This window comes from Helianthus annuus, chromosome 9 (genome assembly GCF_002127325.2).
Source record: "Helianthus annuus cultivar XRQ/B chromosome 9, HanXRQr2.0-SUNRISE, whole genome shotgun sequence".
Taxonomy (NCBI): domain Eukaryota; kingdom Viridiplantae; phylum Streptophyta; class Magnoliopsida; order Asterales; family Asteraceae; genus Helianthus; species Helianthus annuus.
In genome coordinates, this window is record NC_035441.2 from 74,616,021 (window position 1) to 74,680,363 (window position 64,343).

Consider the following 64,343-nt stretch of genomic DNA (forward strand, 5'->3'; position numbering starts at 1 on the left):
TATGATTGTGAAATCAGATACCATCCCGGCAAGGCGAATGTAGTCGTTGATGCCTTGAGTCGAAAGGAAAGGGTGAAACCCATCCGAATCAATGCCAAGAGTATTGAAGTGAAGAATAATTTGATTGAAAGGTTGTTAGCTGCACAGAGGGAAGCTGTGTTGGAAGCTAACTATCCTAAAGAAAAGCTAGGAGTAACTGAGGAGCAGTTAACTCTTAGCAAGGATGGAATTTTACGATTAAATGGACGAATATGGGTTCCAATTTATGGAGGACTTCGAGATGTTATCCTCCAGGAAGCCCATAGTTCTAAATACTCCGTTCATCCTGGAGCTGATAAGATGTACCAGGATCTAAAGGCAAATTATTGGTGGATAGGTTTGAAAAAGTCTGTAGCCACTCATGTAGCCAAATGCCTGACTTGTGCGCAAGTCAAAGCTGAGCATCAAAAGCCGTCAGGCTTGCTACAACAGCCTAAACTTCCCGAATGGAAGTGGGAAATGGTAACTATGGATTTTATTACCAAGTTACCCAAGACGAGGAAAGGAAATGATACAATATGGGTTATAGTTGATAGACTGACTAAGTCAGCACATTTCTTACCCATCAAGGAGACTTATAGCTCCGACATGTTGGCCCAGTTATACGTTGACAAGATTGTAGCCTTACATGGCATACCTGTGTCTATTATCTCTGACAGAGATACTAGATACACGTCGCACTTTTGGAAAAGTTTCCAGCAATCTTTGGGCACACGTTTGAATTTTAGTACGGCTTACCATCCTCAGACAGACGGTCAGAGTGAGCGTACTATTCAGACGTTGGAAGACATGCTACGTGCATGTGCGATCGATTTGGGTGGTAGTTGGGATAAGAACCTACCATTAATCGAATTCTCCTACACCAATAGCTACCATACCAGCATTAAGGTTGCGCCCTTCGAGGCATTGAACGGTAGAAAGTGTAGATCGCCCGTCTATTGGGCGGAAGTTGGAGATGTCCAATTATCAGGACCAGAGATAGTCTTCGAAACGACGGACAAGATTGTCCAGATTCGAGACCGTCTCAAGGCTGCCCGAGATAGGCAGAAAAGTTACGAAGATCCAAAGCTTAAGGATTTTCACTTCGAAGTAGGTGATAAAGTGTTGCTCAAAGTATCACCCTGGAAGGGAGTGATGCGTTTTGGTAAGAAAGGCAAGCTAAGCCCGAGATACATTGGACCTTTCGAGGTTATCGAACGTGTCGGGTCAGTTGCCTATAAGTTAAACTTACCTGAAGAGCTCAGTGGTATCCACAATGTGTTCCACATCTGTAACTTAAAGAAGTGTTTCGCTGACGAATCACTGGTTATACCGCATACGGATTTACACATTGACGAGAGCTTAAAGTTCATTGAAAAACCTGTGTCGATTGAAGATCGACAGGTAAAGAAGCTTCGAAGGAAGCTTGTGCCTATTGTAAAGGTCAAATGGGATGCCCGTAGAGGTCCCGAATTCACGTGGGAGGTTGAATCCACGATGAAAGAAAAATACCCTTATTTGTTTCAGTAAATCTCGGGTCGAGATTTATTTTAAGGGGGTGAGGATGTAACACCTCGAAATTTTGTGTCCAATAATGTGTTGACACGTGTCATGAGTTTACACGTGGTAGTAAATACTAAATAAAGGACTAGAGTTGACAAACCTTGAAAGTATGTAAATTCGAGGATTTGAGATGTCAACGAGGGGTAAATATACTGTATAGTAACCCTAAATAATGCTCGTACCTTCAAACGAATAAATCATGGATCGTACGGAGCGAAACGCGGAAGAAAGTGAGAGATTACAAACTACAAGGGTTAAATGTGTCAACATGTTTAATTTATACCTCTGAGTGACCATTTGACGAACCCGAGACGTTGTAACAGTAAATTACGCTCACTAGAATATACGATATGAATTTCGCGGAGTTCCGTTTTAAAACGAGAAAGTTATGATAAATTTCGTATGCGAGGGGTTAAAAGCATCGGCAATAAAAGTTAAGGCCTTCCGGATAGTAATTAAACTAACCGGGGACTTAACAATGCGGCTAATAGTTGCGAGGCCCTTATTTGTAAATAATCGAGGCCCAAATTGCAAAGTTACCCCTTCGAAACCGAAAGGTTTAATGATTACAAAAGATTTGAAAATCTTGAAATTCAGGCCTCAGGCGGCCCGCATTAGAGAAACAAGGAAGTTCAGGCGGGCCGCGAGCCATCTGTAGATACGGTTACTGACATTAGGATTCAGGCGGCCCGCGTGAGCCTAGCCTGAATCTTAATGCGGGCCGCGTGAAGTCCCTAGATGCAGAAAACTTGGACAGATTCACTGTTTGAGCTTGTAAACAACCTTGGATGCATTAATTGAAGCATGGGCGCCCCCCTACATGTCCCCTAGCACTCAGGGACACCTGCTGATCATCCATGAGCAATTATAGGATGAGTTGTAATGATCTTGTGCATGAAATTTCACTATAAAAGGCAATGCATTGCACACAATTGAAACACACCTCAAACCTGCTCTCTTGATCATCTCTGGAGCTCTAAAGCATTCTTCTAACATCTCTAGTCGTGCACCAAGCTTCTGTAAGTATGCCCAACCCTTTGTGGCTTAGTTTTTGCATAGTTTAGCTTAAAAGTCAATATGTCGTAATTAACGATTGACTTTGCGATAAATCACAAATGGTCCAGTGGTTTGTCAAATCAAAGGTAGTTATATGTTGGTAATCATGTGGGCTTTAAACCCCTAAAAGGGCACCCTCTGATTCCCACTCTAACTAGTCCGAATGTCGAGTCAAACTTGCATAGAAAAAGTCAACTGAAATGCTATTTTGCGAAATTATGCATAATCAGTAATGTAGATGGCGTGTAACCTGTTTTAACATTCATAAAACATGATAATAAGTATATTAACTAGTCCAAGCTTGTTTGATCCGACCATTTACTGTTTTGACCCGGTTCGGAGCCGAAAGTCGCAAAACTTTGACTTTTGCTTTGACTTCAGTTCTGACCCGTTAAAGTATGATTTAGATATGCCTTAGGACTCTCTTAGGACCAAGTTACATGATGGTATAACCCTCTGTGACCGGTTCGTTGTTTGTCCGAGTCTTTTACACCTTTCCGTTAAATGCTTAAAAGTTGATCGTAACGCCCTTTTAATTTAAAACGAGAATTTCGGACATGTGAAAGGACCATAACCTTAGTTACGGATTTCTAAGCATGTCCCTAAAATTTCACGTCAATCCGAGGTCCAGAATAGGAGTTATGCTAAATAGCGCAAATTACGGAAACTTTAGTAATTAAAATGCGCAATTAGCATAACGCCTATCTAAACCCAGATTTCGACACCAAACCTTTTACACACTGATGTAAAATAATATTTTGGGATTTTTAAAGATTTTTAATTATTTTTAACCTGCTCATAACCTGCGGTTATGGCAACGGTTCGGTAAATACCGAATATACCCTTTTCGGACACAACTTGAGTTCTACAAGGTCTTTTGACCCGATTCCAGTTGCTACTGATTTTAAATAATAAATAGAGTATTTTGAACTTTATAAACTGTTCGGAAAACTCAGATTTCCTGTAGAACTCAAAAACCTCTTTTATAATCTTTAAAAAGACCAAAATACCCCTACGGGGCATAATATGAACTTAAACTCGTTACGGGCATTATGGAAGGTACCCTACTGATACCACAACCTCTTTAAAGCATATTGACTTAGGAAACCAGTGTAGGACTCTTACGGTTACCCGTTACGCCTTTTGCGCGCACGGTTCGGTTTATGTAACTAGTTTACATAAACTAGCCGAAACGGGTCAAACCTTATTGTTTTGACCCCAAAATCCAGAGTGTGGTTATTATACCCATATAAAACAAGTCTTCAAACTTGTTGGGTCCAAATCACGTTCCATTCCCGGTTTTCGCCTTTCGGGCGATTAAACCGTAAATTATCCTTCGAAACTGACCGGTCTAAGCTAAGGCTAAATTAAAGACCCGTTAGGATTCTAATAGGTTATTTTAAAACCTTCGTTCCAGAATAGGAGGCCAGTAAGAGATATTTGCATTTATTCGATTAAGGATTTATACTTGCAAAGGTAAATACTTTTAACTTGTTTTCCGTTATACGGGCTTGGGTTACGGTATTTAAAATACCACTTGGTCGGGCAATTGACCCCAACTCATTAGTAGTTGGGTATTATCAATGTGACCTGTTTAAAATTTTTTTTGTTGGCTTTACGCCTTTGGGAGCTTAATGACCATGTCCCGGATATCCTTGGCAGCATTTTACGAAATGGCCACGACCTTGACATCCGGGTGTAGGCGTACACCCGGCATTATGTCCATGATTATAAAGGTATAGCCGTTGGTTTTCCCGCCACGGTTTTATGCTATGTGGTGTGTCTATTAATCTTTAACCCGGCACGACCCGGGCGACCGAACGCATAGTAAACATGTAATCCTTTACAAGATTTAATTATAAATTATCCCAAGTTATAAAGAGTTTGTGCCTTGTGCATTCAATTCAATTTTAATAAACATTTTATAAAAGTGTCGGTTGAATGTATTTACCAGTGTAAACTGACGTATTTTCCCAAAAAGATTAAATGCAGGTACTAAGCGTAATTGGCTGGATAATTCTCCTTAGCATCAATAAAGAGTCTCGCAAGCTTAAGATGCCTATGTCTGTTGAACAATACTCATATTTTTATTTGATCCCCTGTGGATACTTTTTGACTATTCGTAATACATTGATATTACAAGCAATGGTTGAAATATATTTATCTTTATGCTTCTGCTATGCATTCATATAATTGTGTTGTTTGACTATATTGTTGCCAACTACGTCACGGTAATCCCCCACCGGGCCCACCGGTGAGACACGTGGAAATCGGGGTGTGACAGGTTGGTATCAGAGCCAACGTTGAGTGAATTAAACACTAGTCTTTTGTGTTTAATCTCAATGACACAATTGTACATACTTGAGTCTAGACAAGAACATAGGACAAATTCGAAATTTTATTCCAGTTTGTCTTTTATTGTTTATTGTGATTTAAAGTTTTGAAAGCAGGAAATATGCCACCAGCAATTAGAAGAGGAAGAGGAGGAAGAGGCAAAGGGCCGATCACTACTCACAATGATCACGAGGCCGGACCTTCGAACATGCGAGCTCCTTCGACTACAAGGAGTGAAGAACCTCAGAGACGTAGAAGGAACCTCTTTGAAACTGCAAGACATTCTACCTTGCACAGTTCAACACCTTAATACCGTCACTCTTTCGGGCCAAACTCGGAAAATGAACCCAATAACCCTCAACCTTCGTTTATACCTCTCCAGCGATCTCTTTCGCACCATTCTTATGGCGATCCTTCTCCTTTCTTCCGAGGACAGTTCCACCCGGCGGATTATGTCCAAGAACCTATAGGGTACAACCCTTTAGGACCAGAGGATCACTTTTCCGAAGATAACCCAGTGGATATTGACGAGGATACAGATCCCGTCGAGCCTGCAAGGGGTACTCCCAATCATCCAATCGAGATCTCTGATGGGTCATCCTTTCATGGAACACCCTATCAAGGTCCCGACAGTTATCAGGCGAGGTTTGACCAATGTGATTGGTACTTCACACCTTCTCATCATTTCTCGCCTCATGACCAACAGCAACAACAGGATCCTTCTGAGGATTCGCGTTTCGTGGCAGTTACGCCACCACCTCCTCCGCCACCAGTTCATCAAGCACCTCCAGATCCACCAAGGCGTAGAAGATCAGGCACGCGGATGTCCACCCGAGGAGGGGAATTCCATTTCAGCACCCCTCGCCACTCGAGTGCGAGTCACTTTCCGTCAGTGCCTGAGGAACCACAATTAGGGGAACCTTCGGGTCACCCTGCAGAGGTGAATTCTGCACCAGTTGCACCACCTCCGCCACCATTCGGATATGACAATCCGATACCAGCATACGGCGGTTCCACCGCGTACAACCCGTTTGAGCAACCAACTCACACGCATTACAACTATAACTATAATGCCGATCCATACGTGGTAGCGGCTAATTACAATGCTCTCCATGGAACCTCTTGGAGACCAGATTACTCAGCTCATGGGTATCCAGCACCTCCTAGACCTCCGGTTCAGCAACCGTCGCAGCAGCCATGTTTTTCTCCACCGGAGCAAGAAGAAATCCTCCACCGTCTAAACCGAGTGGAACGAGACTTCGAACAAGAACGTAAGAGTAATCGTGGATTTCTCAAAGGCCTAGCAAACCTACTAAAAGGAAGGAAGAAACGAGACCATTAGTCTCCTTATGCATTGTTGTATTTACTATTACAATTTAGTCCCTGCGTGGACATTTATCGTGTTTAGTCCTTACGCGGACAATTACTTTCAGTTCCTGCGTGGACTTATCTTTTAGTCCCTGTGCGAACATCTATCTATGTATTTGGTCCCTGCGTGGACTTGTTTTCTGTAAACCTCTGCGTAGGTATTTATTTATTAAAAAAGTCCCGTTTAGGGCAGCGTGTAATCATTATTATAATTAATGGAATGTTATGTTAAAATTTCATTTTTGTTATTATATATGAAATAAATAAAAAATCATTCCTTTTTAAATAAATCTGCCTAAATAAAGAATCTTAATGGTGAAACCTAGCCAGGTGTCACTATAAGACCCGACCAAGATGGTAAGACCTAATTAAAAGATTCAGACTTCCAGTTAACCGCTGTAAACATGTTAACGTTCTTGGCAGATGTGATTCGTTAAAATCGCACGCGTCATCCTTATATAAGAATCCTTCTAAGGATTCCAAAGCCCAAATTAATGATTTGTAAATCATGGGTTAAATCGTCAATGAAGATGACCATTATTAAACATCCATTAGTGATGTAGTGCCTACGGGCCAGACTTATTAAACATCCATTAGCGATGTAGTGCCTACGGGCCAAACTTATTAAACATCCATTAGTGATGTAGTGCCTACGGGCCATACTTATTGCCATATAAAGACAAAAGACAGTTGTAGTCTATGAATCCCTATTAGAAAAGGTAAAAGGACTACGGTTCAAACCTTCATGCCTTGATTCTCTGTAATCCCGGCCTATATTATAAAAACGTCCTTATGACTAGGCTTTTGTGCCACTAACAATATTGTTTGTAATTAGGATAAGTTGTATTCAAATCCTAAATAAAAGTGAGTAACAAATTAACCAGATATGGTCTATGTTTACCATGGTTAATGAATTGCCATAAAAGACAATTCCATAATAAACTCCTAAATAAAACTTTGTCATTATCTTCTGTAGCAGATTCAAGTTACAATGGCTGATCCAAATGAAGTGAATAGTTATTCAAAAGAAGATGAAAATGATAACGCCCAGATTCATTTAACGGGCGCTGAATTGAAAGCTCTAGTCGACGGTGCTGTTAAGGCAGCCTTGGATCGACAGTATGAAGAATACACCGAGTCCCGGAGCAGAACCTTATCTACACCACACTCAAAGCCAAAGACCCACTCAAAATCTCACAGCAAACCACACTCGACTCCGTCTAAGCCTAAAAAGGACGATGATAAACACTCATCTAATGAAAACAGTGTCCGTCCGAAGGAAAAAGTGTTTACTGATGCATCTCGCGCCAGGGGTTGCACCTACAAATATTTCATATCTTGCAAACCCCGAGATTTCACTGGGGAGAAGGGCGCGATAGATTGTATGACATGGTTAGACGAGATGGACACCGTGGTGGACATCAGTGGTTGCGCAGAGAAAGATGTGGTGAAGTTTGTTTCACAGTCATTCAAGGGTGAAGCCCTTGCATGGTGGAGATCTCTGGTTCAAGCCTCTGGGAAGGATGTGTTGTATGGCATGACGTGGGAGGAATTTATTGCTCTCATCAAGGAGAATTACTGCCCTCAACATGAGGTTGAAAAGATCGAGTCCGACTTCCTATCGTTGGTTATGACGAACCTTGACTGTCAAGCTTACCTCACGAGCTTCAACACAATGTCCCGGTTGGTTCCGTATCTGGTAACCCCGGAACCAAAGAGAATAGCTCGTTTTATCGGTGGTTTAGCCCCTGAGATAAAGGCAAGCGTAAAGGCCTCTCGGCCAGCTACCTTTAGATCTGTAGCTGACATATCTTTGTCCCTCACTCTGGATGCGGTCAGACAAAGATCGCTGAGGAACAAAGAGGCTGAGAAGAGAAAACGTGAAGATGATAATTCACGAAGGTCGAGCAAGAAGCACCGTGGAAACGGTGACAACAAGAGAGGGTCTGAGTCAAGGAAAGATGGGCATCAATCTGGTGAGAAGCCCAAGTGCAAGATTTGCAAGAAACAACACTTCGGAAAGTGCAGACTCGAATCGAACTCGCAGACTCAGTCAAAGTCATTTGCTTGCGGGATATGCAAGTCCAAGGACCACAAGACCTTGGATTGCAAAAAGCTAAAGGATGCAACTTGCTACAGTTGCAATGAGAAAGGGCACATTAAAACCAACTGCCCTAAATACGCCAAGAAGCCTGAAGAGGCCAAGAAGACCAATGCAAGAGTCTTCAGAATGGATGCGAAAGAAGCGGTGCTCGGCGATAACGTGATCACAGGTACTTTCCTCGTAAATGATGTCTTTGCAAGAATACTTTTTGATTCAGGCGCTGATAAGTCTTTCGTAGATCATAAATTTTGCAAATTGCTGAATATGCCTGTCAAAACCTTGAGTATAAACTATGAGGTAGAGTTAGCAGATGGCACCATAGAAACTGTCTCCACTGTGTTAGATGGATGTGTGATATCCATTAAGAACCACTCTTTTCCTCTATCTCTACTTCCCTTTAAATTAGCCGGTTTTGACATAGTATTGGGTATGGCCTAGTTATCTCACAACCAGGCCTAAATCGTCTGCAACAGAAAGCAAGTGGTGATAAGGACTCCGTCTGGTGAATCGCTTACCATTCGGGGAGATACCCAGTATGGATTGCCTGAGCAAGTGACTATCCTCAAGGCTTCAAAATGTTTAAAGAAAGATTGTGTCATCTACATGGCACAAGTGATTATTGATGAGCCTAAGCCGAAGATAGAAGACATCCCCGTCATTTCTGAATACCCAGAAGTTTTCCCTGAAGATCTACCTGGTTTGCCACCAGATAGGCAAGTAGAATTCAGGATTGACATCATCCCTGGGGCAGCACCTGTTGCTAGAGCACCTTACAGGTTAGCACCAACCGAAATGAAAGAGTTAAGGACACAACTGGATGAACTGCTAGCTAAAGGTTTCATCAAACCTAGTTCGCCCCCTTGGGGAGCACCTGTCTTGTTTGTCAAAAAGAAGGATGGATCGATGCGTCTGTGCATCGATTATCGCGAGCTTAATAAAGTCACGATAAAGAATAGGTATCCTCTGACCAGGATCGACGATTTGTTCGATCAGTTACAAGGAGCAAGTTATTTCTCGAAGATTGACTTAAGGTCAGGCTACCATTAACTGAAGGTTAGAGATGCAGACGTACATAAAACCGCATTCAGGACTCGTTATGGTCATTATGAGTTCCTAGTGATGCCTTTTGGGCTCACTAATGCACCGGCTGCGTTCATGGATCTCATGAATCGCGTTTGCAAGACGTACTTAGACAAATTCGTCATCGTTTTCATCGATGATATTCTTATCTACTCGAAGAACCGAGCTGACCATGAGTGTGACACCCCAGGAAAACCAGTAAACGATACAACTTACCTAGCTTCCTCAGTAACCGCATGCTAAATTTCGGGACAAAATTTCTTTCAAGTTGGGGATAATGTGACAACTCGAGTTTCCAAGATTCCAATTTCGCATTTATTGCACGTTCGTTGTTTGTTTAGTTGTTTATTTGTACAATTGGTTTGCTATGAAATTGTATACGTTTCGATACAATGAAGTGTATTGTGATTGTGCATGGTTATGTGTTAAGTGTTGTCAAATGTATGAACTTGGTGGTGAAACTGTGAAATTGTTTTGAGATGGTGTACTTATGTAAAATATGATACTTAGGGATGTATAGAGTAATTAGTGAAACTCTAATCATTCTTAACCCTAATCCCTTTCACTAATCATCACACAAAACCAAAACACTTCTCTGATTCTTCTCTGGCATTCATCATCTTCATCATTGGCACAAGCTATTCATCACTCTTGATTCCACACTCTAACTAGAATCAATTCAAGGTAATTGTTTATTGATTGTTTGATTGTTCTCAATTCTTGATTATTGTGATTCTTGTAAACCCTAGTTCTTCATATGATGGTTCTGTGCTTACGGTCATTTCTGATTTATTGTGTAATGGTTATGATTGTGTGTTTAATCGATTGTCTGATGCCAATATGCTTGATATGATGAGGATGTTAATTGTTGAAATTGATTTCTGCTATGCAAAGTATGAAACTAGGGTTTTGATCGTAGTCTGCGTGAACGTAACCGTTCCAATGAAGATTGAATGTACGCTTAATGTTGTTAACCAGTCCGACTTTTATGATGTTATCATGTCCGAATTTCAGGAATGAAGTATAGTCCGACCTTTTTTATGACATAAGGGATCTGAATTTTATGTATGGATATAAGGAATCCGAGTTTTATATATGAATAATAAGAGTCCGAACTTTGTGATGTATAAATATACTGGTTCTACTTATGTATGTAAGATAATGGTCCGACTTTTTAATGTGGTTGTTGTCCGAGTTTTGTGATGAGCATAAGTGTCCGAGTTTTATCATTGTGTAAGGGTCCGAGCTTTGTGAGTGTCACACTGGGTCCGAGTTTTGGGCCATGCCCTTGTCCGAGTTTGTGAGGGGAAACCCCCCCCCCTTGTCCGAACTTCTAAGTAGGGAAGGGCCCCCCTCTCTTGTCCGACTTTTAAGGGGAGAGCCTCTCTTGTCCGACCTTTACAACATGTGGTCCGAAGTTTTTAAGGGGAGTCCCCTTGGTCCGACCTTTATACAGGGGAAGGGATATCCGAACTTTTAAGGGGGGGTGCCATATAGTCCGATGTTTTAATGTATATATGCCTAACCCTGTTCGTTCAGCAAACACAGCTAAATAGTAGCTCTGTAAATTGTTAACTCTGTTATCTTATGCATGTAATCCTGTTAAGTATGTAACTTTGTTAAACATGTAAACCATTGATAAGTTGCTAAGTTGTTAACTCTAATTGTTTGTTAACTTTGTTAGTTAACTATTACTGTTAAGTTATTATTCCTGTTACATATGTTAACCTTGTTAGTGTGTTAACCCTGTTAAGTATGTTAACGCTACTATGCATGTTAGTTCTAATAATTCTGATCAACGCTGTTAACACAGTTAAGTTTACCCAGACTGTTAATGAATAACTAAGTCAAAACAAACTATGAAAACTCTCGATGTAAAGCTTGAGTTGCATGAATGTGATTAGCTGCTTATGTGATACATGATGTAAACTGTCAAACACTTTGTGACATAGATTACCTGCGTATCATTACGAACATGAACTGATTTAATACACGTGCACACCTTAGGACTTGACTGATTACTTGTGAGCGCATAACCTATCATACCGAGCAAACCAAGGTGAGTTCACACAGCCAAGGCATGGGGTTCCCAGGGTGGGAATGGGTTTGGATTATTTACTTGTACTTACCTAGCATATGGAACTTAATTATATGGTCCTCGGGTGAGGAAGGGTTATTGATAAGATACGACTAGACTAGTGATACTTATAGAACTGATCTTCGCACACACGCCGGGGTTGGCTGCGATTATATGACCGATCTTCACACACATGCCAGGGTTGGCTGCGATAATATGACTAATCTTCGCACACATGCCTAGGAAGGCTGCGAACTATACGCTAAACTTTGCACATGTGCCGGGTGGCCGCGATACAAATATACCTAGTCTAGAATACTTGAGAACTTTCCCTAATCTTCGCATACATGCCTAGAGGGCTGCGATACGAACTGATACGATACATGACCTAATGAACGAACATAAGGCTTACTATACTATTACGATTACTGAACTATTAACTGTGAACTCTCTCAACTAGTTGTTGACTCTCTGCTGCATGCCTTGCAGGACCTTAGGTACATACGGAGCTTGCACAGGGAGGAGCAGGTCGTTGTGGAGCATGGATTGGATGTTTTGTTACACTTTATAACACTTGAACTTATTACATACATTGGGTTTTCATATTACATACATTGGGTTTTCATATTATGCTTCCGCTACTTAAACTATATTTGGTTTGATCATCAATTGTATTGAATTGGGTTTTTATGAACTATTTCGATTATTATATACTATGTTCAATATGATTGATGGCTTGATCCTTGTCATGTCACGCTCCCAAGCGGTGATACTCCGTGTGTGGATTTTGGGGGTGTGACAGATTGGTATCAGAGCCATTGGTTATAGAGAACTTGGTTTTAATATGGGAAAACGTTTTTATTAAAACCAGACTATAACCGGTACAGTGCTCAACGATCCACAACGACGCCTCGCTCCACCTGCAAGACTCAACATCCTAGGTAATAAGGTTTATGTTTATTACCTGCTTGCTAGAACTACATAGAACTTTGCTCGTAGTACGCTAAGATTACATTGTTTACTATTCATTATTACATGAGAACACCTATGTGCTTACACTCTTCTGTCATCGCACTACTCGCGAACCATTCTCACTTATACTACTTTTACTATGAAGAACAATGGCTGGACGCATTAACTTGACTCAAGCCCAGTTGACGGCTCTCATTAACGAACGAATTGCTGCGGCACTTGCAGCCATCCAAGCAGGAGGTATACCCTGCAGTCGTAACTAGGATCTTTAGATCCTACACTCCTAAACCAACTCTCGTGTTTAACCTAGTTCCATTCTTATACACAATAGGTCAACACGCTCAGTCACCTGTTTGCACCTTCAAAAATCTCAAGGATTGCCAACCTAGTACCTTCAGTGGAACTGAGGGAGTTGAAGGCCTCCTCCGCTGGTTCGAAAGGCTTGAAACTGACTTTGAGGTGCATGATTGCCCTGAGTCTCGTAGAGTAAAGTTTGCTACTGGAACACTCGAAGGTGCTGCATTAACCTGGTGGGAAGCACAGGTTCAAATGTTAGGACTGGCAGCTGCTAATGCCACTCCCTGGAACGAGTTCAAAGACCTAATTAAGGAAGAGTTTTGCAGTAGAGAAGACATCCACAAACTAGAGGTAGAGTTCCTCAACCTACAGATGGTGTGGTCTGAAATTGAAGCTTATACGAGGAGATCAAACGAATTAGCCACGTTTTGTTCCACTATGGTAGACTCTCCCACCAAACGCATCGAACTATATCTCAAGGGTCTGGTGCCCGAAATTCAGAGTCATATGACCGCAGCTAATCTTGGCACTATCCAGCAAGTCACTTGGCTTGCTCATCGTCTCACAGACCAGGCTGTAGAACAAAACAAACTACCGAAACGTGCTAAGACTGATACTACATGTGCTTCTAGTGATAACAAACGCAAGTGGGATGAAAGCCTGAGCAAGGAATTAATTTTGGTCCAGCCTCTTGCGCAGCAGCAAAAGATAGATGACTACCAGAGCCCCAGACAGCAGTTTTCTAGTAGTCGTGGGCAGAGTGGATATCGAGGTAATCATCCAAAGTGTAACAGATGCAATAGACACCACAGCGGTCAGTGCAACAAGGGTCGTTGCCAGCGGTGTCTCAAGATTGGTCATGAAGCTAAGGATTGTCGAAACTCACGTCCTGTAACTCAAGAACAACAACGACCGCCTCAACCTCCACAGAATCAGCAGCAACAACAGAGTTTTAAAGGATGTTTTCAGTGTGATGCTAAAGATCACTATAAGAGGCATTGCCCACAAATAAACCAGGACTAGACTCAGAACCACGACCATGGAAACAGGAACGTAACAATGGGTAAATTTCTTCTTGACGACTTTTATGTTACTGTCTTGTTTGATTCGGGTGTGAATACCAATTATATGACCTTGAAAGTTAGTCAAATATTAAAATGTGCACCAACTTCCTAGAACACCAAACCTGTCGTAGTGTTAGCTTATGGTACAAGTCTAGAGGCCATTCATAGTTTAGGATTGTAATCTTATCCTCGCTGGCCAGACGTTCCCTATCGACCTCATTCCTATAGTTCTGGGCAGCACCTATAGCTCGCGCACCGTATCAATCAGCTCCAACTGAACTGGAAGAACTGTCTAAGAAACTACAAGAGCACTTGGATAAGGGCTCCATTCGTCCAAGCTCTTCGCCTTGGGGAGCTCCAGTACTATTCGTGAAAAAGAAGGATGGCACCTTCAGGATGTGAAATTGATTACCGCGAACTGAACAAGGTGACAGTGAAGAACCGCTATCCTCTTCCTCGTATTGACGACTTATTCGACCAGTTGCAAGGGTCGAGTTACTACTCCAAGATTGACCTAAAGTCAGGGTATCATCAGCTGAGAGTCCGGGATGAGGACGTCTCCAAGACAGCATTCAGAACTCGCTACGGTCACTACGAGTTTCTAGTCATGCCATTCGGGCTTACGAACGCGCCTGCAGATTTCATGGATCTTATGAACAGGGTGTGCAAACCCTATCTAGACAAGTTCGTCATCGTTTTCATCGACGACATCCTGATCTACTCCAAGAGTCAGGAGGAACACGAGCAACATCTACGGCTTATCTTGGAACTTCTACGAAAGGAACAACTGTACACTAAGTTTTCAAAATGCGACTTCTGGCTTCGTGAAGTCCACTTCTTAGGCTATGTGGTGAACAGGGATGGGAATCATGTCGATCCATCCAAGGTAGATTCGATCAGGAACTGGCCTGCACCGCGTACACCAACGGAAATACGCCAATTCTTGGGTTTGGCAGGGTATTACAGACGATTCATCAAAGGCTTTTCAAAGATCGCACAGCCGCTTACAATGTTGACACAGAAGGGTGTCACCTACCGTTGGGGAGATCCCCAGGAAACTGCTTTCCAGTACCTAAAGGATAGGCTTTGCAGCGCACCTATTCTCTCAATGCCAGAAGGCACGGATGATTTTGTGGTCTATTGTGACGCATCGATACAGGGGCTTGGTTGTGTATTGATGCAGCGGGATAAAGTTATTGCCTACGCTTCGCGGCAACTCAAAGTTCATGAACGGAACTACACGACGCACGATTTAGAGCTGGGAGCTGTTGTTTTCGCGCTTAGGATATGGTGACACTGCCTGTACGGTACCAAGTGCACCATTTACACCGATCACAGGAGTCTCGAGCATATCTTCAACGACGATGGGTCGAGCTGCTTAATGATTACGAATGCGCCATCAAGTACCATCCAGGCAAGGCCAATGTTGTGGCAGACGCTCTCAGTCGAAAAGACACTCTACCTAGGCATGTACGAGCCTTGCAGCTTACTATTCAGTCTGATCTTCCTGCACAGATACGAAATGCTCAGGTAGAAGCATTGAAACCAGAAAACGTCAAGGCTGAAGCCTTACGCGGATCAAGGCAACGATTAGAACAGAAGGAAAGCAGCGCCTACTATGTAACAGGACGTATTTGGGTCCCACTATATGGCGGTTTACGAGAACTTGTGATGGATGAAGCTCATAAGTCTCGCTACTCGGTACATCCAGGTTCGGATAAAATGTACCACGATATTAGAACTACATACTGGTGGCCTAGCATGAAGGCCCACATTGCAACTTACGTCGACAAATGTTTGACTTGTGCGAGAGTCAAGACGGAGTACCAGAAGCCCTCAGGCTTACTTCAGCAACCCAGGATACCACAATGGAAATGGGAGGAAATTTCCATGGATTTTGTTACTGGTCTGCCTAGATCCCAGCGCGGGAATGATACTATTTGGGTGATTGATCGGATATGTCACGCTCCGGTCAAAGATAATAGTTATATACCCTAATTACCCTTAACAAATAGCTAGTGGTAGCAAGGGGTCGAACCACGAAGAGTATGTGGTTTGCGAATGGACTTTGAATGAAATGTAGGAAATGTCACTTTTATGAAGCTTGCTAAGATATGTTTTTGTATTTTTGTTTGATTGGAAGATATAAATTATAACTACTAAAAACAAGCAATTGCAATAATGTAAATAAAGGTTTTGACAAGATAGAGAAAACAAGGTTCACACCCGGTTCGGTTATTGCAATCCTAGGGTTCTTACACGTTTTAGATTTAATTCACTTGAATATGTTATTAACGGATTTCTATCATCAAAGCTTAGGTGCCAATTGTTATCAACGCGTACACGGACTACAATGCACTTCGTTACTTCGGACAAATAAAACCTTTTGAATGACAAGGCATAATTGCACAAACTTATTTCGCAAAGTCAAATTTCATAACTCACTCGACAATTCACAAATATAGTTCAAATGCAAGACAATTGTCAATCAATTCAAATACAAATCAAGTTGTCACAAAACCAACCTAAAACATTGTTCAAACCCTAAACTTACAATTAACCTACACCGGGGTGAAACCTCCGAGGAATTAGCCGCTCATGGTGTAAATGGCGCGATCAACGGATGCACGGAACTTGAATTGGATCATCTTGGGACTTGAAGATGGATGATGGAATGGTTAGGGTTGGGAATGGTTTGTGGTGATGAATGGGTTGAATGGTTGTAATGGTGATGAACTAGGGTTTTAGATTTGGATGAGAATTCGGGTTGTTGAGAGGATGGACTATGGAATAGAGATGAAGTGGTGATGAAAGATGGTTGAATAATGGCTCCAAGACTTCTTTTCAAACTCCCAATAAGTTGTAACTCCCGAATTCAATGAGTTTTGGCCAATAAAAATCGGAATAGAACCCCAAAATTGCCAAAATTCGCGTTTCACAAAACTAGCACCCGTCGCAGACGGGCCTGACCCCGTCGCCGACGGGCTCCCAAAAAACCACATTTTGCCGACGGCCTAACCACCTGGATACGGGTAATCTCAGCCTACGGGGTTATCCAGGGGGCGTCGCCGACGGCCTGGACCCCGTCGCCGACGGCCCCCTAAAAACCAATTTTTCGTTTTTTCGCTCCTTGCACTTCCGGTTGATCCATAACGCATCCCGGTGCTCCGGTTTCGACCCGATGACCCGTAAAGCTCCCGAAAAGCTCCTTAAACTCCATCAAACCTGCAAAACACATTCTTGATTAAAAGTAGGCTATTCGAAACTAAAACTTACGAAAAAACGTTAAGTTAAACAATAACAAGCACCGGTTTCCAACCGCGTATCACATCCCCACACTTGTCTTTTGCTTGTCCCCAAGCAAATCTGTTTTTCACTTTCACGTGGGTCGAACAACGATCATACATCCCATTCCCGAGACAAAGGTTAAGGTCTAATGTCATACAAAAGTTCAAACTCTTTACAATATTCAATGTATTTAGCGGTGACGTGCTTTAGATACACAAATGGTTACCCAAGATTAACCCGCCCGTAAAACTAACAAATCATGCATATCCCTCACAATGTGCTAACATGTGTAATGTATTAGCTTTTCGACAATTAATCGCTCAAAACCAAATAGAACACGTACCCGCATAGGCTTGCAACCTAATCATTCTCCACTATCGAACACAAATACTAAGCACAAGTCAAAAGGTCTTTGAAGGGTTGTAACGGGGCTAGGCGAAGGGTAGGAATAGGATATTTTTAAGTGGCTATGGTGATGAAAAATTCGAATTTTATTACAAAAGACTATCCTAAACAAAAGCAAACTATAAACATCCAAAATGGGCAAAAACTTTCGCCTTTTATTCAACAAACTACTAGCACATCTTTTTTGTGTTTTTCTCACTGCTTTTTTTTTTTCATTCTTTTTCGCAACATTTTCTGATGATTTTTTTTTATATGAATCACAACTATACAACTTAAGTTCCTATAATCGAATTTTCATCACACGGGTTTAAAAAGAAAAGGCTTATGGTTATGGGCTAAATGGGTTGTCAAACGAAAGGTTTAGGCTCAAATTAGGCGACTAGGGGACTTGTTTGGGTAAGGATAGATAAATGGTTTAAAAGGAAAAAGTTTACCTAATGCCTTAATCATTCTCGTGCTTGTATTCGGTCTATAGTCTCGAATGTATCAAAAGTTGCAAGTTCTACAATACGCGACTAATGGCCCACTCAAACAAAGAAACATGTGAATGTGAATCTATGATGTATAAAGGGCTCAAACCTCACGTATAAGGGTATGATATGTGATATGCATACATTGCTAGTTCCTTAGGCGAATTATTCTCAAATAACCACCCACTAAATACCCGATATGCTTATTAATTTGAACTTGACCATGACAAAAGACCAAATGGTTTGTGACATCCCTCGTTGACTTGGTTACTTGTGCTTTTGAGATTGCTTTGAACATAAGACATTTTTGAAAAATTTTGAAATTTTCCCCCATCCCCACACTTGAGGTAAACATTGTCCTCAATGTGTAGTATTTAAATGAACGGGTCAAAATCGAAAACTTTTACTACTCCCCCATCCCCACACTTGAGGTACATATTGTCCTCAATATGTAAGAACTAGAGTTTGTAAAGCACAAAGGATGTGACACGGCTACCTCCCCAAGATTACACCCCGGAAAATAAAATACAAGATACAATCCACTTATTTGCTAACTAAAAATCAAAGGTAAAAAAGAAACGTATGCACCTGGTTTTTCGCTAGTTCCTTGTGTGCTCTTCATCTTTTCAACTAAGCGGTCGTCTCACGAACATAGTGTACCTACAAATCTTAACCCTTGTGTAGAAGCATGCTTCTCACAACCATCAAAATTTGTTAATTACCTAGTTCTACCACTTTTATGAAATTATTACCAAGCCATACGTTATTGTACCTTTGACTTTATGTGGAAAATATTTTACAACAACAATAAACCTAACTCACTTTCGTAGGAATCACGGTTGCATTTAGCTTATGCAACAAGCCCTTTTAAACCTCCCGATAGCTCGGGAGGACGAGTAGGTCTCGTGAGGGTTATATAGGGAACACACCCACAAAGTTCATTTAACTAGGCAATAATTAAATAAAAACGAAAAGAATTAACGGAAAGTAATATACAACAACAACAACATAAAGCATACCATACCTCTACCGCTGATATCGCTCATTTGGATCCGTTGGCGGGTTGGGTTGGTATGGATAACCAGTGAGGGCCTCGAACATCTCCCTATAGTTATCTAAGGGGCTTTGCTCCCCTTGAGGCGGTGGTTGGTACGGGATGGGGATGAAGCTGGACCCTACCGCTTCGGGCCAATGCGGAGTCGGGTCGGATGGGCCTTGAGGATAGGGAAGATCGGAGTAGTTCGTCCACCCCGAGTGTTCGGCGTAGGGGAGGCCGGCTTGGTAGTCCCGATGGTGTCGCTCCTGATCATGCAACACCTTGGCGTTATTAATCGCCATCTGTTGAGAGACGTACATAGCACTCCACCGGCGGCGGTTTGCTTCTGCTTCTTGTTGTCGATGCGCCGCCTCTTCTTCTTCCCACGCCCGTCTTCGGGCTGCTTCGTCCTCCTGCATCTTTGCTAAATGTTCCATTTGTGACCTTTGCATGGCCTGGAACATTTCCTGCTCTTCCATGAATTTATTCATCCTTTCACGTTGGGCTCCTTGAGCGTCCCAGTATTCTTGCATTGAAGCTCCGTAAGACCCTTGCCAAGCTTCTCTCCTTTGATTGTATTCCCGACCTTCTCCTATACACGCGGAGACATTATCATATATCTCCTGTTGCCCCCTGTCAAAGTTTTTGTAGGAGGGTACCCGTCGTCGGGTCACAAAACCTGCCACCTCAGCGTTTATCTCCCTATGTGGCCGCATATAACGTTGCCTTGGCCTTCGTGCCTCGGAGGGTTCAGCTTCCTCCTCTTCTTCCTCTTCTTCCTCCATCTCCACATCTTCTTCCTGCACGGGTGGTGCCCCGGAAGTACGCACCTCAAACTTGTTCCCCAAATCATCGGTCACCACATACCTATTTCCCGAAAACTTGACCTCTATCCTCCAATTTTTCTTCATGTAACCCCAAGTAAATTCCTCCACTGGCTTAGAGACCCATAGTGCATCCGAGGGCAAGCAATTCTGCTGCACAAGCATGGCACTAATGAGGCGTGCATACGGAATAAACCGCCTCTGAGACGACTCCCTGGTAGCCCATGTGTTCATCATGACTATGTGCCTCCACGACAGTGTCGGGGTCCCATACAATAAGGCATGCACCACCCTGCAATCACTTACTCTCACACCCCCACGATCACCAAATCTTGCTAAAATGTTCTCAACCGAGATCCCTTGAAGGATCTTTCCCTCGAGCGACATATGCTTCCGTTTCATGTCACCCCCTGGGTGGGTTGGCAAAATAACATCTATCAATTGATCCATATCGTTGGTGTTCAAATGATTATCCAAAAAATTCTCAATGGATGGGTAATCATAGGCTTGTACCCCCAAAGAGTCAAACCCAGCAATACGATTCATAGTTTCGAAAGACATCGTCATGTTTCCTCGAGATGTCTTCCCCACTAACTTCCATTGCGAAGGGGATTCATTCTTGTTTACAAGCTTCAAAGTGGACAACCACTCACATACTTCCGACAAGTAAATCCGGTGAGTATTGTCTTCACACCAATCCAAAACGCTCTCCCATCCCAACCTCTCAAACATTTGTACAATCCCGATTTTCCGGAATTCTTCTACATTCACGGTCCGTTCACATATCACTCTTGTTGGAACCGACGTGTTCACCCCGTTTGTCATCTTCCATTTCCACAACTTAGCTTCCAACTTTCTATCTTGGTAGCTCGATAACTGTTTGTTCTTCTCGTCATCCCAAATTCTGGCATTTTGACTATCCCTGAACTTTGCCCATTCCCAATCTTGTCGGTATAATCTTGGATCATTTTCTGCAACAGTGCTCGGTTGTTCCCATTTCTTCGGTATTAAACCGGAAGAAGACCCAATCCCGGATGATGAAGCTTGACCCGTAGTCTTTTGTCTCTTGCTTCCTGCCATGACTACAATCACAAACAAGCAAAACATCAATATAGATTCAACCTTCATTAACTCCCAAACTTTGAACATGAAGCATGATGTTGACAATTTAATTAACAAGTATACGCAAAGTCGCCTCTTTAAACTTCCAAAGTCGCTCACTTTATCATAACTTATTAATCTTTTGTCAATCTTACAATATCTTATAATTTTAACAAAGGTCAACATCATCTTCATGTTCAATCATGTTCATAACAGTGTAATCACTTCACTATGGTTATGACATGCTCAAATTCCATTCAAAACAACTAATCTTGCTCAAAATCATGCTATCATAACATACATTGTCTAAACAACCTACTCTTAAACCAAAAAGTTTAAAATTTCGGAAGAAAAACACTAATATATAATTATCAAGCATAAATTTAAGAAGAATCCATACCTTTGGTGTTGTTAGACAAGAAGAACTAAGAAAAGATGACAAACAAGCAATTTGATGAACACCCTTTCAAAACCCTAAAGAACACGCCCAGAAATCTTGCACAATAGCAAGAATTGATGAAAACCGTGTTAGGGGTTTTGTTCGTCTTGAAAAATTACTCAAGATGGACCCAAGAATCAGTGGATTTGGTGGAGAATTGAGAGAGTTATGGTAAGTTGAAGGTTTAGGGTTCTTAGGGAGGAAGGTGGAGAAGATGAAGGGAATAGGTGATGTTAGGAGAGAGAAGGCAGAGAATTTGTGAGGTGAGGAATGATGTAAGAGAATGGTGGACCGAATTTGTGGTGAAAAATGTGTTTGGGTGGTGTTTGGTTAAGTGAAAAGATGTTTCAATTCGTTTTTTACTAGCTTGGAACGGACCTGCGTCGGAACAGAATTGAGAAGCCGTCGCCGACGGGTCCCACCCCGTCGCCGACGGCCTTTGGATTTGAGGTGTGGGGGCGACGGGCTAAGAGTCTGCCGACGGTCAAAACGGTGCCTACGGGCATTTTTGGAAGCCGTCGCCGACGGCCACCACCCCGTCGCCGACGGGTTTTTAAATTTTTTTTTTTTTTTTTTAAGGAAAATTATGAATTTTTACCAAAAGAACTATATACATAAGAAATTCCTAAAAATTATTAAAAATGTTTTTGTGATTTTTTTTATAAGTTAAAATTTTAAACAAATAACCGTTAACGGCCCTACCACCCCCCAAAAAAAATCGTGTATTGTCCTCAATGCACCAAATCAAGTCTAAAACATACCTTGTATCTTCATGACCCGTTTGGAGTGCCCGAACTTCACACAATCAAGAAAGGTTAGTATGAACCGAAACCGATTCCCATCCGAACACACAAACAATTAAATATGTATACATAACTTTACAAAACGTGTTACCGGTCCTTTTACTTCACCTCATATGTTGGCACGCTTACCAAGAAACATACCAACTCCACATTTGCGTCCTTTTTCTCTTCGTTACCATCAAGGAATGGTTTAAGGCGGTGCCCGTTAACCGTTTGCTTCGACCCGTCCTTCGGGTCCTTGATTGTAACATTTCCAAGTTTCCCGACCCGTGTAATCACATACGGGCCCATCCACTTGCTCTTGAGCTTTCCGGGGAAGTATTTAAGCCTCGAATTGTAGAGCCAAACCTTTTGACCCACTTCAAACTCCTTTGGCTTCAACTTCGCGTCATGTGCTCTCTTCATGTCATCCTTGTACTTTGAAGCACACTCGTACGCTTCTTCCCTAAGCTCCTCCAACTCACAAAGCTTCAACTTTCGCTCCTTTCCTGCATCGTCATATTTCATATTAACCTCTTTTATAGCCCACCAAGCACGATGCACAAGCTCAACCGGCAAGTGACAATTTCGCCCATAAACTAAACGATAAGGAGTGGTTCCAATAGGTGTTTTATGAGCCGTTCTATAAGCCCATAAAGCGTCATTTAACTTCGTTGACCAATCCTTTCGGTCGGGTCGAACGGTCTTTTGCAAAATTTCTTTTATTTGCCTATTGGAAACCTCAACTTGACCGCTTGTTTGTGGGTGGTAAGGAGTAGCAATTCGATGGTCAACACCATACCGTTTCAAGAGTTTGCCAAAATTAAAATTCTTGAAATGAGATCCCCCATCACTAATGATCACTCGGGGGACCCCAAATCTAGAAATTATATTTGTTTGAACAAAATTGCAAACAACGGTGTGGTCATTCGTTTTAGTGGCAATCGCTTCGACCCATTTGGATACATAATCGACCGCCACCAAAATGTATAAGTTGCCATGCGAATTAGGGAATGGGCCCATGAAATCGATCCCCCATACATCAAAAATATCTACAATAAGGATCGGTTGCATGGGCATTTCATCCCTTTTTGATATACTCCCTAACTTTTGACACTCGACACAATTTTTAGCGAAATTAAAAGCATCCTTAAAAATAGTCGGCCAATAAAGGCCGCTATTGAGCACTTTGTGTCCAGTTTTGTGACCACTAAAATGGCCCCCACAAGCAAATGAATGCAAGTGCATCAAGACGCTAGGAATCTCCTCGTCGGGTATGCATCTTCGAACGACTTGATCCGGACAAATCTTGAATAAGTCTGGTTCCTCCAACGTGTAATACTTGATTTGAGACAGGAAGTGCAACCTCTTCCTTCTATCCCAATGAGCCGGCAAGTCACCTGTAACCAAATAATTGACAATATTAGCATACCATGGTAATATTCCAACTTTTAAAATTTGCTCATCTGGAAAAGTCTCATTAATTTCTTCACAGGAGGAATCCTCTACACTCAATCGAGACAAATGGTCGGCTACCACATTCTCGCTTCCTTTCTTGTCCCGGATCTCCAAATCAAACTCTTGTAATAGGAGTACCCGTCGGATCAACCGCGGCTTAGCATCCTTTTTCTCCATGAGGTACCTGACAGCACTGTGGTCAGAATATATAATAACTTTGCTACCCCATATGTAAGCCCGGAATTTATCTAATGCATAAACCACCGCAAGTAGCTCTTTCTCAGTTGTTGTATAGTTAAGTTGTGCATCCGAGAGAGTCTTACTTGCGTAGTAAATGGCAACCGGCTTTTTGTCTACCCGTTGACCCAACACGGCCCCAACCGCATAGTCGCTTGCATCACACATAATTTCAAATGGTAATGACCAATTTGGTGATTGCAAGATTGGGGCCTCAACCAATTTCTGTTTCAGCACATTAAAGGCATTTTCACACTGTTTGTCAAAATTAAAGTCTTGGTCTTTTAACAAAAGATTACATAGGGGTTTTGTAATATCACTAAACCCTTTTATAAACCTCCTATAAAATCCCGCATGACCTAAAAACGACCTAACACCTTTAACGGTCGTGGGATAAGGTAAAGTAGATATGACTTGTACTTTAGCACGATCAACCTCTATCCCACGACTTGACACTACGTGCCCCAACACGATTCCCTCTTGAACCATAAAATGGCTCTTTTCCCAACTTAGGACCAAACTAGTTTCAACACATCTTTTTAACACTTTATCTAGTTGGTCCAAACAAGTCTCAAACGATGATCCAAAAATTGAGAAATCATCCATGAAGATTTCTAAAGACTCTCCCACCATATCGGAGAAGATACTCATCATGCACCTTTGAAAGGTGGCGGGAGCATTACATAATCCAAACGGCATCCGCCTAAATGCGAAGGTACCGTAAGGACATGTAAAGGTAGTCTTTGCTTGATCTTCCGGATGGATGGCAATTTGGTTATAACCAGAATAACCATCTAGGAAGCAATAAAATTTTTGCCCCGATAATTTCTCAACAATTTGATCAATAAACGGTAAAGGAAAATGATCTTTGGAAGTTGCGGTATTCAACTTCCTATAATCAATACAAATTCGCCACCCGGTTACCGGCCGGGTAACTACCTCTTCACCTGCGTCATTTTTGACGACTTGTATGCCGGCCTTCTTGGGAACCGTTTGTGTTGGGCTCACCCATTGGCTATCCGAGATCGGGTAAATGATACCCGCATCAAGCCACTTCAACACCTCTTTCTTCACGACCTCTCGCATGTTCGGATTTAACCTTCTTTGCGCATCTCTAACGGGAGTCACATTCTCTTCCGTGATGATTTTGTGCATCACCACCGAGGGACTAATACCCTTCAAATCCGCAAAGGTCCATCCAATCGCCGCCCGATTGGTGACCAACACTTCCATCAACTTTTTCTCTTGCTCTCCGGTTAAATTTGATGCAATGATAACCGGGAGAGTATTGCCCTCTCCAACATAAGCATACTTGAAATGCTTTGGCAATGCTTTCAACTCAACTTCCGGAGGCTCCACTAAAGACGGCTTCAATTTAGTATCAATGCTCTCCGGTAAGCTCTCGACTTGGTGCGTCCATGTCGGTTTTCCTTCTCTAACCGCAAGCACCTCTAAACTCCTCACTTCCTCGTCCATGCTTCGTTCCACCTCCACCTGTGACCTGTCAAACACATAACAATCCTCCATTGTGTTTTCCCCATAAACGACTGTGTCGCAAAGAGGTATACACGTGTCAACAATGTCTGCCATAAAGCATTCATCATCAACTGAAGGGCTCATAAGTCCGGAAAAAACATGCAACCTCAACCTCCGGTTTCCAAATGTCATGTCAACCGTCCCCGTTCTGCAATCAATTTGAGCATTTGCAGTTGCTAAGAACGGTCGACCCAAAATCACCGTAGGTTGCTTGGTTGGGTCCTTGGCCACATAATCAAGTACAAGAAAGTCCACCGGGTAGTAAAAATCCTCGATTTTCACTATCACATCCGAAACAATTCCACGGGGTAGTTTAGGTGTCAAATCGGCTAACACCACGGTGGTGTTTGACGATTGAAGTGGACCAAACTCATATTGGTCATACGAACTACCCGGTAAAATGCTTACACTAGCACCAAGATCTAGAAGTGCCCGGTTGATTTTAAAATCGCCCACTTGAATTGAAATGATAGGCGCACCCGGATCTTGGAGCTTAGGTGGAAGTGCACCCGAAAGAATCGAACTCACGTTTTCGGTTAAATCTAATTTCTTTGGAAATTTGTGAGTGCGTTTTTGGGTACACAAATCTTTCAAGTACTTAGCATAAGACGGTACTTGTTTAATTGCGTCCAAAAGAGGCAAATTGATTTTTACTTGTTTGAAAATTTCCAACAACTCTTCTTGTTGTGGACCTCTTTTGTTTACAACCTTTTTCGTCGGTCCCTTCAATGCTTCGGGGTAAGGGGCGGTATTAACCTCCACACCCTTTTCCTTAGCCTTGGGGACGGGAATGGCCACAACGGGAATAACATTATTCTTTTTCAAATCATTTTTATTTTGACCCGTTTGGCCATCCTCAAGCTCATCATCACTAGCATCCTCCACCACCCCTTCAACAAATTGGGGTGGTGGTGTTTTGACACCACTATCAACAACTCGACCACTACGTAAAGTAACTTTATTAATTGGTACCTCACGTGTGTTCCTTGAGCTCGACCCTTGATGGTTAGGGTTTACGGTAGTGTCACTTGGAAGCTTTCCCGTGCCTCCCTTGATTTGGGCCACTTCTTCCGCTAGTTGGCCCACTTGTGATGCTAATGCCTCATGTGCTTTGTCTCGAATCTCATTCTCCTTCTTGGATTCTTGCATCATCGAAAGCATCACATCCATCTTTGTATTCAAGTCATTACCACCGGTTTGGTTGTTTGACCCACCTCCGTTACCGCCTTGATTGTTGTAATTCTTTTGGTACCCACCTTGGTACCCTTGGTTGTAATTCCGTTGGTAGCCTCCTTGGTTACCACCTTGGCGGTTTTGGTATGATGACCCGCTTCCTCCTTGGTTACCCGATTGGAAATTCGGGTTCATTTGGTTTGAAGCATTACCATACCGAAAGTTGGGGTGATTTCTCAAACCCGGATGGTAAGTGTTGGAGTTCATGTCATATTGCTTCCTATCTCCATACACTTGATTGACTTCTTCGGTGTAACCACTCGAACCCATTGAACATTGCTCGGTGCTATGTCCAATATCACCACAATCCTCACACACTTCGAATTGAACCGCGTTCACCTCTTTCTTCTTTTTCAATTGAGCTATCTCCCGCTCTAAGGAGGAGATCCGATCCTTGGAATCGAGATCGGGAAGTGACCGGGAAACCGGATGCCTTTTTGCTCTATCGGCCGATTCTTTTTGCTTGGACCGTTTGCTCATCCTCTCTAAAAATTCCCAATCGTCATCCTCATGGTTGCTCAAAAGGGTACCATTGCTTGTCGTCTCAAGCCGATTCCACGTCGCATCATCCAAGCCCCGTACGAAACATTTCACCAATTCCCATTTTTCTATTTGGTGATGTGGGCATCTCCTCATTAGTTCTTTGAATCGGGTGAATGCTTCATGTAAGGGCTCACTTGAAAGTTGACGAAATGACCGAATTTCATCTCTAGCATCGTCGGTCTTGGCCATGGAATAGTACTCATCCAAAAACGCTTGCTGCATTTGTTCCCACGTTCGAATACTATTGGCCGGAAGGGTAAAGAACCACTGCTTTGCCTTATCTTTCAATGAAAATTGGAATAGGCGAAGCTTCACTTCCTCTAATGCGAAATTGTGTCCTCCAATAGTGTCACAAATAGATGAGAACTCCGTCAAATGGTTGTACGGCTCATCGTTAGACCTTCCGTTGAAATGAGGAAGGATGTTGATGTAATGCGGCTTACAATCGAACATCCTCCTTTCGCATACTATTGGAGAGTTGTTCTCGGTCACTATCGGTCAGAAACGGTCGTTTACTCCCCGTGGAGGTTGATGACGACGTTGTGGCACATTAACTTCTTGATCGACCGGTCTTCGATTATCCCGTCTTTCATCCCTTCGCTCCTCTCTTCGATTATCTCTCGGGTTACCACCTCCCACAAAACGAGGAATCCGGTTAGGGTTTACATTGTTGTTGTTATTGTTGTTATTGTAAAACCCTTCATTCTGGTTCCGTTGGTTATTGTTTTGTGGTTGACGGTTGTTCCCATAACCATTGTTTCTTCCACCCCCGTAGCCATATTCCTCTTCCCCAACATAGTTGCCGTTTTGAGACCCAAACTCCTCATCGTCGTACCTTCGAGCGTTGTATACATTTCCCCTATTCAAGTAACCCCAATCTTCATCATCATTGGCTCGATCATCATAATAACCCCCATCGCCCGAATTTTCCGTATGAATGCTCACGTGTTCCGGCGATTGATAACCGGGAACACTATACGGTTCGTCATCGGGAATTGCATTCCTTAAATCGTCGATGTTGAAGAATGGGTCTTCGTTCACGGGATTGCCGTGATCACGGTTACCTCTTCGATCGGAGTTGACATACCGATCATCAAGGTTAATAGGTAACGATGCTTGTCGGTGAAGAGGTTGTTGTTGAGGTGTTCGTTGGGTGTTGTTGGTGTTTTGGTTTCGGAAAGGTGGAGTGGGTGGTCTTGCATTGGTGTTACCACCCGGTAGCTCTTGAGCGGGGAAAAAGGTTCCTCGGGATTGGAATTGATTTGGGTGGAGGTTTTGGTTTGGGTTAAATTCTTGGTTGGAATTGTGGTTTGCCATTGAATCGGTTTCAATGGTCGGTGTAAGTGGTGGTGTTCGGTTGGTTTGATTAGAAGCAAGAGTTGCTTCTAACCGGCTTGCTAAGTTTCTTCTTGCGAGTCTTTCAATTTCCGGTTCGTAGACTAGAGGTGAAGTCCTCCCGGAATTTCGTGTACGCATGCACTACCTGTAACCTGCACAAGTAACACACCCCGCGTAACAAGGAAAAAGACAATACAAAAAGAAAGCAAAACAAATTAAACAGTTAATCACACAATTTCAAACAATATCCACACACAAAGCGCACGCACTCCCCGGCAGCGGCGCCAAAATTTGATCGGATATGTCGCGCTCCGGTCAAAGATAATATTTATATACCCTAATTACCCTTAACAAATAGCTAGTGGTAGCAAGGGGTCGAACCACGAAGAGTATGTGGTTTGCGAATGGACTTTGAATGAAATGTAGGAAATGTCACTTTTATGAAGCTTGCTAAGATATGTTTTTGTATTTTTGTTTGATTGGAAGATATAAATTATAACTACTAAAAACAAGCAATTGCAATAATGTAAATAAAGGTTTTGACAAGATAGAGAAAACAAGGTTCACACCCGGTTCGGTTATTGCAATCCTAGGGTTCTTACACGTTTTAGATTTAATTCACTTGAATATGTTATTAACGGATTTCTATCATCAAAGCTTAGGTGCCAATTGTTATCAACGCGTACACGGACTACAATGCACTTCGTTACTTCGGACAAATAAAACCTTTTGAATGACAAGGCATAATTGCACAAACTTATTTCGCAAAGTCAAATTTCATAACTCACTCGACAATTCACAAATATAGTTCAAATGCAAGACAATTGTCAATCAATTCAAATACAAATCAAGTTGTCACAAAACCAACCTAAAACATTGTTCAAACCCTAAACTTACAATTAACCTACACCGGGGTGAAACCTCCGAGGAATTAGCCGCTCATGGTGTAAATGGCGCGATCAACGGATGCACGGAACTTGAATTGGATCATCTTGGGACTTGAAGATGGATGATGGAATGGTTAGGGTTGGGAATGGTTGGTGGTGATGAATGGGTTGAATGGTTGTAATGGTGATGAACTAGGGTTTTAGATTTGGATGAGAATTCGGGTTGTTGAGAGGATGGACTATGGAATAGAGATGAAGTGGTGATGAAAGATGGTTGAATAATGGCTCCAAGACTTCTTTTCAAACTCCCAATAAGTTGTAACTCCCGAATTCAATGAGTTTTGGCCAATAAAAATCGGAATAGAACCCCAAAATTGCCAAAATTCGCGTTTCACAAAACTAGCACCCGTCGCCGACGGGCGTGACCCCGTCGCCGACGGGCTCCCAAAAAACCACATTTTGCCGACGGCCTAACCACCTGGATACGGGTAATCTCAGCCTACGGGGTTATCCAGGGGGCGTCGCCGACGGCCTGGACCCCGTCGCCGACGGCCCCCTAAAAACCAATTTTTCGTTTTTTCGCTCCTTGCACTTCCGGTTGATCCATAACGCATCCCGGTGCTCCGGTTTTCGACCCGATGACCCGTAAAGCTCCCGAAAAGCTCCTTAAACTCCATCAAACCTGCAAAACACATTCTTGATTAAAAGTAGGCTATTCGAAACTAAAACTTACGAAAAAACGTTAAGTTAAACAATAACAAGCACCGGTTTCCAACCGCGTATCAGTGATCGTAGATCGACTCACAAAGTTTGCTCATTTCTTGGCTATCAAAGAAACGGATAAGTTCTCCACTCTAGCAGACATCTACTTGAAAGAAGTTGTTTCAAGGCACGGAGTGCCAACCTCTATTAGTTCGGATCGGGATGCACGATTCACTTCAGAACTATGGCAAACGATGCACAAAGCTTTTGGCTCTCGATTAGACATGAGCAAAGCCTATCACCCTCAGACGGATGGGCAGTCTGAGCGCACTATTCAAACCCTAAAAGACATGCTTCGGGCGTGTGTTATCGATTTCGGCAACAGCTGGGAAAAGCATCTCCCGTTGGTGGAGTTCTCGTATAACAACAGTTACCACACCCGCATTCAAGCCGCTCCATTCGAGGCATTGTACGGACGTAAATGCCGGTCACCTCTCTGTTGGGCAGAGGTGGGGATAGTCGGATCACCGGTCCAGAAATGGTAGTTGATGCTACTGAACAAATAACACAGATACGACAACGCATGGCGACAGCTCGTGATCGCCAGAAAAGCTACGCTGATAAACGCAGAAAACCGCTCGAATTCCAATTTGGGGATCGAGTGCTGCTCAAAGTCTCACCCTGGAAGGGTGTGGTTCGATTTGGTAAACGAGGCAAGCTCAATCCACGGTATGTTGGATCGTTCGAAATCACTGAAAGAATAGGCAAGGTAGCCTACAGACTAAACCTACCAGCTGAACTCGGTGCAGTTCACAACGTATTCCACGTGTCGAATCTGAAGAAGTGCCTGTCAGATGAGACCCTTATAGTTCCTTTTAAGGAACTCACCATCGACGAGCGGTTGCAGTTCGTCGAGGAACCAGTTGAAATCACGGACCGGGATGTCAAGGTCCTCAAGAACACTAGAATACCTCTTATACGAGTTCGTTGGAACTCCCGTCGTGGCCCAGAGTACACCTGGGAACGAGAAGATCAAATGGAACTCAAGTATCCCTAGTTATTCAAAAACTGTGCAACCACTACTGAGACTGAAGCTACTACTACAGAATTTCGGGACGAAATTCCAAATCAACGGGGGGATGATGTGACACCCCAGGAAAACCAGTAAACGATACAACTTACCTAGCTTCCGTAGTAACCGCATGCTAAATTTCGGGAGGAAATTTCTTTCAAGTTGGGGATAATGTGACAACTCGAGTTTCCAAGATTCCAATTTCGCATTTATTGCACGTTCGTTGTTTGTTTAGTTGTTTATTTGTACAATTGGTTTGCTATGAAATTGTATACGTTTCGATACAATGAATTGTATTGTGATTGTGCATGGTTATGTGTTAAGTGTTGTCAAATGTATGAACTTGGTGGTGAAACTGTGAAATTGTTTTGAGATGGTGTACTTATGTAAAATATGATACTTAGGGATGTATAGAGTAATTAGTGAAACTCTAATCATTCTTAACCCTAATCCCTTTCACTAATCATCACACAAAACCAAAACACGTACTTGCATATTCTCTGATTTTTCTCTGGCATTCATCATCTTCATCATTGGCACAAGCTATTCATCACTCTTGATTCCACACTCTAACTAGAATCAATTCAAGGTAATTGTTTATTGATTGTTTGATTGTTCTCAATTCTTGATTCTTGTGATTCTTGTAAACCCTAGTTCTTCATATGATGGTTCTGTGCTTACGATCAATTCTGATTTATTGTGTAATGGTTATGATTGTGTGTTTAATCGATTGTCTGATGCCAATATGCTTGATATGATGAGGATTTTAATTGTTGAAATTGATTTCTGCTATGCAAAGTATGAAACTAGGGTTTTGATCGTAGTCTGCGTGAACGTAACCGTTCCAATGAAGATTGAATGTACGCTTAATGTTGTTAACCAGTCCGACTTTTATGATGTTATCATGTCCGAATTTCAGGAATGAAGTATAGTCCGACCTTTTTTATGACATAAGGGATCCGAATTTTATGTATGGATAAAAGGAATCCGAGTTTTATATATGAATAATAATAGTCCGAACTTTGTGATGTATAAATATACCGGTCCGACTTATGTATGTAAGATAATGGTCCGACTTTTTAATGTGGTTGTTGTCCGAGTTTTGTGATGAGCATAAGTGTCCGAGTTTTATCATTGTGTAAGGGTCCGAGCTTTGTGAGTGTCACACTGGGTCCGAGTTTTGGGCCATGCCCTTGTCCGAGTTTGTGAGGGGAAACCCCCCCCCCCCCCTTGTCCGAACTTCTAAGTAGGGAAGGGCCCCCCTCTCTTGTCCGACTTTTAAGGGGAGAGCCTCTCTTGTCCGACCTTTACAACATGTGGTCCGAAGTTTTTAGGGGGAGTCCCTTGGTCCGACCTTTATACAGGGGAAGGGATGTCCGAACTTTTAAGGGGGGGAGCCATATAGTCCGATGTTTTGATGTATATATGCCTAACCCTGTTCGTTCAGCAAACACAGCTAAATAGTAGCTCTGTAAATTGTTAACTCTGTTATCTTATGCATGTAATCCTGTTAAGTATGTAACTTTGTTAAACATGTAAACCATTGATAAGTTGCTAAGTTGTTAACTCTAATTGTTTGTTAACTTTGTTAGTTAACTAGTACTGTTAAGTTATTATTCCTGTTACATATGTTAACCTTGTTAGTGTGTTAACCCTGTTAAGTGTGTTAACGCTACTATGCATGTTAGTTCTAATAATTCTGATCAACGCTGTTAACACAATTAAGTTTACCCAGACTGTTAATGAATAACTAAGTCAAAACAAACTGTGAAAACTCTCGATGTAAAGCTTGAGTTGCATGAATGTGATTAGCTGCTTATGTGATACATGATGTTAACTGTCAAACACTTTGTGACATAGATTACCTGCGTATCATTACGAACATGAACTGATTTAATACACGTGCACACCATAGGACTTGACTGATTACTTGTGAGCACATAACCTATCATACCGAGCAAACCAAAGTGAGTTCACACAGCCAAGGCATGGGGTTCCCATGGTGGGAATGGGTTTGGATTATTTACTTGTACTTACCTAGCATATCGAACTTAATTATATGGTCCTCGGGTGAGGAAGGGTTATTGATAAGATACGACTAGACTAGTGATACTTATAGAACTGATCTTCGCACACACGCCGGGGTTGGCTGCGATAATATGACCGATCTTCGCACACATGCCAGGGTTGGCTGCGATAATATGACTAATCTTCGCACACATGCCTAGGAAGGCTGCGAACTATACGCTAAACTTCGTACATGTGCCGGGTGGCCGCGATACAAATATACCTAGTCTAGAATACTTGAGAACTTTCCCTAATCTTCGCATACATGCCTAGAGGGCTGCGATACGAACTGATACGATACATGACCTAATGAACGAACATAAGGCTTACTATACTATTACGATTACTGAACTATTAACTGTGAACTCGCTCAACTAGTTGTTGACTCTCTACTGCATGCCTTGCAGGACCTTAGGTACATATGGAGCTTGCACAGGGAGAAGCAGGTCGTTGTGGATCATGGATTGGATATTTTGTTACACTTTATAACACTTGAACTTATAACATACATTGGCTGTACTGACATTGCCTGAAGGTACCGAAGAATTCGTAGTTTACTGTGATGCATCACACACTGGCATGGGATGTGTGCTTATGTAGAAAGGCAAGGTTATTGCGTATGCTTCAAGACAGTTAAAGGTGCATGAAAAGAATTACACCACCCATGACTTGGAGTTGGGTGCCGTTGTGTTCGCACTAAAACTGTGGAGGCATTATCTGTATGATATCAAGTTTGTGATCTATTCTGATCATAAGAGCCTTCAACATCTGTTTGATCAGAAGGATTTAAACATGAGGCAACGCCGTTGGATGGAGACATTAAATGATTATGATTGTGAAATCAGATACCCTCCCGGCAAGGCGAATGTAGTCGCTGATGCCTTGAGTCGAAAGGAAAGGGTGAAACCCATCCGAATCAATGCCAAGAGCATTGAAGTGAAGAATAATTTGATTGAAAGGTTGTTAGCTGCACAGAGGGAAGCTGTGTTGGAAGCTAACTATCCTAAAGAAAAGCTAGGAGTAACTGAGGAGCAGATAACTCTTAGCAAGGACGGAATTTTACGATTAAATGGACGAATATGGGTTCCAATTTATGGAGGACTTCGAGATGTCATCCTCCAGGAAGCCCATAGTTCTAAATACTCCGTTCATCCTGGAGCTGATAAGATATACCAGGATCTAAAGGCAAATTATTGGTGGATAGGTTTGAAAAAGTCTGTAGCCACTCATGTAGCCAAATGCCTGACTTGTGCGCAAGTCAAAGCTGAGCATCAAAAGCCGTCAGGCTTGCTACAACAGCCTGAACTTCCCGAATGGAAGTGGGAAATGGTAATTATGGATTTTATTACCAAGTTACCCAAGACGAGGAAAGGAAATGATACAATATGGGTTATAGTTGATAGACTGACTAAGTCAGCACATTTCTTACCCATCAAGGAGACTTATAGCTCCGACATGTTGGCCCAGTTATACGTTGACAAGATTGTAGCCTTACATGGCATACCTGTGTCTATTATCTCTGACAGAGATACTAGATACACGTCGCACTATTGGAAAAGTTTCCAGCAATCTTTGGGCACACGTTTGAATTTTAGTACGGCTTACCATCCTCAGACAGACGGTCAGAGTGAGCGTACTATTCAGACGTTGGAAGACATGCTACGTGCATGTGCGATCGATTTGGGTGGTAGTTGGGATAAGAACCTACCATTAATCGAATTCTCCTACAACAATAGCTACCATACTAGCATTATGGTTGCGCCCTTCGAGGCATTGTACGGTAGAAAGTGTAGATCGCCCGTCTGTTGGGCGGAAGTTGGAGATGTCCAATTATCAGGACCAGAGATAGTCTTCGAAACGACGGACAAGATTGTCCAGATTCGAGACCGTCTCAAGGCTGCCCGAGATAGGCAGAAAAGTTACGCAGATCCAAAGCGTAAGGATTTTCACTTCGAAGTAGGTGATAAAGTGTTGCTCAAAGTATCACCCTGGAAGGGAGTGATGCGTTTTGGCAAGAAAGGCAAGCTAAGCCGGAGATACATAGGACCTTTCGAGGTTATCGAACGTGTCGGGTCAGTTGCCTATAAGTTAAACTTACCTGAAGAGCTCAGTGGTATCCACAATGTGTTCCACATCTGTAACTTAAAGAAGTGTTTCGCTGACGAATCACTGGTTATACCGCATACGGATGTACACATTGACGAGAGCTTAAAGTTCATTGAAAAACCTGTGTCGATTGAAGATCAACAGGTAAAGAAGCTTCGAAGGAAGCTTGTGCCTATTGTAAAGGTCAAATGGGATGCCCGTAGAGGTCCCGAATTCACGTGGGAGGTTGAATCCACGATGAAAGAAAAATACCCTTATTTTTTCAGTAAATCTCGGGTCGAGATTTATTTTAAGGGGGTGAGGATGTAACACCTCGAAATTTTGTGTCCAATAATGTGTTGACACGTGTCATGAGTTTACACGTGGTAGTAAATACTAAATAAAGGACTAGAGTTGACAAACCTTGAAAGTATGTAAATTCGAGGATTTGAGATGTCAACGAGGGGTAAATATACTGTATAGTAACCCTAAATAATGCTCGTACCTTCAAACGAATAAATCATGGATCGTACGGAGCGAAACGCGGAAGAAAGTGAGAGATTACAAACTACAAGGGTTAAATGTGTCAACATGTTTAATTTATACCTCTGAGTGACCATTTGACGAACCCGAGACGTTGTAACAGTAAATTACGCTCATTAGAATATACGATATGAATTTCGCGGAGTTCCGTTTTAAAACGAGAAAGTTATGATAAATTTCGTATGCGAGGGGTTAAAAGCGTCGACAATAAAAGTTAAGGCCTTCTGGATAGTAATTAAACTAACCGGGGACTTAACAATGCGGGTAATAGTCGCGAGGCCCTTATTTGTAAATAATCGAGGCCCAAATCACAAAGTTACCCCTTCGAAGCCGAAAGGTCAGGTTAATGATTACAAAAGATTTGAAAATCTTGAAATTCAGGCCTCAGGCGGCCCGCATTAGAGAAACAAGGAAGTTCAGGCGGGACACGAGCCATCTGTAGATACGGTTACTCACATTAGGATTCAGGCGGCCTGCTTCAGCCTAGCCTGAATCTTAATGCGGGCCGCGTGAAGTCCCCAGATGCAGAAAACTTGGACAGATTCACTGTTTGAGCTTGTAAACGACCTTGGATGCATTAATTGAAGCATGGGCGCCCCCTACATCTCCCCTAGCACTCAGGGACACCTGCTGATCATCCATGAGCAATTATAGGATGAGTTGTAATGATCTTGTGCATGAAATTTCACTATAAAAGGCAATGCATTGCACACAATTGAAACACACCTCAAACCTGCTCTCTTGATCATCTCTGGAGCTCTAAAGAATTCTTCTAACATCTCTAGTCGTGCACCAAGCTTCTGTAAGTATGCCCAACCCTTTGTGGCTTAGTTTTTGCATAGTTTAGCTTAAAAGTCAATCCGTCGTAATTAACGATTGACTTTGCGATAAATCACAAATGGTCCAGTGGTTTGTCGAATCAAAGGTAGTTATATGTTGGTAATCATGTGGGCTTTAAACCTCTAAAAGGGCACCCTCTGATTCCCACTCTAACTAGTCCGAATGTCGAGTCAAACTTGCATAGAAAAAGTCAACAGAAATGCTATTTTGCGAAATTATGCATAATCAGTAATGTAGATGGCGTGTAACCTGTTTTAACATTCATAAAACATGATAATAAGTATATTAACTAGTCCAAGCTTGTTTGATCCGACCATTTACTGTTTTGACCCGGTTCGGAGCCGAAAGTCGCAAAACTTTGACTTTTGCTTTGACTTCAGTTCTGAGCCGTTAAAGTATGATTTAGATATGCCTTAGGACTCTCTTAGGACCAGGTTACATGATGGTATAACCCTCTGTGACCGGTTCGTTGTTTGTCCGAGTCTTTTACACCTTTCCGTTAAATGCTTAAAAGTTGACCGTAACGCCCTTTTAATTTAAAATGAGGATTTTGGACATGTGAAAGGACCATAACCTTAGTTACTGATTTCTAAGCATGTCCCTAAAATTTCACGTCAATCCGAGGTCCAGAATAGGAGTTATGCTAAATAGCGCAAATTACGGAAACTTTAGTAATTAAAATGCGCAATTAGCATAACGCCTATCTAAACCCAGATTTCGACACCAAACCTTTTACACACTGATGTAAAATAATATTTTGGGATTTTTAAAGATTTTTAATTATTTTTAACCTGCTCATAACCTGCGGTTATGGCAATGGTTCGGTAAATACCGAATATACCCTTTTCGGACACAACTTGAGTTCTACAAGGTCTTTTGACCCGATTCCAGTTGCTACTGATTTTAAATAATAAATAGAGTATTTTGAACTTTATAAACTGTTCAGAAAACTCAGATTTCCTATAGAACTCAAAAACCTCTTTTATAATCTTTAAAAAGACCAAAATACCTCTACGGGGCATAATATGAACTTAAACTCGTTACGGGCATTATGGAAGGTACCCTACTGATACCACAACCTCTTTAAAGCATATTGACTTAGGAAACCAGTGTAGGACTCTTACGGTTACCCGTTATGCCTTTTGCGCGCACGGTTCGGTTTATGTAACTAGTTTACATAAACTAGCCGAAACGGGTCAAACCTTATTGTTTTGACCCCAAAATCCAGAGTGTGGTTATTATACCCATATAAAACAAGTCTTCAAACTTGTTGGGTCCAAATCACGTTCCATTCCCGGTTTTCGCCTTTCGAGCGATTAAACCGTAAATTATCCTTCGAAACTGACCGGTCTAAGCTAAGGCTAAATTAAAGACCCGTTAGGATTCTAATAGGTTATTTTAAAACCTTCGTTCCAGAATAGGAGGCCAGTAAAAGATATTTGCATTTATTCGATTAAGGATTTATACTTGCAAAGGTAAATACTTTTAACTTGTTTTCCGTTATACGGGCTTGGGTTACGGTATTTAAAATACCGCTTGGTCGGGCAATTGACCTCAACTCATTAGTAGTTGGGTATTATCAATGTGACCCGTTTAAAATTTGTTTTGTTGGCGTTACGCCTTTGGGAGCTTAATGACCATGTCCCGGATATCCTTGGCAGCATTTTACGAAATGGCCACGACCTTGACATCCGGGTGTAGGCGTACACCCGGCATTATTTCCATGATTATAAAGGTATAGCCGTTGGTTTTCCCGCCACGGTTTTATGCTATGTGGTGTGTCTATTAATCTTTAACCCGGCACGACCCGGGCGACCTAACGCATAGTAAACATGTAATCCTTTACAAGATTTAATTATAAATTATCCCAAGTTATAAAGAGTTTGTGCCTTGTGCATTCAATTCAATTTTAATAAACATTTTACAAAAGTGTCGGTTGAATGTATTTACCAGTGTAAACTGACGTATTTTCCCAAAAAGATTAAATGCAGGTACTAAGCGTAATTGGCTGGATAATTCTCCTTAGCATCAATAAAGAGTCTCGCAAGCTTAAGATGCCTATGTCTGTTGAACAATACTCATATTTTTATTTGATCCCCTGTGGATACTTTTCAACTATTCGTAAGACATTGATATTACAAGCAATGGTTGAAATATATTTATCTTTATGCTTCCGCTGTGCATTCATATAATTGTGTTGTTTGACTATATTGTTGCCAACTACGTCACGGTAATCCCCCACCGGGCCTACCGGTGAGACACGTGGAAATCGGGATGTGACAGGGGCCCAAGTATGTATAATGTTCACCATGCGGCCCAACCCAAACTAACGTGTGTTTATAACATGAAGTAACCCAATGCAGTTTTACATCCAATATATCCAGCCCACTTACTACCCTTACCATTCCCTTCGGTCCATTCATATGGGTGGGAAACAGGCCGAGTTCCAGGCCCAACCTGTTCTCTCTTGCGGACCACCCTGGTTGGCCCAGTTGATGCTGCGTGAGGCCTAGCTCAACACACATCCCTGTCCAGCCCATTACACCCGCGTGATACCCAAATAAATTTGCAGGCCCACTCGCACATGGCCCAAACTAGTAACCAATTTCCCATGCTCAGCCCACTAACATCTCGTTCATAATATACCCATTTGCATCAGTTCTACACAATTCCAATACTCATGTTATTCACCTATTAATGAACCATCATGCAGTAACATGATTTGACAATCCATTATGTAGTAATCATGCTTAACAAATGATCATACAATATCAAAGATGAAGTGGGTGAATAGTTACAATAGTCTTAGAAATCATTATACAATAACAATTTATTACCATTTACAAAGATGAAGTGGGTGAATAGTTACAAAGTGCAACTAAATATAAAGACTAGCAAGAAAGTAGCCAAGAATCCAAAGATAATTATAATCACCAAAACTTAAAAGAGTTTGAATATGAGGTGTACTTACAACTAAAAAATATGTCATCTATGAGAGAAAATCTCGATTTATTAAGGATATTAAAAAAGATTAGAAAAGTCAAAGAAAATTAAGAAAAGTAAATATTCACACAGGCACTTATTGTTAACAACTTGAATAGTTGTAATTTTATATTTAAATTTTTTTGAAACGTTAATAATATATATAATTTCTATTAATTTGTTTGTTTATTATTTTCACAAAATATATAATTCATGCTTAAACAGGCATTACGATACCAAGAAGAACAAATTAAGATGTGTGATGGGTTAAGAGATTAGAGTCACATGTTTTAACTTCTAATCAACTGCTAGTTCCAAACAAATCATCAAGTTATAACATCAAAAGTCTTGGTCCATGCTACAGATTCATCACTACATATATTCAAAAGAACATATGCAGTATATTACTCCCTAATTATCCACGAGATCACATATAACACATTAATCATTACTCATTCAAGAAATCAACTATAATAGGGGATCAAAGCAATTAAAAAGAGAAATCAACAAACCGAAAATCAAGATACTAATAGAGCTTGGCACGAAGAACAATCTCTAAAGGAAAAGGGGCGTCGACAAAAAGGGGGGAAGGGGTCTGTCGTCGCAATATAGTGATAGGGTAGGGTTTCTTTGTGTTAAGCTTTGTGTTAATCTATCCCATAATACATACACCAAATAATATAAGTAAGTTTTTGGGGCGGTGACCCTCTTTGGCCGAAATGGGCTCAAGCCCACACAATTGGGCTACCAAACTCATATAGTAAAGTTGTTTTAATCTAGTTAATATTTTATTGGCTACACGGGTGTGGGGTGCGGCCCAATACCATCACGGCCAAATACACTAGCGTACTTGTTTATCCTACTCGGTTAACGGAATCATACAAGCACAGAACATGTAACACATTGAAAAGGAATAACGAGGAGTTAAGATCACAAGATTAAACGTTACTAACTTCAAAAGTTCGGGTTGTCACATAATGATAGAGTTTTGTCTAGTAAGTTTTAAGGTTGTTGTCCTACCCAAGAAGGACGAACGTACGTATTCTACCCAAGGAGAATACGCAGGATTAATATTGGCATCCTACCTATGGAGGATGGCCGTACATATCCTACCCAAGGAGGATATGTAGATCCCGTTTTAAATTCTTTAACCCATTCCCAACCACCGGGAATCCCATGCCTTAGAAAGTGTGTGAACTCACCTCGGTTTGCTCGGTTAGATTAATTACTCTAATAATCAGGAAATCAAGCACGTCCTAATAAGGTACAGATAACAATCAGTTTCTCATGCACAACACGTATCATACATACGGTTTATTTACTCATTACTTCTACCACATACCACACAATTCAAATGTCAAGTTATATTGTTAAGTTACATTATTTTATCCTAAAATAATATAACTATCTCACAAAATAAACAAGTATCCACACAAGTGTTCTAGTATAAGATATATATTCTAAATATATATTTACCCATTTTTATTTACAAAAACCAACCTCCGACACTTTGTATTTTGTAACAAAACCTTTGGGGAAGTTTATTTTGAAAACAAAGCTAAAAAAATATACTTGTAACACTTGTTTTAGAAAATATTTTCTAAGTGTTGGAATTTTTAGAAAATTTTGCCAGAGTTTCCTTTGTAAATGGAGGTGTCCATGCTATTAAGCATATCATTTTCTTTTCCAAAAATTATTCAACAATCATCAATAATTCATTAAACAATATTACATTCACCAAGTGTAAAAACAATGCACTCTACGTAGTAACATGAACTTGAGTTTTCGTAAAAACACGTAGTAACTTGGTAAGGTGTTTAGTGGTCTTAGTTACCTTCCAAAGTGTATTCAATTCTTTTAAAATCGTTTTCTTAAAAGAGTTGAGTGTTTACAACTTGTAAACGATTTTTACAAAAATTAATCTTTCGAACTCTTCTTGTAAATAAAAGATTTCTACACTTATTTCATTCCCAAAATAGTGTAAGTGTATGTAGGTGTCATAATTTTTTTTTAAATCGATTCTTGAACTTGGTTCATTTAGAAAAGCCTTTTGTAAAACCCGGATCTACATGATCGCCAACTTACTTTGTTTATTTATTCTTCAAAAGAGATTATTTTTATCAAGTTCATATTTAACTAGGAGATGATTATTTTATGTTTCACATAATCATCTTCCTAGTCTTGTTAAATCATATTCCTAAACATCATTTAACAAGATCCATATGGTGATTAACACCACATAACCAAGAATCATCATACAATCAACAACATGTTCACTACAACATCCTACTACAACATTTCATCACGTAAATCTTCATGTAAAGCTTTATGTTCATCTTCTTGGTTCTTGTTCTTTAGTATTTTAAACATACTTATCGTACTACAATTTTTAACCATAAAATAAGATGAACAAGAGTTTAACAAGAACTTACTACTAGCACAAAGGCTAGGGATGAATCTCTAGTAGAAAGATGAAGAAAATGATGGTGAAAAAGCAATGTATGAAGCTCCTTAATGCTCTACAACTTCAAGCACCTTTGATTCACCTTCTAGCACTTAGATGAAGCTTTAAAATGGAAGAAAGTGGTGGTGAAATGGTGGTGATGGTGGTGGTTAAGGGAGGGCCGAGAGGAGGGAGGAAGTGAGTGAAGGTGTGGTGTGATTTCTTGAAGTGATGAGGTTGATCTTGTGTGCCATGCTTTTAAAGATGTTTCATATATTTTGTCAACACTATCAAGCAAACAATCTAATAAACTAATGGAAATAATCAAAGAACAAGATTGGGAGCATGGTGTGGTGATTTGCGGGTCCTCTTGGGACCGAATTCGGTTAGGGGGGGGGGTGATTGTAATTTTTGTAACTAATTTGGTAAACATAAGTTAGAATCTAAGTATATGCTTACCTATGATATTTACTAGAGAAATTAGTGGATGTTATGGTGAACAGGGATCATGACAAGCCAAGAAATAAATAACAATGTGTTTGGCAAAAATTTGGTGTCCCGGGAAATGTCCGGTTGTTCGGTTGGATACCGTTCCGTTAAAGTGTTTAATTGTTCCGTAAAGTGTCTTATATATATATTTTTGTGTCACATTTAATTCCCGACACTTAGGAAAACGTACAGGACTATTTAGTCAATTTTCTGCACAAGACTAGTATGTTAACAAGCACATGTAAGTATGACGCAGTAATCAGAAAGCAGTTTAGTAATTCAGCACAATCATCAAGCACTTTAATTAACAGTAATGAATTGTACGGAATACATGTAATTATGAGGGTTGTCACATTCTCCCCTTGTTAAGAAAATTTCGTCCCGAAATTTAGCACGTGGTTACTGAGGAAACTAGTTAAGTTGCGTGGTTTCCTGGTTTTCCTGGGGTGTCACATCATCCCCCCGTTGGTTTGGAATTTCGTCCCGAAATTCTGCAGTAGCTTCAGCCTCAGTAGTGGATGCACTTTTCTTAAACAACTGGGGATACTTGAGTTTCATTCGGTCTTCTCGTTCCCATGTATACTCTGGGCCACGACGAGAATTCCAACGAACTCGAACAAGAGGTATTCTGGTGCGCTTGAGAATCTTAACATCTCGATCAGTAATCTCTACTGGTTCCTCGACGAATCACAACTGGTCATCGATAGTGAGCTCCTTGAGAGGAACTATGAGGGTCTCATCTGATAGGCACTTCTTCAAATTTGACACATGGAAAACATTGTGAACTCCGCTGAGTTCTGCCGGTAGATTTAGCCTGTAAGCGACTTTGCCAATTTTCTCAATGATCTCGAAGGGTCCAATATATCGCGGTTTGAGTTTGCCTCGTAACCAAAACGAACTACACCTTTCCAAGGTGAGGCTTTTAGTAGCACTCGATCCCCAACCTGGAACTCGAGTGGTTTCCTTCGCTTGTCAGCATAGCTTTTCTGACGGCCACGAGCTGCCGCCATTCGCTGTCGTATCTGAGCAATTCTCTCGGTTGTATCTACTACAAGTTCTGGGCCGGTGATTTGGCTGTCACCAACTTCTGCCCAACAGAGAGGTGATTGGCACTTCCGTCCATACAATGCCTCGAACGGAGCGGCCTGAATACCGGTGTGGTAACTGTTGTTATACGAAAACTCCACTGATGGGAGGTGTTTTCCCAGCGGAATTAAGTAAATAAAACCAACCACAATACGATTGGTGACCAAAAGAGAGTAACCGACTTTAAGATAACAGTGGAAGCATAAAACGTAAGTCCAAACATAAGTTCATAGTTCATAAGTTTATAGACCAAAACAAAAGTTCCATAAGTTCATAAAGTTTATTTATTGAGCACGGGACATAATAGTCCATATCCCACAACGATCTCCATCTCGTGCAAGCTCCATAAGCATTTAACGACCTGTAAGGCATGTAACAACGAGTCAACAACAAAGTTGAGTGAGTTCGCAGTTGGTTGTTTAGTTTTAAGTTGTTTTCGAAAACATGGTTGGTCTTTCGTTGGCTTACTTGCCGTGGGGGTTACCCCATAGTTGAAAGTATGATTAACCAATTCCTTCTTTATTACCCAAACCAGATCCATAATCAGTGGGGGCTTCCCCATGTAAACTACTAGACTGTTACCATATCGACTACTAACGAAAATAAGTTGTGCCCTACGTCAGTGTCTATCATCACTGACAGTTTGCCATAGTCCATTAGTACACTCCCGTCTGACTGGCACGGTGTGAGGTTTGTTAAACCTAATAGCGCTATTAACTAATGACTCGCTCTCCATTGGCCTCGGCGATTAAGTCGATATAAAATAAGGGACTTAATGATAGAGTTTTGTCTAGTAAGTTTTAAGGTTGTTGTCCTACCCAAGGAGGATGAACGTACGTATTCTACCCAAGGAGAATACGCAGGATTAATATTGGCATCCTACCTATGGAGGATGGCAGTACATATCCTACCTAAGGAGGATATGTAGATTCCGTTTTAAATTCTTTAACTCATTCCCAACCACCGGGAATCCCATGCCTTAGAAAGTGTGTAAACTCACCTCGGTTTGCTCAGTTAGACTAATTACTCTAATAATCAGGAAATCAAGCACGTCCTAATAAGGTACAGATAACAATCAGTTTCTCATGCACAACACGTATCCTACATACGGTTTATTTACTCATTACTTCTATCACATACCACACAATTCAAATGTCAAGTTATATTGTTAAGTTACATTATTTTATCCTAAAATAATATAACTATCTCACAAAATAAACAAGTATCCACACAAGTGTTCTAGTATAAGATATATATTCTAAATATATATTTACCCATTTTTATTTACAAAAACCAACCTCCGACACTTTGTATTTTGTAACAAAACCTTTGGCGAAGTTTATTTTGAAAACAAGGCTAAAAAATATACTTGTAACACTTGTTTTAGAAAATATTTTCTAAGTGTTGGAATTTTTAGAAAATTTTGCCAGAGTTTCCTTTGTAAATGGAGGTGTCCATGCTATTAAGCATATCGTTTTCTTTTCCAAAAATTATTCAATAATCATCAATCATTCACTAAACAATATTACATTCACCAAGTGTAAAAACAATGCACTCTACGTAGTAACATGAACTTGAGTTTTCGTAAAAGCACGTAGTAACTTGGTAAGGTGTTTAGTGGTCTTAGTTACCTTCCAAAGTGTATTCATTTCTTTAAAAATCGTTTTCTTAAAAGAGTTGAGTGTTTACAACTTGTAAAACGATTTTTACAAAAATTAAACTTTCGAACTCTTCTTGTAAATAAAAGATTTCTACACTTATTTTATTCCCAAAATGGTGTAAGTACATGTAGGTGTCATAATTTTTTTTTTTAATCGATTCTTGAACTTGGTTCATTTAGAAAAGCCTTATGTAAAACCCGGATCTACATGATCGCCAACTTACTTTGTTTATTTATTCTTCAAGAAAGATTATTTTTATCAAGTTCGTATTTAACTAGGAGATGATTATTTTATGTTTCACATAATCATCTTCCTAGTCTTGTTAAATCATATTCCTAAACATCATTTAACAAGATCCATATGGTGATTAACACCACATAACCAAGAATCATCATACAATCAACAACATGTTCACTACAACATCCTACTACAACATTTCATCATGTAAATCTTCATGTAAAGCTTTATGTTTATCTTCTTGGTTCTTGTTCTTACTTATTTTAAACATACATATCATACTACAATTTTTAACCATAAAATAAGATGAACAAGAGTTTAACAAGAACTTACTACTAGCACAAAGGCTAGGGATGAATCTCTAGTAGAAAGATGAAAAAAATGATGGTGAAAAAGCAATGTATGAAGCTCCTTAATGATCTACAACTTCAAGCACCTTTGATTCACCTTCTAGCACTTAGATGAAGCTTTAAAATGGAAGAAAGTGGTGGTGAAATGGTGGTGATGGTGGCGGTTAAGGGAGGGCCGAGAGGAGGGAGGAAGTGAGTGAAGGTGTGGTGTGATTTCTTGAAGTGATGAGGATGATCTTGTGTGCCATGCTTTTAAAGATGTTTCATATATTTTGTCAACACTATCAAGCAAACAATCTAATAAACTGATGGAAATAATCTAAGAACAAGATTGGGAGCATGGTGTGGTGATTTGTGGGTCCTCTTGGGACCAAATTCGGTTAGGGGGGGGGGGGGGTTGGTTGTAATTTTTGTAACTAATTTGGTAAACATAAGTTAGAATCTAAGTATATGCTTACCTATGATATTTACTAGAGAAATTAGTGGGTGTTATGGTGAACATGGATCATGACAAGCCAAGAAATAAATAACAATGTGTTTGACAAAAATTTGGTCTCCCGGGAAATGTCCGGTTGTTCGGTTGGATATCGTTCCGTTAAAGTGTTTAATTGTTCCGTAAAGTGTCTTATATATATATATATATATATTTTTGTGTCATATTTAATTCCCGACACTTAGGAAAACGTACAGGACTATTTAGTCAATTTTCTGCACAAGACTAGTATGTTAACAAGCACATGTAAGTATGACGCAGTAATCAGAAAGTAGTTAAGTAATTCAGCAGAAAGCAGTTAAGTAATTCAGCACAGTCATCAAGAACTTTAATTAACAGTAATGAATTGTACAGAATACATGTAATTATGAGGGTTGTCACATTATGTATGATTTTGATAATGAAATTTGATGCTAAATTCGTATAGGTGATGTTGTTGGGGTTTTGATTGGTGAAAATAGGTTTATAGTGTCATAAATATGTTTTAATTGAATGTTGAATTCAAACAGAACTTGATCAGAATTTACAGCCGACTTGTATCGTCTCTAACGTGGAAAAAACATGATAAAACATGTGTTGGTCCAGGTTGTGTTTTTTGTTAGAATTTGCAGCCTATTACGAATATCATAACTTGGTCCGTGTTACGAATTAATATATGAAATTTCTACAGTAGGTAGTTCTAGGATGTCTCGAAATTCTCCAAATGGAATTTCGTCAATCAGACCGACAGAGATTTTAAATAAATTTTACCGTAATCTGTCACTAGAAAGTGACGAATCAGAGTTATGTGTACTATTTGATTTTTAATGGAATTTATGTAAAGAATTAAACTTTAAAAATTTTATACAAGGACAAGTGGACCATTTTTCATGTCACATAAATTTTTCGTAATTTTTGAAGCTTTTTAGTATTTTAATAAAATCCACGAAATGTGTGACGAAAAAGGAAGCAATCCAAACCTAGACGATTTTGTGTCGACTACTATCGACTAGGACACAAAAGCACTCTTCTGTATGGGTCCACGACCAAGAGTGGGGCTCGCCAAAACCCATTAGATCTAACCACTTGCACCTAGGTCCAAACTGGATTAATGGTGCTTAGATGTATAACCCCTATTTTTTGGGTAAAGGGTTACGCCGGTGATTCTATATATTCACAACCAAATAAACAAGTAGTGTAGAAAGCCTACACTAGTTCAATCATGAGACATGCCCCATGAAAGTAAAAACCAAAGTAACAATCAAAACCAAAACTAACAACCAAACCTAGACTCCCATCTAGACACAAACAACTTCAATAAAACGAAACAAATCAGCCACCATCGTCGTTAGTATCATTGTCGTTAATCTTCCACTCCCCAAGAAGCCTTTGCACACTAGCCGTATTCTTCAGCTTCGCTCCCATTAGCTTGTAACACACCGTGTCAAGAATAGTTTTTCTTATCACTTCCGGTGTCCTCAATTGGTTCTTGAAAATTCTAGCATTACGCTCCTGCCAGATATAATAAGCACTAGCTGCAACCATAAGACGAGCAACATACGTAGCAGCAGACTTTGACCGAGCGCGAAGGACCAACCAATCAACAATATCCACCCATTTAGGATTTACCGACTCCATACCAGCCTTTTGTCTAATCGAAATCCACACTTGAGAGGAGTATTTACATTCAAAAAACAAGTGAGTATGAGAATCATTATCTACATAACATAGAAGACAGCACATCATGTTCATATTCTTTCTACGCGCCAGATCCCATTGCAAAATCTTATCTTGAGTCGTCAATTTACGTTTCATAATCAACCACATTAGGAAAGCATGCCTTGGAATACATTGCGCAAACCAAACAATACTACTCCAATCCACTTCCGGCTCCCTGTACCGAATCGAATGCCACACTCCCGAAGCCGAAATCTCACTTATATCATTCCCATCTTTCCATAAGACCCTGTCATGTTTATTCGGATTAATATGAATATGATCAATCTGATTCAGAACTGGATATAGGTCTCTCCATGCGACAGGCCAAGCCTAGCTCCCATTCGGTTGGATATCGGCCACTTTATCATCCAACTTGAATCCCGCATTTGTAATAGTTCGAGGAGTCAAAAAATCACCCAGGGGCCCTAGGTTACACCAATTGTCATACCAGGCTGAAGTTTTCACACCATTACCAATATCAGTCCATATAAAAGCTCTCATTATCGGCCGCATTTGAAGGAGTTTTCTCCAAGACCAACAACAGCTTGAAGGCACATTGCACATCCAGAAACTTTTACCTTTTAGTCTGTAGGCATGCACCCAATCCACCCATAACGAATTCCGTCTAGAGATGATACTCCCTATGTGAGAAGACATGAGAGCTTTATTCATGTCCTCTATCCGTCTAATACCCAACCCTCCTTCATACTTCGGAATACACACAGAATTCCAAGAAACTTTGGCTTTCCCTTTATGAAACGAACCATCTTGGGTCCAAAGGAAATTCCGCATTCTAGCTTCCAATTCATGAATAACACGGCTCGGGAGAATAAAAACAGAGGACCAATAAATATGCATAGAAGACAATACTGAAAGAACAAGCTGCAACCTACCAGCAAAGGAAAGAAGTTTGTTTCTCCAGTGCATGATCCGTTTATCTAATTTCTCCACTAGAACACTGCAATCTTTATAAATGAGCCGCGAGGAAATAAGCGGTACCCCCAGATACCTCACAGGCAAAATACCCTCCACTAAAGGCATAATATTTAATATGGCATTTTTAACATGGTTAGGCACATTACAAAAGAAAACCGTGCTTTTTTTATTACTAGGAACTAACCCTGACATCTTTGTGAACTTTGATAGGGAGCTCATGATGCACTTCGTTGAATTCACTTCTCCTCTAGCGAAAAGAAAAAGATCATCAGCAAAACAAAGGTTTACAATTCGTTGTCGCTCACATTTATTATGAAACTTAACAGAAGAATCATCTCATGTAAAATGGTCGTCACACCTCCATAACCAGGGTAAATAAATAAGGCGAAATTGGATCCCCTTGTCTAAGACCACGCTTCCCCTTGAAAAAGCCATGAACGTTTCCATTAACACAAACTGGATAAGTAGTAGAGGACACACAAACCATGATCCACTCAACCATTTTGATGTTGAATCCAAACCCAATCAAGACACTTCTAAGAAACCTCCAATCGACAGTGTCATAAGCTTTTTGTATATCAAATTTGAATGCACACCTAGGAGGCCCAGCATTTCTATGATAATTGTGCATCAGTTCTTGGGTCAGAAGGATATTATCAGATATTTTCCTGCCCGGTACGAATGCAGACTGGTTAACACTGACTATTTTAATTCTCTCCACAACAATCTTACTAATGCACTTGTATAAAACATTACAACATGCAATAGGTCGGTAGTCTGACACAACCGAAGGAGTGGGCAGCTTGGGAACAAGAACTATAAGCGTATGGTTAATCTCACGCAGTAATTTTCCAGTAACAAAAAAATCAATAATAGAGCTAGAGACATCTTTCCCAATAACATGCCAAGCATTCTTAAAAAAATGCAGTTGTAAACCCATCAGGGCCTGGTGCTTTATCAATGCCAATAGAAAACATAGCCGATTTTACCTCTTCCTCTGTGACTTGTCTGATCATATGAGCAGCCGTGTCTGGATTCAAAACCTTATTGAATAAATCCGGAGCCGGACTGAGCGAAATATCTCCTTCACAACCCAAAAAATTTTCATAATGGTGAACAAAAGCTTGTGGGACATTATCATTCTCATAGACAACCCCTTGCGAGTCTTTAATAATATCAATCCAGCTACAATGATTCCTAACCTTCAACGAAGAGTGGAAATAAGCCGAATTCATATCTCCAGCTCTCAACCAATCCACTTTGGATTTTTGTTTTAGAAAACGCTCCTCATCCAAAGAGACAACCTGAAATTCTCGGCTTAAAATAGCTTCTTCATTCCTTAGAACCAGATTTGACGGATCCTGATCAATTTTTTGTTGAATATAATCCAACTTCTCACGCAGCCACTCCACTTTCTTATGCAAATTTCCTTGTTTAAACAACAGGCCCCGAAGAGGGTTTTTCAGCATCCGAAGCTGTTTAATAACTTGGAACTAATAAACACCATCCACTCTTGATTCCCACGTCTTTTTCACTATCTCCATGAACTCCGGTTTATACACTAAAAAATTAGCGAATTCAAAAGACCTAGGCTTCAACATACCAACTTCAGGAATTTTCAAGATACAAGGGCAATGATCCGAAATTCTATAAGGATGGAAAATAACAACTGAGCTCGGGAATGTCGTTACAAACGGAGTATTCCCTAGCACTCGATCACTCTTTTTCAGCAGCCTAACCCCCTCCTTCGGCTTCTGGCTCCACGTAAAGTGAAAGCCCGATCTATTAATATCGAACATCTCCAGGTTATCAACACATGCCTGAAAATCTTTCATACCCGTGGAAACAGAAGAAGACCCCATAGATTTATCTTCAAGATTCAAAGCTGAGTTAAAGTCTCCCATAATACACCAAGGATTATTACCCACAAAGACTTTGTGCATGGATAATTGGTGCCATAGCTCTCTACGCGTAACATAATAATTGGCAGCATAAACTATCGAGCAAAAAACCGTCCTTCTATCCAACTTGAAGAAAAGCTGAAGATGCATTACCTGTGAAGATTGTGATAGGACCATAACATCAAAAATCTTTGGGTTCCAACCCACAATGATTCTGGTTCCTTTGTCACAACAGGTTCCATTGGACGTCCAATCCCACGATCTAAAAACTGATTTACATACCCCACCCAGTTTATCAACATCAACATGGGATTCTAAAATAGCACACAAACTTAAATTAGAATCTTTAACAATCTGTCGAACCTCCTTTTGTTTCAGAGGGCGGTTCAACCCCCTTATGTTCCAAGAAGCGAGACTAACCATTAGAAACCTTTGTAGAAGGAGTGCTTGCCCCTTTTTTTCATTCGGTTTCTTCGAGTCTTTAAGAATAAAATCATCCATCTCATTAGAAATCTCCACAACATCCTCATTATCCGATTCATGTTGATCATCCTCTGGTTCTTTTTTATCATCCATACCGCCCATATCAGCATCATCCAACACATCAAAAGGATTACTAGTTTCAATCGTATTCAAAGTAGAACCTCTATTCATCTCCCCTTTCGGTTTAGAAACCACCGGCCTATACTCAAACTTTTGCTTTTGTTTATTGACTTGGAAACCCGTCTTCCTAGCAACTTTTTTACTCTTCACTCCTTGATAACCATCCCCATCTATCTCAGGATACTTCTTATCCAAGCGATTAACTTGCACTGATTGCTTGTTTTTTTGATCTACACCCTTTACATAGAAAGACTTTTTTGGTTGTTTAGGACACAAATCATCCGAGTGTCCAAAAACACAGCATTTGGAACACCTATGTGGGTACCATTCATATTCGACATGCATAGTTACCTTGACAAAACCCTCCCCATCAGGTTCAGGAATGGCCAAAGTTATCTCTTCTCTCAACTCCTTATCAGCCGAGACCTCTATCAAAGCTCTAGCATAACTACTGCATCCCCACATATCCATACACATCGACGTGGTATAAGAATCTAGAAGCTTTGGTTCACCAATTGTTGTAGCAATCATACTCAACCCATCCTCTGTGTAAGCAGCAATAGGAATGTCGTGAATTTTAACCCAAACTTGAACCTTCTTGACCTCCTTTTTTCCAGTTTGACCGTAGGATTCCATACACTAAGAAATAGCGGCTGAGAACGAATAATCCAAGGGCCATCTTTTAGAACCCCCAACATACCAGCTTCATCAGAAAATTTGAAAAAGAAAAAACCATTCGCGTTCATCATCGATTTTTGTAAACCAAATTTCTTCCAATTATTACGTACAAAATAATCGACAACTGGAAAAGCCACACGATCTCTTAAGAAGTACCCATACAAAGTGTTAGCTAGTTTATTTTGCACAGCTCGAACAGAATCACGCGGGAGAACAACGTCACATCCCTCATGCAAAACAGGACTTGCAAGTGCTCGAAAGTTAACCATTTTAGTAATGGGAGCCGTAACCGAGTCAGCATAAAACATAGAATTTGAAGAGCAACCTTGTAGAGGATGAGAACCCTTCACATCTGATCCAAATATATAACCTTCAGACCCAACATCTTCACGACCAGGTTGACAATTCTCCACTCCAACGTTCTAGTCACCCGGCTGCTCCAAAGAGACAGGAACATTAACCTTAGAAATATCCTCACAACCAGAAATAGGGTTTGCATGGGCGGGGGTTCTAAAATCAGCGAACATAGGAAATTTCCTGGTCTGGTCACCCACAGGAACCGAAATCTTTGTTAATCCATCCAGAATAGAAGTGCCATACGTCGAATACAGTCCCCTCCTCGGCAATAGCGGATTACCTTCCTTGCCCGTAACCCTCAAACCAATCCCCTTTGATGAGATTGTTCCTCCATCTTCCTTGACCAAGCCCTAATCGTTAGAAACCAGATTGCCATCACTACCACTATCTTTGCTACGATTATCCATAGCAATGAAATAACTCTCTATAAACTAATCAAAACAGCCCACCAAGCACCAAGAAAAAACTCAAAGAACCAAAGACAAACCGAAAACAGAAAATCGAAACCCTAAACTAGCTAACCCTACCCCATGATTCTTTCTAAACCATATAGAATAATCGGTGAATCAAGGTGTGGATGTCCAATAAACCAAGAACTCTATACAATAAGATCGAAATCAATAAGAACATGGTGGCGATTGAGAGAAAGAAACAAAACCCTAATTTCAAATCGTTCACTATTGCTAACAAGTTCGTTATAGAATTTTGATAAATCAAAACCCTAATCACAGACTGTTATACAAAGGATCACGAAGTTAAATCAAAGGTTTCCATGAAGATTGAGAATCGCCTGGCTAGAGAGAGAATTAGGGTGACGTTCCTTCATTGATTAATGATCTGCCCAACGTTAACAGGTTTTCAAAAGACTCACCACCTCCTTCCTTCCTATTTGTGTGTAGAAGTAATGGATGTATAACCCCTATTCGCACATGATCTAAGGTGTTTCATTCCCTAACTTTAACATACGATTGAACATGTATTTTCCCCAAAAGTTGTAAAGTTGTAAAACATTTAAATGAATAGGGGACATGAACTCACAGTATTGCGTCCGTGAATGGTAAGTGTTTGTGATCTTACGCGTGGTCGTCTTGAACAATGTTGCGACCTACAAATGTTCTTGTATTTGTTAGACACTTCGGTCTTTGTGAATGACTTGAGTACAAGTCTTTGTTAAACACTTCTGTCTTGTATGTGTGTTAAGACTTGTATGTCTTTGTTATATGCTGAACTGTGTCTTAGATGTATTAACTGATAACTGTTTAGTGTATATATATATATATTTGGTCAAATATATATATTCTTGTATCATGAGTTGTATCGTAGATGTATAAGTGTGTTTTCACCAAGTGTTAGGTGAAGTATATGTGTATCGTTGTAGGTATAAAAATACGTATGTTCTCGTGTGTATTATGCGTGCTCTTGTATTCTTAGAATATATATGCTCATATATTCTAAGATATAGGTGAAATATATAATTAACACTTGGTAATAAAAGGTATAGAAAAATATCTTAAAAATCATCTATTTTTAAGACTAGTTTTAATAATATAATTTTAGTCTTTTACTAAAACTATATATTTTAGATGTTTGGGAAATATATATATAACTTATATCTTCCAAAAAAATACCTTTTTAATAATAAACCATAAGTAATATTTTGTATATTTGTAGAAAAATATATGTTTACTTCTTTGGTTTTAGAAAATGTAGTTTTTACCAAGTCGTCGATAGATGGTATATTACAGTCCGTAATACATATATAGTCCGTATATTTGTCCGTAAGTCTGATTTGTCCAAAAGTTGTGTCCGAAGGCTCGGAACGTCCGTAAGTTGTTTTTAAGGCGTATTTACATGTAGTCTTGTAAGACTTTAGTAGAAATGTACTTTGTGTTTATTTGTACCATTGTTCAAGTTCCTAGTTATCATACATATAACTAATACAAACAAATAACACATAGCACATAAGTTGTTAAGTTAACTAAATTTATATTTTCTCAAAAATATATATTTATATCAATTTTTGCTTTTATAAAAACTAATCTTTAAAATATTTTTAATCTAATAAAGATTTTATCAAAAATAATAGTTTTTATAACTTATGATTTCTAAGAAAAATGGCCATATTTCCTTTGAAATATATACTTTGCCATGTTTATATAAAACATATCTTTTTCTTATAAAATCACCAATAATCTTCTCATATTTTTCTTAATAAAAACATATGAGATTTATATCAAAATCTTAACAAGATGAAATCAATAACATGTAGGGTTTTGGTATGTTCATAACATAAGTTAACTAGTTCAAAATCCATGCTTTACTTCTAGTTTTAACAAACTTTTTATAAAAACCCATCTTGTATGTTTCTTTTTATAACTTTGTAAAAGTATTATTTTTTGTGAAAAACCTCTTATACTTTAACAAAATCCAAGATTATGATCATCCATCTAAACATTTATGTTTAACAAAACCCTTAAACATTAACATATATACTTATTAGACTATATTTTTAAACATCATCTAACAAGTTATTGATATGCTAATCATCAAAACTAGATCAAATATGCAAGTAATCATCCTTAAATCACAACATAAACACACTTTTATATCATGATTATTATTTTGCTTCTTTGTATTTTTCATATTATTTTGTATGATTATTTAGTTTATTACATGTTCTTTAAACAAATAATACATAAATAAGTATGAAAAAGAGATTTGAGAAGCTTACTTCTAGCACTAATGGCTAGGGATGATCTTGATGATGATTAAAGAAAAGAAAAAGTGTTGATCTTGGTGTTTGGAAGCTATGGAATGGATGAAAAGGCTTGCTTCTTCTTATAGTTTCCTTAGATCATCCTATGTATCTTGAAGCTCCATGTTGTTCATCAAGGAAGTGTTAAAAAGATGAGGGTTTTTGATAGTGTTCTTGGCTAAGATATGAAGGTTGAGAGAGTTTCTTAACTATGTGAAAGTAAAGGTGAAAATGAGATGAATGTGGTTAGGAGATTATGGTAACTAGTTGTTAAGGACTTTCACCACATTCACCAATTTGTCCACTTGCAAGTAAAATGGTAAATATCTAGATATTCGTGGGAACTAGGTGAAAAAAAGGGGGGTCCCACATGGGATGTTATAACCGTGAATGGGGGGGGGGGGGGTACCCTTGTTTTGCTACTTGATTTTCCTTGTTAAAAAGTGTTAGGATTATTGAGGAAATGTTTAGGAAACTTGTATGTTCAAGTGTTTAAGTGGTTAGAGGGTGTTAAGTGACCAGTACTAGACCATAATGATCCAATTAACACTAGATGGTCACTAAAAAAAAGGTTTGATATTGTTCGGATATTCGTTTCGTATTGTTTCCATTAGTCGTTATTTGAACGCTAAGTGGTGTAACTTGTGTGAATTGATGTAGTTATTGGTTCGGATGATACCCGAAGGTATCCTCATATGAATTCTATGTTAAATAGCATTTTTACATGTTGCAAAAATATTAAAAAGTTGATTTCTGTAGAATTTATGCGGAAAAGTGTTGAAATCGTCGCTTTAAGTGCTTTTCGGGTAGTTTTTAGTGTTATCAGACTTCGGGAAGGTTTTAAATCAAACCTTTGCATTCCTAGTTAGGGTTTAATGTATATCAGATGTTGGACTTTCGTATGAGTCCTAAAGATGTCGTTTAGATGGTTTCTGCGGATCCTGCGTTTTCGTCAGAATACTAGTTTACTAGGTGCTTTTCTAGTAGTTTCGATGCATTGTTTAAATTGTTTCAAATGTAAAAATGAATCATATGCATCCTAAGTAAGTATTCCATGAGTATTCTAAGTGTATGTCACGAAATACACAGTTCGGGTATTCAAAATGCATATAAATGTAGCTAAAAATGAGTATTTTAAGTGTAAGAAAGTTACCGAAAAGTGGCAGTTGTCACAATGTTAGCCATCAGATCTTTGTAAAATGCATTCAGAACATTAAAATTCCATTCTTAAAAAATAGCTATTTTTAAAAATATTTTGAAAAATCCTTAAAGTTTGTTGAAAACAACTGTTTTTCAAATCTCTGATTATCTAAAAATTCATCCACTGCTGAAGAGTATTGTCTGTAGAGTATTGTTGGTGTTGCAAATTTTGATTTGTTTTTTGAGAGGACATGTTTTTAAAAGACATTTGTTGATGTTTTGAATCAAACTAATAATCAGTCTTTTATAGTATTTGTTGATGTTTTGAATCAACCTCTGTTTGGCTAAAATTCGTCCACTACTGAAAGGTATTGTCTGTTTTCATAAGTTCTGTTTATCCTAGCGACTGTTGAGTTACCACTGTTCCCAACATCTGTGTCCGATGATGTGGTAGAAGCATGTGTTTGCCATGTAGAGTATTGTTGGTGTTTAAATGAAGAGATTTTTTTTTATTATTTTTTTATGCTAGATGTTTAAAATTTGTCCTTTCGGTTTCTTGATATTTAATTTTATAGTTTTCCCATGAAAATTTTTTTTGAAATGTTTTGCATTAAATGACTGTTGTTTTTAAATGGCTGCTCATATTTAATTTATATTTTTAAATATGAATTTATATGTTTATATAAAAGTCTGTTGAAAACAATTGTTTTTCAAACCTCTGTTTGGCAAAAAAATTCATCCACTACTGAAGGGTATTGTCTGTTCTCATAAGTTTTATTTAATCTAACGATTGTTGACTTGCCACTGTTGCCAACATCTGTTGTTGCCCAACAGAGGTTTCCAAACAACTTTCATCCATTATCACAACAGAGGTTCTGACGTGGACAGATGTTAGCCATCAGATCTTTATAACTTCTGTCACGTCAGCGTTCACCTTTTCACTTTATAAAACCCTGTTTGATCCCCAAATAGAGGTTTTACTGTCGTCTCAAATTTAAAATTCATCAAAGCGGTTTCCACCTTCTTCTTCAACACTTCGTCGTCAACCTCTCGCAAGTTTCAATTCCGACCATGGCTCTGACAATGAAAAACCACCATAACTACCTGGCTATTTTTGAGAAAACCGAGAAAAATACTCTCTATCATTCAATGATTGATGTTCTTACATCATCAAAATATAAGGCCATTCTTACTGCCGATGCACCCATTTACCAAGAAACACTCCGCGATTTCTGGGCAAATGTGAATCTTGAAGAACAAAATAATGAGCCATTCAGTATAACTTCAAAAGTTGGAGGTGAATCAATTGCTATTACCCCCACTACCATATCAACAACATTTGGGGTAAACGACTTGGTAGGTAAGACATCTTTCCCAAAAAAAAAAGAGATTCAAACAGAGTTGATTGAGAGGGGCTATGATGGACAGTTGTACAAGGAAACTATGTTTAAGGAAAATTTTCCACCACCAATGAAATTCCTTTTCCATACTCTCTTAATCTGTCTCTCAAATAAAACTACTTCTTTTAATGAAATACCTTTGAAAATTCAGTACTTTTTTTGGGTAAAGTGTTACCCCGGTGAATTTTATAAATAATCAAAGAATAAAACATGTGCATCAGAAAGGATACACAATGCTAGACTTGGCATACCAAGACTAGGAAATCCAGCAAAACACAACCCAACAAACAAAAACAAAAACTAAGACAACCAAGAAACAGACACAATCAAGACAACACACAACGACCGATTCGTGTCAGAAGCTAGCCCGGGCCATTGTCGTCTTCAAGCATAGGAATCTTCCATTTCCTCGTCAGCGTTGTAAAGTTAGCATCCCCAGTAGCCTTGAACCCCATCACACGTAACCTAACAGCATTCAGAATTCTTTCCGTTACCATAGAAACACTGCTTTGATTTGGAGTAAAAAGACGAGCATTTCTTTCTTGCCAAATGAAATACGTTGAAGCAGCAACTACCATCTTGCAAATAATGTGCTCGATCTTCTTAGTGCTAGCATGATGAATCATCCAGTCCATAACGGAGTCCCATGAGTCATTGACATTACTCATATCAACTATAACTTCCACATTGTTCCACACTTGAGCCGTAAAAGAACATTGGAAAAAGAAATGATCCCTTGAGTCTCGATCATACTTACAAAGCGGATAGCACATTAACCGACGATTTGTTTCACTTCCCACCTCCCAAGCCCGTAACCGGTCCTGGGTACTTAACTTATTCAATATTACGAGCCACATATGGAATGAATGTCGGGGGATACATTGCGCGAACCAAATAAGATTTGCCCAGTTAACTATAGTGTTACGATTCCGAATATTATTCCAAACTTCTTTCGAGCCGAATTGCCGCTGATTACCCTCTAAATCTTTCCATATCAGGTTATCTTCCATTTGATGCGTCAAAACGGGAGTTTCAGTATTAATTAATACTAGAAAGAGATTAAGCCAAGCTTGCGGCCACCTCCATTGGCCCTGATCATCAACCAGGGAATTAACAGAGGATTGAAGATTAAAACCTGCATTAGCAATAACCCGAGGAGTGATAAACGAGTTTAAAGGAATGAATTGGCACCAGTTGTCGCTCCATGCATTTGTTTGAGCTCCACTTCGAATCTTTTTCCATATAAATGGCCGAACAAGATTACGAATGGATAATAATTTCCGCCAGCTCCAAGTCATGCTACCACGGCTAGGAATATCCTATAAACTTCTTCCTTTTAACTTGTGAATATTGATCCATTGAACCCATAACGAGTGCCTGTTACTAACAATACTCCAAATGTGATTTGTCATGAGAGCCTTATTCACATCCGAAACATGTTTTATGCCCAGCCCCCCTTCTTCTTTAGGCAGACCTTTTTCCAAGCCCCCTTAGCATGAACTTTAGATTGAGGACCCGCATTCCATAAGAAACATCACATTCTTTTCTCTAGCTCCTTAATAACATACACAGGGATAATAAACACGGCTGCCCAGAAAATATGCATTGATGAAAGAACAGAGTTAATTAACTGGAGGCGGCCAGCGAACAAGAGGGATTTAGTCATCCAATTATCGATTTTTTATCCATGCATTCCACTAAGACCTTGCAATCACTCGACTTTAACCTATACGAAATTAGGGGAACCCCCAAGTAGCGAACAGGAAAATTACCTTCTTGAAACAGCATAGCTTGAAGAATCTCATGTCTAACCTGAAGAGGAACATTCCCAAAGAAAACGGTGCTTTTTGAAGGATTAGGGACCAAACCTGAGACTGCAGAAAAACTTTGTAGCACTTCCTTGACTTTCCGAATAGAAACAATATCACCATGGACGAAGATGAACAAGTCATCAGCGAACGAGAGGTTGATGATCTTCTGTTTCGCATATTGGGCATGATACTTGAACGAACTCGATTGAGCCGCTCTCTGGAGCATAGAAGAGAAGACCTCCATGATGAGAGTAAACAGATAAGGAGACATCGGATCTCCCTGGCGAAGTCCACGCTTACCACTAAAATAACCATGCATATCACCATTAATGTTTAAGGAGTAAGAGGCAGTTGATACACACGTCATTATCTAAGCTACCATTTTATGATGAAAACCAAAGTGTTTGAGAGCCTCCTCCAAAAAAGACCAACTAACAGTGTTGTAAGCCTTCTGAATATCAAACTTAAATGCACATCGAGACGGACATCTGTGAAGGTGATAGTTGAGCATAAGTTCCTGGGTTAGAAGAATATTATCAGATATCTTTCTCCCGGGAACAAAAGCGGACTGGTTGATACTAATTAGCGACATCAGACTGCCATTAATCCTGTCTGTTAAGATTTTACTAATGCATTTGTACAAAACGTTGCAACAAGATATCGGCCGATAATCCAGGACCAAATCCGGAGTCTCCTTCTTTGGAACTAGAGCCAGGATCGTGTGATTAATTTGTTTCAGAAGTTTACCGTTTTGAAAGAAATCCAAAATGGCGTTAGAAATATCATTACCCACTATATCCCATGCTTGCTTGAAAAAGGCTAACGTATACCCATCAGGGCCTGGCGCCTTATTTTCACCAATGCTGAACATCGCCTTCTTGATTTCCTCTCGCGTAACCTGCCGAACCATGTGATCTATAGCACTTGCATCAAGAATATTAAGGGGAAGGTTACCCCAATCCATCATACCTACCCGATGTTCAGTGCCCAAAAAATTCGCATAATGACCGACTAAGGCTGCCATAATACCCTCTCCTTCATGCCTATTACCACTGGTATCAGTTATGCTATGAATTTTTCCTCTGGCATTACGACTTTTCACAGCATTATGAAAGAAGGTAGTATTAGAATCCCCTGCACACAGCCATTCAACCTTTGACTATTGCCTAAGATAACACTCCTCGTCATAAGCAGCAGTTTGGAACTCATTGAGACAAAGGGCCTCCTGTTGTCGAAGAGATGCATTTAACGGGTCCTGATCTATCAGATTATGTATATTATCCAGTTTACTACGAAGCTCCGACACCTTTTTATGCAGGTTTCCTTGAGAGTACAACAATTTCCTAAAAAACAGCTTCAAGTTTCTAAGCCTTTTTGTGACCGAGAACATCATAACACCATCAATCTTCTTAGCCCACTCCTGTTCCACATACAGCCGAAATTCAGGTTTAGAAGTTATAAAATTCGGGAACTTGAAAGGCTTATGTTTCTTGTAAATTTGACTGGAGAGCTTTAAAATGCAAGGAGTGTGGTCGGAGACCCGAAAAGGGTGATATAACACAAAAGCATCCAAAAATAAAGGGTAAATTACATTTTTCGTCCTTTATGTTTGTATCAGATTGCAATGGATAGCTATTAACTTTAATAATTACAGTCACAATCCTTTATTTGGAAAACCTATTACACCCTACGTCCTTTAGCGCTAACCAGGTTAAAATTTTCAATTAACTATAGCATGTGTCTTGCACATGAGGGTATGTTAGTAATTTTACCTTTTATATTTAAAGTCTTTTTTTCCCTTTCATTTTTCACATCCACCCAGCCTAAAACCTGATCCCCTTTCATTTCGTTTTCTTAACTTTGAACCAAAAGAAACATAAAGCAGACATTTTTGTTAACTTTGAACCAAATAAAACAATCATAAACAACACCCAGAAAGAAATTGTTTGAAGCGAACATTGGCATTTTGAAAGAGAAAAAGAATACAAATTACAAAAGCCTTGTTCTTGAAAGAATTGTAAGCATATTTGTCAGATTTTTCGAGAATCCAATTGAGATGTGAAGCAAAAAGTATTCTTGAACCAAGTTGTTGCTTCAGAGGGTGCGGTGCGGTGGTACAGACAAAACGCAGGGGTCGTTCGGCGCGGTGATGCAGGGGTTCGTCATCAAACTTTCCGGCGAGTCAGTCCTCTCTTCATTTTTCTCATCGGTAACGTCATCGTTCTCAATCTCGTACTTAGGGCATGTTTGGCTAAGCTTTTTGAAACAACTTATTGACTTATTGGCTTTTTGAAAAGTCATAAGCTCTAAAATGGTGTTTGGCAATGAGGGTGTATGTGAGTGGGAAAAGTGACTTTTAAAGTCACTCCATACTGACTTTTCAAAAAGCCAATAAGTCAATAAGCACTTTTCAAAAAGCTTAGCCAAACATGCCCTTAAATCCGGTCAACTCACCGGCAATTTCAGCACCGGAACCGATCTGTAAGAAGAAATTGTGAATAACGAAGTTCCTCCGGTTGTTCTACTAGAGGAAATTGTTTATCAGGATAAACAAAGTGTACGATTACTCGTAACTGTTGTGAAGAAAACGAAATCAAAATTAGTGAAAGTGTAACAAAGTGATGGATGATTTGGTTTCAAGATCTGGATCTGAAAGTTTACCGGATTAGAGAGAGAATTATAGAGAGAGAGTTTCTTATTTGGAGTGTTGATGATTTTGGTTTCAGACCAGATCTGACTTGAAGATATATTTATGTGTTATTTTTTATAATTTAAATAGATTGGGTAGAAAGACATAAATGCCCTCATGTGCAAGGCACATGCTAAATTTGACTGAAAATTTTAACTTGGTTGGTGTTAAAGGACGTAGGGTGTAATGTGTTTTCCAAATAAAGGATTGTAACTGTAATTATTGAAGTTAAAGGTTATCCATTGCAATCTGATACAAACATAAAGGACGAAAAGTGAAATTTACCCGAAAATAAATCTAGAAAATGTATATTCCCCATCACACGATCTATCTTCGTTAACAATCCCACCCCTTCCCTCGGCTTCTGGTTCCAAGTAAAATGGAGGCCATGCCCCTTCAAGTCCATCATCTCTATGCATTTAATACATTCATTAAACTCACGGGAGCCGATTGAATTGTTAGACGGCCCAAAGAGAGAGTCTTCAACATGCAACGTCTCATTAAAATCACCCATTATAGACCAAGGTTTATTATGATAGAAACTCTTATGCATACACAAATCATCCCATAACTGCCTCCTATCTTGGTAAGCATTTTTTGCATAGATAAAAAAACAGAAGAATACCGTATTATCATTTTTATTTAGGATCTGAACATGAATCACTTGATCTGTTTGGGCTAGAACCATAATATCCACCACCGCTTCATTCCATCCTAAGATGATCCTAGTACCTTTTTCGCAAAGACCACCATTAGAAGTCTAACTCCAGTTCTTGAAAACACTCTTACACACCTTCGCAAGCTTAGATACGTCCACATGAGATTCAAGCAGGGCACAAATATTTATTTTATTTTCAGAAACTAGTAACCGAACCTCAGTTTGTTTTAGGGGACGGTTCATGTGACACCCCAGGATAACCGGGAAAACCATACAACTTAACTAGCTTCCTCAGTGAGTGCCACCAAATTTCGGGATGAAATTTATTTCAACTTGGGGATGATGTGACAACTCGAAACTTAGAACCTTTCGTTGTATCTTGATGTAACTTGCTTGAAACGTTATGTGATTAGTTAACTTGTTGATTCAATGAAGGACCTAAGTGAAATTGTGTGATTATGTGAACCGAGACACAAGGACACGACTCGAGACCATGCGGTCTCGAGTGAACAGTAACAGTTGGGCCGGTTGGGCCATTTAATCACACCCGAAACCCATTAGGGTGCACCATGTAGAACTAGTATATATATTACACTCATAGCATGTTTACCATTTCTTTGGACAACACATACACTCCCACATTCTCTCACTAAAAACCCTAGAGATCAAACTTCACATTCCCTCTCCTTCTTCTCGGATTCAACCGGCAACACAAGAACTCTCGGTTCAAGCTTAAGATCCCCCTTGAAAACTCAACCGGTTAGTGTTTTATGATGTTTATTGTTAACGAATAGTGTTTTATGATGTTTATTGTTAATGTTAGTGTTTTATGATGTTTGTTGTTAGATGATAGTATGAATGACATGACTTAACTAAGTATAGTTGTAAGAATATTGATGTCCTTGTGAATCGGATGTGTATGATGATGTTATTCGGCTAACATGTTTAATCTCGGACATATTACATAATGAGCTGGTAATATCTTGTATCTAAATGTGATTTAAACCACTTATTGTTGATGTTCATGAAACCGGCTTGCATATGTCATGTAATCAGATTAGTGTAGAGCCGAGTTTGAGGTGTTATGTTCAAGTGTTTTGATGGTTATTCACGTTATGACTATGATTAATGCTAAAAACCCTAAAATATGATGAATA

General features: G+C 40.0%; 3 protein-coding genes across 3 annotated transcripts; all 3 read right to left on the reverse strand.

Moving 5' to 3' along the window:
- Positions 1 to 50,108: 50,108 nt before the first annotated feature.
- On the reverse strand, positions 50,109 to 50,663 carry LOC110875673. The gene has a single exon (XM_022123877.1). The coding sequence runs from the start codon at positions 50,661 to 50,663 to the stop codon at positions 50,109 to 50,111; it is 555 nt and encodes a 184-aa protein (XP_021979569.1).
- Positions 50,664 to 50,687: 24 nt separating this feature from the next.
- Positions 50,688 to 52,334, reverse strand: LOC110875674. Its single transcript, XM_022123878.1, has one exon. It carries the CDS (start codon positions 52,332 to 52,334, stop codon positions 50,688 to 50,690), a length of 1,647 nt encoding a protein of 548 aa, XP_021979570.1.
- Positions 52,335 to 58,390: 6,056 nt separating this feature from the next.
- LOC110875675 lies at positions 58,391 to 60,206 on the reverse strand. The gene is made up of 2 exons (XM_022123879.1): positions 59,801 to 60,206; positions 58,391 to 59,163 (listed from the first exon to the last, which is right to left on the reverse strand). Exons 1-2 carry the CDS (start codon positions 60,204 to 60,206, stop codon positions 58,391 to 58,393), a joined length of 1,179 nt encoding a protein of 392 aa, XP_021979571.1.
- Positions 60,207 to 64,343: the final 4,137 nt, after the last annotated feature.

What these genes read in the sequence shown, in the direction of transcription:
- LOC110875673 (XM_022123877.1), bottom strand. Translation starts at nt 50,663, where the DNA reads ATGCTGAAAAACCCTCTTCGGGGCCTGTTGTTTAAACAAGGAAATTTG.
- LOC110875675 (XM_022123879.1), bottom strand. Translation starts at nt 60,206, where the DNA reads ATGACGTGTGTATCAACTGCCTCTTACTCCTTAAACATTAATGGTGAT. An exon ending in AGCTATGCTGTTTCAAGAAG is followed by an intron (nt 59,164 to 59,800) that starts GTAATTTTCCTG and finishes TTGCTAATGCAG; the next exon opens with GTTTTAATCTTCAATCCTCT.
- LOC110875674 (XM_022123878.1), bottom strand. Translation starts at nt 52,334, where the DNA reads ATGGAATCCTACGGTCAAACTGGAAAAAAGGAGGTCAAGAAGGTTCAA.